The sequence below is a fragment of the Bactrocera neohumeralis genome, chromosome 2 (assembly GCF_024586455.1).
Source record: "Bactrocera neohumeralis isolate Rockhampton chromosome 2, APGP_CSIRO_Bneo_wtdbg2-racon-allhic-juicebox.fasta_v2, whole genome shotgun sequence".
NCBI classification, from domain to species: Eukaryota; Metazoa; Arthropoda; class Insecta; order Diptera; family Tephritidae; genus Bactrocera; species Bactrocera neohumeralis.
This window is the reverse complement of record NC_065919.1, coordinates 486,542-539,190: the sequence shown is the minus strand read 5'-3', so window position 1 is coordinate 539,190 and position 52,649 is coordinate 486,542. Positions and strand designations below refer to the sequence as shown.

Genomic DNA, 52,649 nt, shown 5'->3' with positions numbered 1-52,649 from the left:
TGTATGGCAGCTATATGCTATAGTTAACCGATCTGAACAATTTCTTCGGAGATTGCATTGTTGCCTTAGAAAATAACATATATCAAATTTCGCGAATATATCTGTCAAATGTGAAAGTTTTTCATACAAGAACTCGATTCCGATCGTTCAGTTTGTATGGCAGCTATATGTTATAGTGGTCCGATATCGGCCGTTCCGACAAATGAGCAGCTTCTTGAAGAGGAAATGACGTTTGCAAAATTTCAAAACGATATCTTAAAACTGAGAGACTAGTTCGTATATATACAGACAGACGGACAGACGGACAGACAGACGGACGGACATGGCTAAATCGACTCAGCTCGACATACTGATCATTTATATATGTATATACTTTATAGGGTCTCCGACGATTCCTTCTGGGTGTTACAAACTTCGTGACAAACTTAATATACCCTGTTCAGGGTATAAAAATGCAAAACTTTCTTTCAGATAGGTGATTTCGGTGGAATTAGAAGGAGACAAAAGCATAGGTCTGAAAGGGATATATATTTCTATGTTTCCTCATGGGAAAACTACACATTAGGACTCAAAAACATTTGCGCCTTCTCTATTTATTAACATTCTGTGCTGTTGTCTTCTTAATTTTATAACAGAGAACGTATATCCTATATCATATACTTATATAAATTATATGCAGAGTCGTTTGCGCATAGTAAATAAGCGAATCTGTAAGCGTTCATTCCTTAACATTGGAACTATCATAATTTTTCTCATTTAGCACTGAAAATGCTCAATTCTGCTATTTTCGAATCCTCTGATGTAAAACTCTTAACACGCTTATAATTTTGTCTGTGGTGAAACTCCTTCATCTCTGCCGAGTACCCCTTCGAAAAGTTTTAATATCTAAGTCGTGAACCTTCTCTTTGATGTACGTTCTCGCACGTTCTTTGTCTTCTCTATTCATTAACATTTTTGACTGCAGAGTCAGCTAAGACAAACACCACAAATTTGTGATGTGCGCATTTATAAAACGTCAAGCGGAAAAAGTTAATATTAAGTTCACGTTACGTTACGTCTTTTTTTAATCTCAGATAATTTTATTGTAAAAGATTATAACATTGTGTACTAGATTCACTAGGCCGTATTTTATTTACGTTTGTGTAAAGCAGCCGAAAAATGTGCAAAACGTAGGCATAAAATTTACATAAATGCTTTCTAAAACACATATTAAAGAATATATTTTCAACAATTTGTTAGTAAATATAATAAAATTTATTAAAAACGTAATTACGTGACAATCGGAAAAAATGAAACACATATACTCTCGATTGTGGAAATTAAGAAGTTAGAGCGAGAGAGTGGGAGAAAATGAAAGAACGCCAAAGTTGACATTTTGAAAGTGGAATAAGGAGTACAGCAAACAGCAGAAAAATGCCGAGAATCTAGTGAAGAATCAACTAAAATCAAGAATAATTTCAGGAAAAGTGGTCGTTGAAAATAAAAAATGTTAATTATTTTTTCGAATTTGCGAAAATAAATCTTCCAAAGGAAAAATTCGGTAGTGAAATTGCGTTATATGTGAGAAGACAACGTCGTGTCAACCGGCGTGAAGTTAAAATTGTTTAAGACGCTTTAAAATAAGGTAAAAGTTAGTGGAAAATAAAAAAAAAATAGTTTGTAAGGCGACAGCAATGTCGGGTGGAAGAGAGTCAAACAGCAGTAATGCAAGCTCCAACAGTAGCGGTGTTTCGACAACTGCATCCTCCACGCCCACATCTTCAGGCCAAAATAACAACGGCAATCAGCGCTCTCGTGGGCGTCCAGCCAAACGCGCTACTTGTACGTGGTGTGGTGAAAGTAAGCAACTGCTGCAATATGTGTTACCAACGCAGAACGGGAAGAAAGAATTCTGTTCGGAAACATGCATCGCAGAGTTTCGGAAGGCTTATAATAAAGGCGCCTGCACTCAGTGTGATAATGTGATTCGAGAAGGGGCGCCAAATAAAGATTTTTGTTCAGTGATGTGTATGAATAAACACCAAAAAAAGAACGGCTCCACTAGACAACATAGCAGTGGGGGAGGTGGTGGGCGAGGAGATTCCGATCGAGGAAAAATGTCTTCAATTGGAGGTGGTTCCTGTACACCAACTGGACCATTCCAGTATGAAAGTTTTCATGTATTTGATTGGGATGCATATTTGGAGGTATTATGTTATATGAATAAAAATGTGTTATCCTATTTATATTGTTCATTTATTTTAGGAGACTGGAAGCGAAGCAGCACCGCCGGAATGTTTTAAACAAGCGCTTAATCCTCCAATCAATGATTTCAAAATAGGCATGAAACTAGAAGCACTAGATCCCCGAAACGTAACTTCAACATGTATTGCGAGTGTTGTGGGTGTGCTCGGTTCGCGGCTGCGACTGCGCTTGGATGGCAGTGACAGTCAAAATGATTTTTGGCGCTTGGTCGACTCGAATGAAATCCATGCGATTGGGCACTGTGAAAAGAACGGCGGAATGTTGCAACCACCACTCGGTTTTCGCATGAATGCCTCCAGCTGGCCCGGTTACCTTTGCAAAATTTTAAATAATGCCATGGTTGCACCGGAAGATATTTTCCAACCGGAACCGCCAGGTCCCTCGGAGAATCTCTTCAAAGTTGGCCAAAAGCTCGAGGCGGTCGATAAAAAGAATCCACAACTGATTTGCTGTGCGACAGTTGATGCGATTAAAGACGACCAAATTCATGTGACTTTCGATGGGTGGCGTGGAGCGTTCGACTATTGGTGCAGCTACGACTCCAGAGATATATTTCCGGTTGGTTGGTGCGCACGTAGTTGTCATCCAATGCAACCGCCGGGTCATAAATCGCGTACCGATTCGAGTTCGAGCAAGCACCGCAGCCCCCGACCACGCTACACCTTCGTTCAAGAGGCGGACGCAATGGTGCCTGCTACACCGGTTACCGCACATTTTCACACAAATTGCAAAGGAGGTCCATTCATTAATAGCACTAAATTGCCATCAATGGTTACAGGGCCAACCCATCAAACTCTAGCAAAATTGTGTTTGCAAGAAGTGCTTGCTGCAAGCACAGATACTCAGCAGCTTTCAAAATTATTATTCGCACTAGAAGGAGATGTTCACATAGTGCCAGCAGCAGGAAAAAATTTCACAGTAAGTGAAGTTGTTTATACACGACTTGTTTACAAAATATAACTGTATATCTCAATATTTAGGTGAAAATTCCGTCACAATTGCGAATGAGAGACGATGACAGTTTGGCACAATTCATAGAAACACTATGTACTACATGTAGAGCATGCCCTAATCTCATATCGTTGGTACCCGCAACTGAAGAATGTGACAAATGTGTCATTACCAAGAAGCGCTTGTTATCAACGAATTCCACACCGCCCACGTCACCAGTTATACCGGAGAAAAGAAAAACACTCGGCTTATTAAGCGACAAGCCACATGCAATCAAACAAGAATTACCAACTTCCACCACAACTTTATCGCACATTGTAGATTCTTCGTCTGCACCAGTTATGGTAACAGTTGGGGGCAGTATTCCCAAAGCTGATGCTGAACTCAAGCTATCTATAAACAATAATAACTTATTACCAGTGCAAATAAAAGTCGAACCTAATACAAATGGAACCTCGACTATTGCATCACAAACCCACTCTTTGCGGCAGATACGACTTCATCACTTAAACAATTCGGAGGAATCGAAGCAGATATCGAATAATACGTCTACTTCTGCAAGTTCAACAAATTCGAATGTGAAGTATCTTGCCCCTCTTGTGGCTGAGGTACATCCTGAGCAATCAAGTGTGGTGAATACCGTTATTGGCTCATCGACATACAAATCGCCTTCGACATTATCATCAAGCGCATCCTTACCTACATCTGTATCGACGCCATTTAGTGGTTTACAGTCGGCTTCATCGACAGCATCTGCAGCTGCTGGTACAATAGTTTTGTCGGCCGCAGCGCCACCAACATCAGCGGCGTCAGCAATGAGTTCTGCATCTTTACCACCACTCCGTTCACATCCCGGAGATTGGTCAATTGAAGAAGTCATACAATTCATCGAAAGCAATGACACTTCACTTGCCGTACATGGTGATCTATTTAGAAAACATGTACGATACGCTATTCATTGATAATATATTTTGAAATTTAAAATTTCTACTTCTGTGTTTTTCAGGAAATTGATGGGAAAGCGCTGCTTCTTCTTAATTCCGAAATGATGATGAAGTATATGGGTCTTAAGTTGGGACCAGCCTTAAAGATATGCAATTTAGTTAATAAGGTTAATGGTAGACGTAATAATATGTCACTATAAATGCGGCTGAGAGGATTAAGAGATAACAATATACATACATACATATGTATGTACAAGCGTTAATAGGTATATTGAAGCGTTTCTATATGATGAAAATGTATTGCAAATGTTAGAAAAACTTACCTAGAATTAGAGCTGAATAAGCGTGTTCCAATGAAAGTTGTTGGCGTATTTTCTATAACATGGGTACCTTCACGTATATTTGTATTAATAATTACTACATTAATATTTACACTGAAAATGTAATATGAAATCGATTTAAATTTTTAAATTGAAAATGCTTAATTATATATTTTATGTACATTAGGAAGGACTACTGCACCCTTTTATAATATATATTTGTATGTATATTTGATTAAAATTAAACTTAAGTAAAAGAAAAACAGAAAGCAATGTAATAGATGAATAACGATATATCACAATAGCACAATAAGCATTTAAAATGTTATATTATGAAAAAACCTAATTTTTTCCTTTAACTGTAGCATAGTGCAGACAAAAAACGATTGACCACGCATCGCGCACGGAATAAAAAAGTAATTACAACACTTTTAGTAAGACAGCTATTTAAAATATTTTATTTGGATATTTCTATACAAGTTTTTGTTTCTGCACTTATTGCAAAAATTTTGAAAAAACTGTCGAAAACGTTTCATAAAATATGATTTTGTGTACCGTGGGAATTGAGACTTACGTTATGCCGATTAAGAGTTTTAAACCACTTAAATAATTAAAATTATCATCATTGGTCGAATTCGTTAAATGCTTAATTGATTCGTCTCGTACTTTAGTTTCGGACTAGTAAAAAATATACAGTTATAAAACAAAAACTATATTATATTTGAGATCAGCTGAAAATATCCGAATAAATATATATCGCAATGCTATGATTTCTTGTAATATATGCGCATTATAAGAATGAGGTATTAAGGCTAACTTCAGACAGGCTTAATTGGAATCACACAATTATAATGCATTGAGAAGGTTTATATTTTATATGTATAAGTATGTATATTGAAATATACAATAAAATTAGCTTTATTGTAATCATAGCCACATAACCATAGTTAAATGAATGCTAACAAAACAGAGACAAGCAAATCAATATGAAACTTGGTATATAACACCATAATAAGTAGCATGTATACATACATACATAGATATGTTCATCTCAACATATTAAAAGTAAAATTACGTAACGTTATTGAATTGTAGGTCAAACTGAAACGCAATATATGCATATATATCTATACATATATATTTAGAGTACTACGAAGAAGATTCTGCAGTTTCCATTGCTGATAAGATTAGCACATACTTGAAAATATGTAAATGCTTATTATATTGAAAAGTACTTGCATTACATTTTAGAATGTTTCTGAAAGTGTAAATTCTCCAAGTTTATTTCAGGTTGTCCAAGGCTCGATTAATAAGGGTTTGCCTGTTATTATTACAATATGAATATATTAAATATGAATTGTTCTTTCTTTTGAGATATTTATTCTTAAATATTCGGACGAAATTTCATCCTTTTTTGAAAGCAGAACAGTGTACAAGTTGTTTTTATATACGCAAAATTATGTAACAATATATGATTTCGTTTGATTTATTTAGGATTGATCACGCTTCTATAAAATGGCATTTCCATTCAATAATTCTCAAGGTTGCATTGCAAAAATATGGGAGGCCAGGATTGTACATAACAGTAAATGTATTATTTAAAGAATTTAATTAGAATAAATAAATGAAATGAAATGAAAGTAATGAGGCATAAATACACTTGTGTAGTAATACTTTTTTAGGTACTCAAATATTACCATGGTTGAGTGTCTACCACTTGGTGGGCTCTGAAATTAAGGTTTATGGAGCAGTGTTTAGATGCATACCACCAAGAGGAGGAAAAGTTAAGACAACTATGTAGCAAAAGCGTGAGCATCATCCAGTATTGTTATTGTTTTAGTAGCAACTCTAACCTTCTTCGATATCATCCAATGAGTTACCTGAATACGTGTTGTTTTGAAGCGATCTTAACATAGCTAAATGGGTATTCGAAGAGTGGGTTTAGATGGGCATAGCAAGAGTGCTGTCTGTAACTTGGTTACGATTGCGGTTGTGTCTACGGTACAATTCATCTGAGTTTAGGTTTTTTTCACTACGAAATTCTATCGATGACTATCTTGGATAGTTGGTTTATCTGATCAGATTTGGAGGAAGTTTTCGTGTTCTTCCAGTTTTCAATTTCCAATGTATCTTAGTAGTGTGTCTTGATACTACTAGAATAGGTACTCTCGTAATGATTTATAGTGATTAAAAAATATCGCGAATTAATCTGAGGAATACAGTCACGTTCATTGTCTTGGTCGAATAAAAATCCGGGTCCATCGAATCAAGTTTCAAACTGTGAACATGCTTCCTAGAGTTGGGGAAAAAAACGGTTAACCAGCATTTACAATTTTCGCCCGCTTATGACGCTGTACCAGTTGTCGAATCTCGAATTGAGGTCCTCATTAGGGGATCGACCTCGTTCTATGGAGAAGACATAGCGTTCGGCAATGGTTAAATTTGCAGGAATGGAAATCAGCTCGGAAGGTTTGTCAATTGAGGAATTTATAGGTAATTGGTTCGTTGCGAGACCTGGTATAGACCTCAGAATAGCTATAGCTATGTCTGGCGAACTCATATCATGTATGTACATTATTTCAAAATTTTCCGGATTGTCATCCATTGATATTCAAGGTAATAGTGATGCCATGTAGTATAGATGGTTGTGCACAACTAGATACACGGGTAAGAACTTTTGGGGACCTATCTTCTCAAATCCTTCATTAAAACTTCTACATTTTCATGAGATCAAATTTCTATTTCAACTTTTACAACTTCTTTTACATTTTTCATAGCTTATTAAATCAATTAGGGTTTTCACAAGTCTCATAAAGTTATAAGTTATAACGATTCGAAAACATAGCATTGAGAATTGTAAATGTGTAAACTCATTTTTGTATGAAATCTAACAACAATTTTTTTAAGCAAGTGTAAAAATTTATAATTTTACGATTTTACGATGCTTTACGACGGCTTGTGAGTACCCCAAATGTTTTGAGTGCTCAAAAATGCAGTTGTTTTAGTTGATTTCTGAGATGCCGCTCATTTTGAAACACCCATGCAGTCGACAGATCTTTACTTTCGGCCGCATCCGCGTAAATCCAAGTCCATCATCTGTCGCCACAGGTTTCATAGGCGTAGTCCGAAGCACCGCCAATGTATTGTGTTAACTTCTCTCTCGACCTATTTACACAACCCTTTTTATCGAAGCCCTGTTGCTGAGATAACTAATTTTTTGACGGAAATGAATATTTTAAGTAACTGTAAACAACACAAATAACGCTCGTATGTCAAAACGTTCTGTGTACGTATATCATCAAAAATGTCAAACTTTACGATAAAGTTGTGAGTCGCTAAATTGCAACACTAGGGTTGTCAAATCCCAAAATATAAAAGGCAACCTACGTAAATTTTTATTCAAACTTTTACAACTCGAATTTACATAGGCCTCCTTTTTGATGGCACTGAAATCCTTAATAATTATTTTATAATTTAATTTACTAACTTTTTTGTGTTCTAATTGATATTGTTAGCAAGAGAGTACTACAGTATGTGGCGAATCGCCCTCCACAAAAGGGTACAGAGATTACCGAAAGACTACAAGGAACTCCAAGCAGAATGTTGTAACATTTTCAATTGCTTTTTCGCGATCCGCACGGCGCCCTTTGAATACGGGTTCTTGGTTCTTAAGAGTTAAGGTGAGAAAGTTCCGATAACTTAACCTTTCATAGGGCGGAAATGCTATTTAATCTGCGACCTCAGTAAAAATTTTCAAATTTTTATATCCTGAACAGGGTATATTAAGTTTGTCACGAAGTTTGTAACACCCAGAAGGAACCGTCGGAGACCCTTTAAAGTATATATAAATGATCGTCGATTTAGCCATGTCCGTCTGTCTGTCCGTCTGTATATATAGATAGATAGATAAATGTTATGAGGTAATGCACCGCGACCTAGGGTCTATTGTGCCCTCTACGATATCACATGTCTTCTCAGAGTCCCAGCAGCCTGAATAGCTCTAGGAGTTTGCCGGGCGCTACTGAGGTGATGTGATCCCTGCTGATATATATGGAATCCAGGGCCTTAAGCCTTTTTCCACAGATTGCTGTGCAATCCAGGATTATCGTTTTGAAATTTTGCAAACGTCATCTTCTCTTCAAGAAGCTGCTCATTTGTCGGAACTGCCGATATCGGACCACTATAACGTATAGCTGTCATACAAACTGAACGATCGGAATCAAGGGCTTGTATGGAAAACTTTCGCATTTGACAATGTATCTTCACGAAATTTGACATGGATTACTGCTTAAGGCAACAATGTAATCTCCGAAAAAATTGTTCAGATACTATAGCACATAGCTTCCATACAAACTGGACACATAGTTACTAAAAGAAATGCACCTGTGAAGGGTATATTAGCTTCGGTGCAGCCGAAGTTAACGTTTTTTCTTGTTTAACTAAAATTCGTCACACTACTCTATGTTTTATATGTTTTTTAAAAGCTTGCATATATGGGATCCCTTTCTTCAAAAAATAAAATAATTACTCATCAATATTTGTTGCACAAAATTGCCTTTATGGCATACATAAACTTATGCAAAAGTTTTGACTTCTTTCAATTTCAAAATGTATCTGGAATAAGACTTGCATTTTGCTTATTTTCACTTCCACTAGGACTATCAAGCACTTGTATCCCCTTACGAGCATCTGCAAATTGAGGGTACAATCATAGAAATAGTTGTTATGTGCAGGGTTCACACAAGTTAGGAACTTTGATCAGTTACTCCATTGCTAAGGTTAGCGGCAGAAACCAGAAAAGAGAACGAACTTGTTTACATAATCACTTTAGTTGAAAGGTCAAACTGAAAAATAAGTCAAGAATCGTCACAGTTTGACGAAATACAATGTTAATTCAAAATGGGACGTTTCCTGTCCAGTATCTAATTGAATGAGTTGTGTAATGCTGGCTAAAGGCTTAAAAGGATTCAATACATGTTAGCAATAATGTGAATACTTTCCTTTTCAATGGATCACTTTGCATTTGATCATGATGGCACAACACATCTGTTATTGTTTTAAATCCACAAACGACGCGATTCTATGCCATGAATGCCATAGCCTGTAATAGGTAGAAGTCGTTGACTAGGGTAGAAATTTGTTTTTATTTTGGTTATTATTTGGGTAATTTCGTGTGAAAATGCTGAAATGCTGGAAGTCACAAGAAAGTAGCTCAACTCAATTTGGGTGCTCAGAAGTTCATCCGCGGGAGAGGGAGTCAGATGTGATGAGTGCTTTTTGACCGAAGTATTAGGTATTTGCATTTCACTACCTCCTTATTATAATGCGAGTATGATGCTGCCGATGCGTAACGAGTGCTGAAGGTAAGTAGCATCCGCCAAAATGCTCGTTTATGGTGGGTGGCATTCACATGGCTGCCTTTCGATTTTTTTGCGGGGATATGATGTCTGGCAATTGTTTACAAAGTTTTCATATAAAAAGTTTTTTGTTATTTGCAAAATATCTAACGGAACATTTCATTTCAGGGTCTGAAAATGTTGGGGAGTGAAGTTGAACATGTTGGTAGATTAGCATTGTAGGCGTTGTCCTGATTCTGCGAGTGTATGCTCTGATTCTAAAAATAGGATGAAGCGGGGTTTTTAGAAATAGTGTTGTTGGAAATGGTGAACTGGTGAACTGGTGGAGTAGGTATGGAGAACGTATGCCAGTACTTAAATGTCTATTTGGTTCATTTGTCTATGTGTATTTTGCAGTGTGTGAGGCTTTTATTATTTCAAGTAATTTCGGCAAATAGCATGAAAATGACTTTATGAAAAAGTTTCACAGACAATTTGCAGGGTTTTTGTTTACTGCAGAATCGCAAAGGATGCGAGTTCTAAAGTGGTATACGGACACACACATCCTGTATGAATGAGCATATATACTTACTGAAATATATATTAAGAGTTAGGAGACATGAGCATGACATAAGCATGAATGCTGCTGGAAAATTGAAATGTAAATTTGCTGGAAAAGGAATTCGAAGTCATGCTGAAAGATTTGCAAAAAATAAATTATTATATATTACCGTAAATTTTTCAAATAAAATATATTATAGTGATTTGATATTTGAAGTACATATAACAATTGACTCACCAGCAAAATTTGTTGTGCATGATTTACTTATGCACTTATTACACCGTTCACCAAAAAAAAATGTTTTAGAGTCTGTGGTCATGATCAAATTTTGATTCTAGACATTGAAAAACCCTGGTATTTTTATGTTTAGTTCCTAAAGTTGTTTATATCTCATGCGCATGGGTCTAATTTGCCTATACGAACATAAAATAAGTACGAAAACAATTTCAACAAAAGCAAACTTTACTCCAAAAAAAATATTTATTCTCTTTTTTTTATGTTGGAAAAACTGATATTTAACTTGCAGAAGTCAGACCCCTGAAATCGTATCGACCAGTGTTATAAATGAATCAAATGACATGCACATAACTTTGGGGTCTCATGTTGCCATTCAATTGACCGATAAATTTCCGAACACATGGTTGCGATTTATATACCATATACATACATATGTACATATGTATGTAGTATTATAATTTTGGCAAGGTTTTCAAAATAAATCTTTACCAAAAAATCAGCTAGAAGGTAAGGACTACCAACAAAGTATTAAAAAAGGTATAAATATACATATATTTTTTGTTTGAGTATATATATTGGTAATACTTCAAATGTACTTTCGACAGTTATCAAAAAAGCGCGAATATTGACATAATGCAGACCTAGTAAGATGACCATAATAAAACGAATTTGAAGTGCTTTCGGCAATTTCTTGCAGATGTATAGCGCCACATATGTATATGTACATATATACATACAAGCAGCCCCTCACCAAAGGCTATAAAATACACTCAAATTACACACTCGCATGCAGTGACGTTTTATCGACTATCGCATACATACATACATATGTACATAACTACTTTTCACATCACATAGAATGTACAGTCTGTGTGTATGCAAACCGTAATCTTTTCACAAAAACGACACGGTGAAATTCAATATTTTAGTACATCAAATCATATTGTAAATATTCACAAGTACAAAAGTGTATGTTTGTAAGTGTGTACACTGACTCATTCGGCAAAAACTGTATAACTATACATACCCATATATGACATTAAATAGCAGAAATCATTCAAATGAAACGAAGAAACGACTCTACCGAAAAACGCCTAAAGTTGGATGTACGTATAATACATATGTATGTACATATGTACGAAGTTTATTCAAAAAGTATCGCGAATTTTGTATTTCTTAGAAAGCGTTTATTTATTCGTCATCTGCCAGCGTTGGTAACCCCAAAGCACTTAAAAAGTCATATTTTGTGATCAGCAATTTTATACACATTATTTTAACCATTTTTTCGAAGACGAAGCAAACCATCCAGCTCACGTAGCCCGCGAAAATTCAGAATTAGCGAAACTTTTTGTATAAACCTCGTAGAGGTAATATTGGAAAGATTCTCATGTTCCCCAACGCCCTTGAAAATAGTCTTTTGCAGTGCAAGGAAAAATACTGGTATTGATGAGACAACTTTGAAGGCATTTCATTTCTCTCTCTTGTGTGTATATGCTTCAATGCGCTTAAAGCTTCAAGGGGAAGTATGAGCGTCCTGGTCATAACTAAATTGAAGAGCCCTCAGCACGGTCACCATTTTTATTTATTTATTTATTTATAATAATTCATATAACAAAAATAGTTCTATTAAAAAATACATAAACGCAGCACTGGCTACGAGGCCTTCAGCCGCCTTGTAATTATAACTAGGTGAAAAATTCTATTTGCTAAGGGTTAGTAAAGATGTAAGTTGCTTAAATATGTTTTAACAAATCGTTGGTTTTTAAGAATCTATCCACAATCATAACGTTTTCTTCTGAAGGTTCGCTTAGTAGTTTTATGAGATCAATGTTGCCAGAGTTGTGGGCTGTTGAGTGAAGCATCGGACAGAGTGTGAGTAAGTGTTTGATAGAAGCGGTGTCCTCGCAAAGGGGGCAAATGGATGGGCTTTCACCCGATAGTAAGTGGGCGTGGGTAATGATAGTGTGTCCAATCCTTAATCGACTATATGTCTTCATTGCGCTAGTGGGAACTGTTGACGAGTAGATTATTCGATTTCTGGCTGGGTTTATGACCGCGTAGTGATGTTTAAATGTTTTCCATTCGCTTTTTTTTTATGCCTTTTGTGCTTAATAGGGTTAGAAATGTCTTGCTTGGATGAGACGTAGTATGTTAAGGTAGGAGTCCTGGCTACATTTTTCGCAGCGGGGTCTGCAAAGTGGTTGCCTGTAATAGCAGCATGGCCAGGGATCCACATTACTTGGATTTTCTGAGGGGCACCAATGACCGCGTCCCTGATAACTTCTATTATGGGATTGCGATTGGAAGGAGACGTTATTGCAGACATATACGATTTGCTGTGTGTACAGATGAGGAGCTTTCCTTTAGTCTTTTTTGCGTGATTAACTGCATGAAGGATAGCAGATCCTTCAGCGGTAAATACAGAGCTCGTTGAGGGGAGAAGCCAGTTGCAAATAATTTCTCCTGTGGCAGTGACAACTGCTAACGAAGTGGAATCGCTGGACTTGGAGCCATCCGTAAACAATAGCTTCCCGCCATTATTTGTATAATTAGATTCCAGTTCAGCAAAGGTTTGTTGAAAGACTTCGTTTGGTGTGTTTTGCTTGGTCAAAAACATAAGCTTATTCTGTAGGATTTTATCATTGATCAGACAGGGAGGATGTCGAGTGGTGAATTTGATAAATAAAAAATTCGGGTTTTCATTACTTCCAGAATGAATGTATGTATTTCTAACGCCTATTTGCACAGACATGATAGTTTCGTGTGAGCACAGCATGACGTATAAGTAACGCAGCGCGCATCAAATTCGGAATACTTTTACTAAGAATTACTTTGTTCTGGCGCTTATAAGAATTCAAATGTCCCTACTTAAAGTAAATAATAAACAACAACACAAATAATTCTGGCAAAGCGACAAATATGCTCAATATTAAAGTATGTTTAGAAAAGCATATTTCACAGAAGCCGCACAGTTCATCATTACCAAAATCATGGAAGTTTAAAGTTGGAACTAGTTTAAATAATTTCTATAAGTAAATTGCAAGAACAAAAACAAGTAGAATATCATACCAACACTTACATTCCTTATATGGCAGTTGGAGTGTGTGTGTGTGCATTTTATTCATTCGTGTATAAGTAGCCAAAGGAAATGCGCTATTAATTTATACAAATACATATTTGCAGATCCTGTTGCACCCCAGAACTTTAACAGTTGTAAACTTTTAATGCATTCAAGTCCACTGTCAACACTGACTGACTATTAAATGTCAGTAATAGGCCATTTGTATTCGCTGACAGGAAACTATTCCACCATTCCACCCCAATAAAAACATCAGAAGGAATCCATACTAATACCTAAAGACTCCTAAATCATTACAGGCATGCAGGGCGTTGAAGCGACGCAACAGTGACCTGAAATCGCAGTTAAGAGTGAAATATTCAAATAATAGTAAATATTGTGTGCAAGTACAGGTCTGGTATAAAAAATGCTGTGAAATGCTATAATTCATTGATAGTTATGATGATAGTATGTAATTTGACTGTGTTAAGAAACAAAGGTTTCTGCCCACCGTGCGACATGCATTGGTAAACATCCATGCGTTGAATTAATGCGCACTCAGCATTCAGATATAATATTTGTTCACTAGTAAGGACGAAAAGTTCATAGATATTCGTAAATAAATTACCTAACGATTGTTAGGTGTGTTAGTTGTGTTTGGAGTAATACAAGGTGCGTTCCAAAGTAAACAGGACTTTTTGAATCTAGCGCCAACTGGTGGCGCCATCTGTATGACGACTGGTGCGGTTAGAAATATGCTATCTTTATCGATTGTCCAGTGAGAATTTCATTGGAAGTGAAGTCATTGCGCTTTAAGCGTCAGTATGTTTGTGTTATCGGTTGTGAAAATGAGCTTCGAACACAGAACCAACATTAAATTTCGTTTTAAAATTGGTAAAATTTTTACCGAAACGTTTCAATTGATGAAACAAGTTTATGGCGATGATTGCCTATCACGTTGCAGAGTGAACGAGTTGTTTCAACGTTTTCAGTGTGGTCGTGTGGACATAAATGACGATCAACATGTGGGCCAATCAAAATCCGTGATCACCGGAAATTCTATCGAAACTGTGCGTGAATTCATCATGATTTCAAGGGTATTGTCCACAAAGATTTTGTTCCACCCGGCCAAAACGTTAATGCGGTATTCTGCCTTGGAGTTTTGAAGCGTTTGGTGCGCCGTATTCGACGTGTTCGGTCCGAATATCGCGAAGATGAAAGTTGGCGTTTGTTGCACGATAATGCGCCGTCTCATCGATCGACGCTTGTGACCGATTATTTGACCAAAAATCACATTTTAACCATTAACCACTCCCCGTATTCACTTGATATGGCACCGTGTGACTTCTTACTTTTCGGAAAATTGCATTTGCCCATGAAAGGAAATGCAGACGTAGAGGCCACTCAAAGGCTTGCACCGGCATACTGGCGGCCACACCGGCCGTGCAAAAAGCTGTATTGAAGTAGAAGGAGACTATTTTGAATAAAATAAATTGATTTTCCCGAAAAAATCATTTGTTCTGTTTTTTTTAAGTCCTGTTTTTTTTGGAACACACCTTGTATACATGAGTATGTACATAAATGATCAAGGTGAAGAAACGAGTTGAAATCCGTTTGAATTTCGGAATAATGAATTTCGATCTTCTGGTTGATATCTTCAACATCAAATCATTATATGTGACCTGGTCTACGAAAAGGGAAAAGGGAGCTAACGTGCGAAAACTAGTTTTCTGGGAAACAGCTGTTAAAAATCTCATCTTCCATCCGAATCAACTAAAAAGTGAAAATTGATTTTTTGACACCTAAGCCCCCTTTCCGTAGACCAGGTCACATATTGAGATTAGTTTCTTCGGTTGATTTAATAACGCATACATATGCATGTACATACATACTATATCTCCTTTGAAGAAAAATATAGTCATAAAATTAAAAAAGTCTATGACCTACAACATTGGTCTACAGGGAATTTTTGGCTTAAATATTGGGTAAATTTTGGATATTCATATTTATAATATCTTTTTCATCACTATAATTTCTTAGATTATCCGAAAACTTATCCAGATGATTGCGGATATGCCTACATACCTTGTTAGTCATCTATGCACTAAGAATCTTACAGTTAGGCAGCATATTTTGCGCAATTTCTTCGTAATTTAGAGTTTCATGGTTACCTAGAAGAACTTAGACTACTAACAAAAAAACTATTCAAGCTTCAACTTCCGGAACAGTCAGAATCTTGATAAAATCCGTAACTTTCTTGAATCAGCGTCAAATGTAATTACAACAATATCTATCTAAGTCCAACGCTTTGACATTTTGCTAGATTTGGTTAAATTTGGACGATGACAGTTATAGGAGCACTAGCCGCATATAAAGTGAAAAAAGCATTGAAATCAGTATTTGCCTTTTACAAATTTGCCTTTTGCTGCTGAAATCCTTTAATTTTATATCCTTTTGCGGTAATTTATTTATTTATTAGATATACTAACAATTTTCAAAGTTCTCTACACCTTAAACTAATTTCTCAGCTAATAAGGACATATTATCAAATATATGAAATATACATATGTATGTATGTAATATATAGTACTACTTGTGATCCATTTTTTATCCGTAGCGTATCTATGTTTAGTATAAACCTAAGATATACACATGTATACTTGTATAACTCAACTTTGAGGCTAAACTTTGCTTGCAATTTCGTAGCTCGAACTAATTTAGGCGCCCAACAGTCCGAAACCAACATTCATCGCTCAATACATTGAATTCTATCCTATTCACAACAACTTTACCACTCTTCCCTCTTAGCACTTTTTGTAATTTTTTTTTGAGATAGTACTGTAAACAATGTAAATAATTGATAGATGATAAAGTCCTTTTTAGTGAATTTCAATGAACCATTCCTGCTTTGCACTTTCTTTCCCTATTCCCTCTCCTCTCTCTTTACCAATAATTTGTAGTTTTGTTTGGCTATCTTTCTTCTCCCGCTTAGGGTTTCGTTTGTTTTAATTTAAATATATTTGGCCATTTTGTTCTTCTCTGACAATATTTATCCTTTGGATTTTCGGGTAGGGTGAAATTGCCGATACCCATCGGTAGGCTAGCAAAAGGTAACTGGCATGAAAATGCTTTCAATTTCTACTTGTTCGCTGCATTACTGGATTTCAAAATGTTGTACAAATCCATTGAACATGCTTTTCGTTTTTATTTGCGCTTATTTGTTTTATTTGCTCTTAGCGGCAGCACTCATCGCAATTAGCAGTAATAGAGCTGAGCAATTTGGAATTGAAATCCTATCAACCGATTTTGCAAAGTACTTGTGTAAACTGTAGAATTTTCACACAATTGATTCCTACTACGTAATCAATTTGGTAAATGTGCGATTGAATGATATCTATCTTATATAGTATCTTAACATTAAAATATAATTTTCGGTCAGTGAGTAGAGAGGATTTGTAATATATTTACATAACATACATACATATGTACGGTCTGCATATGTAAGTATTTTGCTTTATCCATATCTGTATATACATAGTATAGTTTTGTTGTCTAGATTTCTTAGTTGAAAAAGGGCAACTAATCTATTATCTGCATCATTGATATTTGTTGTGTCTTTACATGAACATGATTCAGCACATGTACAGAACATGGACAAAAATACGTTCCGCATTAGAAAGATGTTCATATATAAGCTAAATCCTTACTCATATTAGCGCCGTATTTACATTTTATGCCAAGAATGATTGCATTTCACTGCAAGTGCGGAATAGTGGAATAGTGCCGTTATCGACTCCATTCATTCATGGTCATACTCTCAATCATCAACACTATGGCGAAGGCATAGCGGTAGTTCAGGCATACCCATACAGAAAACCATAATCGCCTTTGATATTTTTCATGAATTGATTTATATCCACTTTTCCATTTACTGTTTCAACCGCATTCTATCATGTGCTTGTGGTATCCATTTGAAGACTCTTCGTACGACAATTCCACTTACAATTTTTCATTTTGCCTCTCAGACACACTCATACGGTACACACATTCATATTTTTTGAGGAAACGTTGCATATTCCCTCAGTACCCCGAATTGGTATAAGACAGAAGAAAGATAGTAGCTTCTTCGTGCGCCAATAGACCAATAGAACTACCTGCTATATATATATATATGTATTTAGAGGTACATGAGTAGAGTAATGCAGTTGATATTGCACCAATTTATTCAGTCCCTTCAATATGCAACAAAGCTTTAAGTAATTCTTTCTACAGAACTTAAGTCAACTGAAAAGGTATCTGTTAACCAACTGGCAAACAGTGAAATAACCCTGGGGTGAGTTATACTCCTCCCGAACCTAGGCTTCTTCACTAGCGCTTTTCCTCTTCAAATGGTCATTTTTAGTCGCCTCTCTGTTTGCGCCTTGCCTTTTTGCAAAACTGACTTCGTTTTCTGCCAAAGGATGAAGAAAAATTGCCGTTAGAATAAGAAAATGGCAAGCAATTTATCTTCGGGTTGGTGGTATTGGCATTGGTTTGCTAACAAATACTTTAAAAAATATATACATATGTATAAGTAATTGGAGTGTTGGTAGTCCTCGCACAGATTTGTCATCCGTCCGTCTTAGCGCTTCGCCGCCATGACTTCTGTGTTGTGCTATACATACATACATATATCGTCACCACCTGAAATGCAAAATAACGTAACATCACTTTTCGTAGGTTTACAGGAGAAGCAAAAAACCGTATAAAAAGAAAACCACTTGAGATATTGAAACAAAATTTTCAGATCTGAATTAACATGAACCTATAAGTATATTTAAAAAAAAAAATAATGAAAAAATTAAGCAAATTTTATAGTAGGTGTCTTACGTTATTTTGAATTTTCATTTCTGAAACAAAATAACGTATGATCAATCTAAATTTGTATAAAAATGAAAAATTTGAATATTAATACTTTTTTTTTAATTTTAAATAAAAACAGTTGCAAGTTTTTCATATTTCATGTTATTTTTATTATTAATATGTACATAAGTGCTAGAAAAAATTTTAATATTTCAAGCTAAAAATTGAGGATAATGTTTAATTATTATTTATTAAATAACTATTTATTCAAAAGGTATATTATCATAAAAGTAATAACAGTCTACTGGAATTAAAGCTTCTGGGTCCTGCAGATGTTGCCATTTCTTTTTAGTTATTGTTAAACTTTGCAAAAGAATAGGCTGCTGAATTCCTAAAAATGCACGGGTCTGATCACTTTGATCATGGAGTCGCTAAACCAAACTCTGGCGGCTCCTTCCCTACCCATATACCGAGGGAGTTGTGGGTGGGAAGAAGCCGTTGGAGAAAAGGGACAGTGGACAGGACAGGGCTTCAGAGGAGTGACCATCGACTCAGATAGCAGAGCGGCGATTCCAGCCTTGAACTCATTAACAATGAGAGAATTCAGAGCTGATCGAAGACCTAACCTCGCTATCAATAGCATCGAGTGCCTTTGTGATAAGAATGATATAAGTGCCAGACCACAGCGGAATCGTAGGAAACATGAGCTAGCAAGAAGAGGAAACCTAGAACCGCTATCGGTAGAATGGGAGCGGATCTGTGCTCCCGTATCCTAAGTCTTTTGTCCCAAGATCGTTCGCATGAGATCTAGCGATCTCTTTGCCCTCAGTAAGGCAGCTTTTCCCTAGTTTTGGGGCTTGTAACACGCCATTGCCCTATTGGCTTCCACGCAGTAAGGCTGGGAATCCTACCAGACGCCATCTGTAGAAGCTGTATGGAAGAAGATTAGGTGGAAACAACTCAAAACTTCATTCTTGGCTGTCTTGCGTTAGGGAGGTCAGGACTTAATCACTTGGGGGCGCATACCTTCAGACATCCCACCGAACTGGCGGGAAGCGTTTTGTTAATTTATTATAGTTCGAACACAGGAGTTCTTCTTTTCTATGGCCTCACAAAGGACTACATATATGTATATAGTAGTCCACGTTCGATCAACCATGTAGCCTAAACTAACCAAAGCACATTGAACTTCATCACTAAAAATAAACATAAACAATAAATGAAGGCTAACTTCGATTTAAAAAAAACAAACACTCTGTTATATTTCCATACATGAGTGATGATACGTTATTTTGTTTAACGAAATCAAGCACTTGATGATACGTTTTTTTGAATTTTTAATATAACTTGGGTATTTTTGATCGCAGAAGCTTAAAATTTGCGACACATATGTAATACGATGTGGTGAATCGTAATCAGTAAAAAACTAAATTTTGAATTTTTTGATGATACGTTATTTTGCATTTCAGGTGACGATATGTATCTGTATAGGTGAGTTTGCACCTTAACTGCTTGCATCCTAAGTGCTTGACATCCGTTCGCTGATTGTCCAGCCGATAAACATGCGAAGTTTTATGGCCAAGAGAGCGTTAAACTGTAAGGAAACTTTGGTCTCCTTTTAACTTCTCACTTTTCCACATCACCTAGCTACGCTGTACGAGTATGTTGGCATGCTACATTTGGCTCAATTTACTTGCACTTGCACTTTGATTTCTTGTGTTTTGTTATGTGCTCGCTTCGTAAGCGTGAATTCGTTCCGGGGTTCTCATATCTTAAATGGTTTGCTAGTTTTGCAAACACTTTCCCCTCCCTTACCGCGCTCCGGAGTGCCGCCGGCTACACGCTGTGGTTATTTGGCGTTAGATACATCATAAATATAGAACTAAATATAATTTTGGTAGATATGCAATGTGGAATCAAACCGACAGGTGGAAAAGTGGACATATATGTATAGTCCGAGCTTTGATGATATGTATAAAAACTTTTGAATAAGTTCATATGTAATAGGATATTATTTTATTTTTGCTACAATAATGTATTTTGTTGAGCTTTTGTCTGAAAAGCGAAGAAGTTGAAAATACAACTCTTACTAAGTACTATTGAAAAGCACATAAAATTAGAAGTTCGAACTCGTTGAAATTTTTTTTCTGTGTTTCAAAATGTGACAGTGGTATAAGAGCAATAAATCACTAGTTACCTTAAGCCGTCTACACTGGTATAGTGCTGATACTTCGGTACACTCGTGACAGAAATCGACATCATTGATATGTTATTTATTGGTGTGGGCAAAAAATAGTAAGATTTTTAAATTTAAATTTCGGATATTTAGGAGTTAATTTAATGTTAGTTTATTTCGAAAATCTATAACTTGAATGCACACTTATGTCCAAAAAAACCATCACTTTATCAGCATTCCCTAAAAATATTGTTTGGGAAGTACATACTTGTATGTGGTACTTGCTCTTCGTTTATCTTCCGTAAGTAATACGTTGATGTTTGAAGTAATGGAGTTGAAAATGCACAATTTCCAGGAACAATGCCTCTAAATACATATATAGAGATGCAAATGTTTGCCCCTCAGGTCTTCAGTCCGCATATATGTTCTACAGTAGCATCATTAAAAATGGATCGACAAATCGTGTTCTATAGCGCTCGCCGGTTTCTTTCTTGCTTTTGTCTATAAAAATGGAGACAATGGTCTCAATTTAAATAGGACATGCGATTGATGGATTCCTTCTGCTTAGTTGACTGATGTGCCCATTCTGAGCAAAGTCCATTATTGATCAAAAATAGTCTGCACACTCTTGGTGTTGTGAATGCATCACAATTTTACACAAAAACACATACATATAGATATAACTACAAGAGGCATTTATAGCGTTTAATATCAACGTGATTTCACTAGAGCAAATATTCGTTTAAATGGGAACTTAAATGACAACAAAGTTAAGCTCATACGCAGGAGGGCATATACACGTATGTATGTACGTCCAATCCAAACGTAAATATATACATATATGTATAGATATGCAAGTGAGCGCTAAAAGAAAGCTGTTGTTAACAATACTACTGTTTTTGAAGGTTTTGATGTACCATGCCGCTGGCAATCCTTTGCTCCGGCCTTCTTCTGTCAAATACATATGTATATATGTATGTATACAGAAGTAATAGTCTCGGTGCTGCGAAGGCTTTAAAATTGGTGGAGATGTCAACCCAGTGTACACTTGCAACAAAATCACTAAACATCCCAAGCAGCCTATGACTTTGAAATAACGCAGCATGACATTGTTGTTGCTGTTTATTTCTGTGTTTGCTGGTTTTGTTGCCGAAACCGTTAAGGCGATACTTTGTTGCACAACAACGAGGTCGTTGAGGAGTTGAGTGCACAAACTGTGCTACAGCACAAATGCATGGACGGACATCTTAGCCTAGGGGGAAAGTGCAACCAAATGTGGCATTTAATTTTCACACATTGCTTTGTTGCCAACTTTGTCATAAGCCAAATAGGGGACAAACAGTGGCCAATTATGGAACAGGATGGGTCGGTATGGTGGAGGATAAGGGATTATTCTCCAGAGCAGGATACATTTGATGCGCTAACAGTATTTGTAGAAACGGCCTGTAGTATACTAATAGAGATGAGAGCTAACGAATTACCGCAAAAAAGCACTTAAAGTGGTATCTCCAGCACAAAAGGGAAGTAAAAGTTATTGGGCGTTAATAATTGTATTAAATGCGGAAGAAGGACAAAAACAATTACACGTGACGAGACAACTAAATTCCACTTCTGCCGCATTTGAACTTGTCCACATTTGTTCTGTGGTAATCCCCTCCTATTTGCCTATTTGTTTTAGATAAGCAACGAGGAGAAAATTGTGGAGTTAATTGTGGATCGTTGCAGATCAGGGCTGTTTGACTATAATATCACCGTGCGGCATAATCGACTTTTTTTCTGCCTTTTTTACTTTTTCTAGCCGAAAACGGAGAAAACACTTTTACTTACAACTCAATCTCCCAACATATTGGGCTTAACCGATTAACTAATTTGTACTTATCCATATACATACAGTTATGGACAAATTAATTTAGGTTTAATAAAGGAAATCAAATATATGTATAATTATAATTTTTCTTTAGTTGAAAATTTTTTAAGGTTGTTAAGTAAAATTGCTTACACCTATTATTTTGTCCATAAGTGTATGTACGTTACATGGGGTGCTGCTTCAGAAACAATAAAACTTAAATAAAAGTAAAAATGGTTCTATGTCTTGTTCATTTTGCTAGCATATAGTCTTCATGAAAAAAGGTTCTAATGACGAAATCTTATCAAAGAAAAAAGTCAACGATTTTCAATTTTTTTATCGAAAAATACTTGAAAAGTGTTTCGAAATATTTTACTTCGAAAGGAGTCAGTTCGTCAATCACAAATAAAAATAAATTATTCTAAATTTGCTCAATTGGAAATAAATTGATAAATCAATCAAAAGAGAAGAGAGTGCATTTAGAGGGAAAACGAAAATCATCGAAAGAAATTACATGAAGTCAAAGTTGTCGTTAAATAATCCAATATTTTTCATATTTTAATATATGTGACCTGGTTTCACAGAAAACTAGTTTTCGCACGTTAGCTCCCTTTTCATAGACCAGGTCACATATTAAGAAAAAATTATGATATTATTATTTAATGAAAAGGATAATATAATTACACCTTAACAGTACAAAAGGTATCAGCTTTAGCGAATTAAGGAAAAATATCCTCTTTTTCTATACTATGTCCGATTGTCATAAAAACTAGTTTGCATGATTATAACAGTTCAAACCCTTTTTATATAGCCGCGAAATACAGTTGCCTAAGGCAAATTAAGTACGTTAAAATATATGATAAAGAGTATTTATATCCTAATAATGAGAGAAATTTAGTTATTTACATATACATACATATATGCATAGGTATGTGAATATGTGACGGGAATTTAAAATCGTGGTCCGAGCCGAATACGGAATGTTTAAAAGCGATACTCACACAAGAACTTTATCCATTATCGCAGCATATTACCTTAAAGTTTAAAGTTAGAGTCGAGCTCAGTTCGAAAGAACAGCAAATGGTTTTTATGTTTACGACAATATGAGTACATAGTAGGAATAAAAGAGGTTTCCGACAAATTCTTGCGTTGGGTGTTGCACTTTACCCTCACGAGGGCGCTTGACAATGCATCTAAAACTCACAAACTCGTCTATGTGTGTGTGTGTTTCTGCATGTGAACAACGCTGGCATCAATACGGTTATCTCCTGTAGAAACATATAATCATGAATGCACATATGTACATATGAAAGTCGGCTTGCGTACGTGCTGTTGTGTGCCTCGTATTCACTGCTATCTGCAGTCGTAGGCCCCGACGAATGGGCAGCCCCTCTTGGGCTCCCTAAGCATTCCAATGCATGAGCCTGGAATGTGGAATTTAATGTTTGAAAATGAGTTTTGTGCGCGCGTGAGTTTAATACGCAGCCATGTAAGACAACTGTCACGCTCGAGTGATTTGATAAAGGATCAAGATGTTAATTTATATGAAAATGCTACTGACAGAGCAAAGACCTTATTGTCGTAAAAAAAGTACCAATATTAGGGACACAATAAAGCACTTTCCATAAAAATTGGAACTGGCTACTAAGCCTTGTAACGGAAGATAATATACGTACTGTTTATTTTAGTGTTGTCAGGGATCTAGGTTTTAGCTCCTTTTATTTTCAATTAATACATACATATGCCTATCGTTTGGAGGAAGTTGTGTTCTTTTATAAATATAATACTGTTTTATTCGAGTTTTCATTTTCTTTATCAGGAACCTTCACGAATATGTGTTTGTCCAAAATTTGTCTGCAGTTCTATCTCACATCCAAAGTCTGGACTATGCTAGAAATTAATTTCTAATTGGTTCCTCCATAGTTAGAGCAATAAATAGAATATTACGCAGTCTTCTTAGGCTAGGTTTGCTAAGCAACGGTATTTCCCAAATCTCATTCTCATTAACATTATTGTACTAGTCATCAAAAATGGTGTCTGCGAAAAACAAACATCTGATTTTGACATTATGAATGTAAGTACATATAGTACTTAGAATAAATTGTTGTTAATATGCTAATGACACAACCTTATAAACAATATTTGAATCATGGCCTGATCATGTCTTTTTCTTACCTCAAAGGAAAGAAATTATTATGTTATTTCACTCATTTTTATAAGTTTTGATTTTAATTTATCTATATTCCCTAATGTCTGCTCCTTCACGTACGGACACAAAGTGCCACAATTTCCTGGACGATTACAAGCCGCAGATGAGCGTTTTCCGTTTTACCTTTTCCGTCGCTGTGAGCAGTTTCGAGCAGGAGAATAATTTTGTCGCTACTCGTTTCAGAACTTATGAGCTGGTAGCTGAAGCGGTTAGCAACAAACTCATAGAGTTGGCGACTGTGAGTCTTTCTGCAGGTAGTTATACAATGTAAGCAGCCTGGGGCTCCGTCCTGCCATACTGGAAGACGGCAGGAAATGTCACATTTAGCACGGTGAGGAATTTCCTGCTGTCAACGACTGTTTCCAGCCACTATAATTGCCTACCAGCGCCGGATGGTTGGCTGCTGATAACAGTTGCCGCAGAACTTCACCACCAACTCAATTAAACTCTGAACATTCATTCACAAGCCGTTGACATCCAAAGCGTCTGCGAAAGACGATGATGGTGACACGATAATTTTTGTGCCATCAGCCGAACATCTTGTGCTTTTGCTTAGTTTTACACAGGCGGTGATGCTGATGCTTGTTCTACAAATATCATCATAATTCATGCTGTTGCGCGGTGCCACGTTTTTGCAGTATTTCTCATAACCATTTTGTTATCTCACATAGGCTTCGCGCTGAGAGGCATTTGTTGATTGTCGTTAAATTTTTTTACGTCCAAATGCTCATTGAGCAAGCTGACGATGGTCAAACAAATATTTCTTAGCTGTCCGCATTACAAATAAGTAATTGCTCAATCAACTTAATGCCAACTTACCATATACATATTTATTTCTCATAATAGTGCATTATATAAACATAATTTCATAAGTCCTTACGTTGATGTGGCATAAAACATCCCCGCCCAAGAGGCTGGAATCCAGAAAAAAAGACAAACTTATTTAGGAACAAGCGGCGTTAACTACGAGAGAAATATTTATGGTTTTGTTCCATGAAGTAATTTGCAGTTGATTTTCAAAGGAGTATATAGTGGTAAAACAGCTTCCCATAATTGACTAATTCAATAAAAATATACAGTGCGTAAAATTAATAGTGTTTGATTAAATTAATTGTACCACGAAAAACGTGTCTCATTCCCGTCCACTGTAGGTACGAAATAAAATATTTTCTGGTCAGTCCAAATATTTTTTTATTTTGAAAATCTTTTCATTATCATATGGTTGTATAGGATTACTAATATACATATGTATATGTTATATTTATATAGGGCAAACTTACTGTATGTATGTAAGCAAACACATATGCGAAATTTCTCATTGCTCACTTAGTTTCATTATTTATTGTAGCATTGGCAATTATTGTACACTAATTTGTATTCTTTTGTTCGCTTTCATAGCGCCTATCGTTGACAATTGCAACTTTTGTTTCGCGAAAGTCGGCCGACAGAGCTTGTCAGCCAGTCAGTGAGCCTGGAAAGGAAGCAAACTAAATGGATCTACGAAACTATGAATATACTACAGATGTGTGCCATGTGAAAGAGAGCAATTCGTAGGAGGCTTTCGGTAGATGGAAAAGGAAATAGCCTGCTTAACTACTTAAAGTGAATAATTCTTAGTTGGACTTTTTCGATGTGCTTCTAAAGATCCTCCGAAATTAGATAGATTTTTAAAACATACTCGCCGATTGTCAAGAGTAATATTTGCTCCCTCCCCTTCCTGCATTGTGCCTTTCTACCTTTTGTGTAAATAGGTAGTTTTTATTTCAATCACTGAACATATTCTATTATAGTACATACATATATACGTATGAATATGTGTATATTTCAAATATGTATATGAAAGTGTACATTTTTGGTTACATTCTGAGTATGTATATAAGAATTCCTATCCTTAGTTATACTTAAAGCTAAACAAACATGTTACAGTAGTTATTGTTTTATGTCAAAGTTTGTTGTAAGACTTCGATCGACTTATATATTTTTGCTTAATCGTCAGAAATGTATTTTGATCTTACGGTTTATTTTATCTGATTATTTCAACTTTTATAACAAATCGGTTTATTAACTAAACACTTTTATTTTTCTCTTAGGACACACATGAATCACAATATTAAATCTTAATTACTCTCACTTCTGCATTGAGCAAGCATTTTACTCTTAATCCACATAATTTATGGTAATACGCCAAGCAGTCGATTTACAGATAGGCGTTTCTCCGATTTGTTTGCAAGTCTTGCAATTATCCACCTGACTCATTCTAGTTGCCGTAATCGTCGATGAACGTGTCGATAATGTACCGTTTTACCTCATTTATTGATGTACGTTTGTTGGAGCATTGATGCCGTTCCTGGTTATCGGGCAGCACCAACAATTGCTGCAGCTCGCCCTTTTATTTAATGAAATTTATTTGATTTGTGTAATGTTTTAAAATAAATAGAGAATAAGAAAAATAGTAATTTATTTATTTTTTTAATTTTAATGCTAATGATTAAATGGTGTGCAGTAATAATCATCAACGTAATAATTTCATAGTTAAACCTCAATGAATTTTATTCTGATTTGTTTAATTTCGCTTTTTTGTCTATTATAATTGAATTTGAATCAATTTTTTGGCTTCGATGCCGAGATTTCATGAATTTGAGAAATCGTAAATGTAATATGTGTCTGGCTTATGCATATTCCACTAGAGTGTGAACTTGGAAAGATTTTCGAATATTTGTGGGCGTCTTTTTATGAGAAAACATTTTAAAATCCTCCATATGCCACTAAACAAAGCCCGACCAAATTATTTGTCAAGGTCTTACCTCACTCAATAAAAATAATGCATTATAAATATTACTCTTGTTATGTGTTAATTAAAGCATGATTTCTTATAAAAGAAGATTCAATTGCAATATATTAATAACAAATACCTACGTAAATACTTGTATGACTGGTTGAAGCTTTTGGTCAAAATAGAGTAATGAATTTCTTACATAAAACCATAAAAATACTCTTGAGTGGCATTTTCGCCCCATTTGTGTGGCGGAATGCGTTCCAAAACTCACATTAAAGCCTCGTCCAATTTCCACATCGGCATCCAGTGGCAGCGTGTAAAGGCGCTTCGACACAACAAAACTGTTTGTCCAGGAGCAATCGGCATAAATGGAAATGAAATCACCATTTTGTATACTGCCGTTATGTCCGTGGCAAGTGCGGGAAGGATGTACGCATGCAATAATAAAGCGAAAGAGATAATTGTAATTTAAAGTCGAACAAAAACCATATGAAAGGACTGCAAATTTATGCATATGTATTTGTGCTTATAGGGGTGCGAAATAAAATTAAACTTGAAACGATAAAAAATCGCTTGCATTGCAACACAAAAGGTCAATTTGTGCAACAGTTAGATGCAGGAAAGCAAATCTTACAACAGAGAAACGAAAACAAAAAGTCCGCCGTGTTTATACACTCCAATAGCGGTTGTGAATATGGGCAGTGTGAAGAGAGTGTGTGCATGGCATACATACGTATAAAGGCAAGAAGCGGCGCGAAACAGTGTTAACAGTGTAACAATTTATACAATTTCAATAAACATTTGGTATGTCGAACTGTTCAATGTTTTTGTATGCTCTTGAATCGACTGATGCGTCGTCTATTCACATAATGCGCATCTGATTTGGGTATAGCAAAAGCAAAATGCCCCCACCTTACCTTCATTTATTTTGCATACGTAAAGCCTATTTCTATGAACGCAAGAAGTGAGTGTAAGGAATAATATGATGAATTTTGTAAAACAGATAGACGATGGTCATATTATCATTATACATACATATGTCATTAGGTACAGCATTAAACATACATACGTATATTTGCCAAAAAACCATAAATATTTTTCTAAAGCTTAGATAATGTCGTTAATTGTTATGAACCCATATTTTGAATTCCTTCATGTTTCGCTTATTTTGTATTCTTTTTGGAGAACTCAATGTTCTGTTTCTCAATAAGGCACATATGCGGATAACTCAAATATTTGTTTAGTTAGTTCTTAAAGAAGCATAACCTTCGGTATGGTTTTACTTAAACCTAAAACAAAAGGCGAACCTTAGAGTTAAGCCCGATCCTCCTCACACAATACCGTCATTGAAATAAAAACAAAATCCCTTTTAGTTGTTTATAGACTATCTATATATAGGTATGTATGTATATATAACTCACCTGATGGCCACTTGATGCCAACGAAAATCATATAAATTAAATTTCACTGGCAGCATTTCAGTGGTGCCGTCTCGCTCTAGATACAATCGCAGACCGTCCTTGCATGATTCCAAATACATATTGTGGGTGGCGTTGCGTATGGAGAAAATTGTCGTTGTGGCTTTACTGTCATTCTGTGCGGAGGGTGTTGAAAGAAACGTCCATATGTATGTGTATACACCACAAACGGTACATTTGGAAAGTTGTAACGGTGTGAAATGGAGGAAAATATTTGCATGTGTGTATAAAAAAAACTTTTTATCATAAAAATAATATTTTCAGGAAATCAACAGAAATAATAAACAATCAACAGAAAGAGTCGATGCAATGCACTTATTTGTAGGAATGTGTTTGTGACAGGTGATGACATCGTTGGGTGTTTACGTGAGGCCTTTACGTTCCTACTTCTTGGCTGCCTTAGGGTTCTGCATACGGTGTCCCAAGTAAATCACTTAAAAAGCACCAGCGAATACATTTTTCTTCGCTTAATGCTCTCTTAAGTTTAATTCAAATTTAAACTTACTTTGTCCTTTATAAGGTATTCACATACAAATTGATATTGACAAATTGTTTTTGTGCATGATATGCAACATTTTTTGGCACCGGCTTACGATGGGCGATATGTAGATATGTATGTTATAACAATTTAAAGGGGTTCGTGAATGCATTTATATATTTTAATATAATCCTCTTTGAAACAATGAATCAAGCATAAATATTAATACTTACTCGAACTCGCAAGGTTAGCATTATCGTAAAGTTCAGCGGATTCCGCCAACTACGTATGTAGCCCATATTTGCTGGCGTCGTCGAAGGTGCATTGTTGCCAATAGTTAAGGTGCTGCCAACAGCATTTGCATTTGTCGCACCGCTGCCAGAAGCTCTGATATCAGCGTCCAAAATGGAGGCATCTCTGTTAATAGTAGCTGATGTGGCGCCTGTTGTAGCCGCATTGCCAAGCAAGTTAGCTGTCACGGATGCTGATTCCACCGCGGTAGCTATTAATGTGGTTTGCCCATCAACCGTTCCGGCAGGCGATTGCAATGAAACTGTAGCGGGGCTTGCAGCATCCTCCGGCATAGGGACCTTTTTATAAAACTTTAATAAGTCGTTTATGTCATCTAAAATGAGCAAAAACAAAGATTTGTAAAACATTTTACTATTTGGTATCAAAGTAAACAAAAACACAATGGAAAGCAGAATTAGAAACAGAAATCAAACCGATATCGATATCAGCGATATGTGCCATACATCACAACTACAGAAGAACAGAAGTACATATGTATGTACATGCTGATTGAGTCCAGAGATTGAAAATGCTGCAACTTTTTCAAAGCTTATGAGAACTCAATGGTCCACTATGCAAAGCAGTGAAGGAAGGTGCATGGAAAATACTACCTATGAAGATACAATATGCAGATATTAAAGAGTGGTGGTAAACGTTACTCGGATAACAATCAGAGTTCGAAAGGACATTCTGTTAACTGTGACATACCCACATATTGCATACATGTATATTCTCTAGTATATATTTTCGTTTCAACTCAGAGTTGTACTAGAATGACCTCTTTGAAAATTTATGAAATCTGGGTTTAAAATCAGCTGCAGATTGGTCCCGTCACGCAGTAGTGTGAGACACTTCCAATACATTGTTCTTCTTTAATGGCATTACATGGGCTTATTTCAAATGTGAGTATACTTTTTCACTTACCGCTGCAATCGAAAGTGTTGCAATTTCGCTGTTCTATGTTGTAACCTTCACAAAACATAGTGGAATAGTTTTTCATTGGCCTACGGCGTTTATTCTGACGTTCCGTTTTATTCTTCGGTTGCATTTCAATTGCCGTTTTTTTGTTAACTACATCCTTGGTTGCCTTATTTGAAAATTTGTCATTTACTTTCAGGTGGTTATTGTTGAGAAAACTGGCTTCATTTACTCGGAGATTAGTTTCGAACTGTTGCACCAATACTTCGATATTGTCTTTGTTTTTGCCTCTGGAATAATCTACTCGGTCAATCTTATTGGTTTTAGATGTTTTTCCGTCGTATGCTACTGGCGGTGCAGTGGCTCGCAGAGTTAGTCTTTTCAGCAAATTAGCTTTGGGCACCGCATTAATATCGTGGTCTGATTGCTCTTTTGATGTCGCAATTTCTGCTACTGTAGCAACCTCCGAAGTAGTTTCAAATTCAGCGGAAACTTTCAGGGTTGTTTTCCGTTTTCGCAGCTGTAAATTGTCGCTGCCATTTGTGTCCATCATTGCCGCAGTATCAAATTCTGCGCTGTTGAAGCCTCCTAATGTATTGTCTAGCGATTCGGTATTTTCAACGCCTGCACTGCTCAGCCCGTCAACTGCAACCTCGTCATCGTCCACCTCAGCGTCAGCAGCCGCGTTCAAGTTTAGGTGCATGTTGAAATTCACCATCGGATTATCGAGCAGACAACGGCGAAATCGTTGTTGTACACCTTTGCCGCATGTAACGCTGCAAAGCGTAAAATCGCTCCAATCATCCCAGCCTGTGGTAAGCTCACAAGTCCGAGCCCAGTCCGTTTTTCAGCGGTCGGTGGTTTAAGCATGTCACAAAATTTCAAGTTGTTATATTCGTTGTCAGGCGACATTATATTATCAGTGTGAATGTTTTGCATTTGTAGTTGTTTTTGCAATTTCAGGTGACAGGGGTATGTTTTTGAGCATTGCAGTGGAGGCATGTTGCGATATGGTGCCATAAATTACGTGTCGCGTGCGAAACGGTTATTGTTGCAGGAGCAGTAGACAGGGCGGCAGGTAGTATGCCGTTCATGAAACGTTCGTTCATCATGAAGAGCGCAATCGTATTCGTGCCGGAGGTGTTGGGTGTTTAGGTGGTGAAGCGTGTGGTTTCGAGAGTGGTTCGAAATCATCATAACAGTCGCCATCATCGTGTACGAAACATGAAATGAAAATAAGTGAAAGGTAGTTTGTATTTTGAAGTTTACTTTTATATTTCTAACCGTTAGTTACAAATATGTATTTGTTGTTGTGTGGGCATTTAATAAAAGTTTATTTTTTTCCTAAAAGTTTTTAGTGCGAAGTCAACAAAACAAAATTAGTACAATGGGTTTTATAAGTGTTGTTTTTTCATCTTCAGCATATCAATTACTAAATTTAAGATAAATATTGAAGTTCCCTTCCATGTCCTTGAGAACTTGTACGCTCGAGGCTAGCTAGGCTAAGTGCGGCGTGTTTAAACTCGTTTTTCTAGAAACTGTCGTTTTGAAGTCGGTTGGCAAGATTTACCGAGAACTACCAAACCCATCTTCATGAAATTTTACTGAGGTCTTTGAGATACTTCGACAAAGGATTTTTTATGTTTTGGGTTAAAGCTATGTCAAAAAAAATATCGCAAAATTTTCGTTTTTTTTTTTGTAAAATGTCTGCCAATAATCCAATTTCCAGTTTTTTTCCTTCGTCCAAGTTCTAAGTTAAGACTTTAAATAAAACACGTATTTTTTCACTTTAGATGATCCTGTAAGGAGTTATCCTGCCAACGCGAACGCATCTTTTTAGGGGTCACCGGAAATGGCGTCGCAATGACCGAGTTTAAAATATTTTTTTTTCAAAAATTTCAGAATTTCTTTGTTATTAGTGTATGTTTGGAACAATAAAAATTTTAATTTTTATATGAGAAAAAAATTGTTGAAAAAGGCTGTTTTTATCCGAGTAAACCCATGTAACCCCATTCTTACGACAGTTAACCATAGACAGCTCTTTTAAATCCTGTTAGTTTTTTTGAGTTTAAAATTAAGTTCAAACTTCAGTAAAGGGGTTCCTTTAGTCCTAATAAGCCGGATATGTGGTTCTCCTCAGGTTATCTTTTTAGCATATTCATGTGTTGAAATTGGATATACATATGTATGTATGTTAGAAATTTAATACCTCTAACCTCAAATGAAAAAGAACAGAATAATGTATAATACATATTTTCGATGCAATCAAGCTACTTTTAGGAAATTAGCCAATATTTCATAAATACTTGTGATAGGGATATCTATTGACGTGTTTGTAGGCAGTTTGGTTTTTTTTTTATTTAAATTATTAACTTTTAAATAACTCCATTTACAGTTAAAAGCTGGCTTTAAAAATGGTACTTCCAAACCCCTAGCAAAAAAATATCAAGCTTTGAATTTTTCTGCAAATTCAGCCACTTTACATTCTGGATTTTTTATCTGTTTCTGCTGTTCCGTCATACGCATGAGAATCGTTGCCAATAAATGGAACATTCACATTATTCCCATCATGAAATGTGGACAGTTCAAGTACAAGGGATGTCGGGTAGATACTTATATGTGAATGTGAATATAAAATCGATAGCAAATTGACACTAAAAACCACAGGTTTGCTTGTAGATTTTCCGCTGTTTGGTTATACACAATTGCGTAAAAATTTGCTCTCAATAATACCTGTGTATATGCGTAAGCACACAGCACGAATCCTAATCACCTCGGGAGTGGTGATGCGGTTACTAATACTTGCTTAACCTGATAGGATCAGAAACGCCTGGCATACGTCAGATTAATTCCACTTGAAATCTCTATCAACCAAAAGTAATCGGGTTAAAGGACATATCAAAACAAAGCATACAAGCAGGACGTTTATAATGTTAGGTAATTTTGAATCACATAAAATATAACTTTGTTTATATTCTTATTTTCGAAAGCTTTCATTTATACAGTATATAGGAACTACGAAATATAGTATATACTTGAATATGATCTGAACTGATTTGGTGAGTAAAGATCAAAAGAATAAGACGGAAGTTACACACATCGATTTCAGTTAAAATATAAAGACGGAATACGCATACCATTCATTAAGTCTTATTCAGCCCGTATATTGTGTACCATATCCCACATGTAAGAACATACATATATGATTGATTAGGAAATAAAAGATGAGGAGATATAGCGTTTTTTTAACTATAATATTAGTGCATAGGAATGTATTATGCAAGTTTGATGTTTTTATTAATACTTTTGCAAAACGAACTATGTAATGTTATATAATGAGTAATTTATTTATTTTCTTTCACACTCACCCAAATGTTTCCAGATGTGATTCTCAAATTGTGGACTCCAACGATGTAAACCATTTATGCTTATGGACAAAAAGTCAGTTTGTGGAGCTGTATTCAATTCGCTTGGTAATTGTTGTTGCTGCTGTGCAGTTCTCAATTTGCCAAAAACAATTAATTCAGTGGGTAGACTTTTCAAAAGGTTGCCATCGAAGCAGGACAAAGGCTTGAGTGTTGCATTTAGCTGCCTGTTGGTTTTAACGTTTCGTTATTGTTTGATATTATTACTTTCAGTTTGAGCGCGAAATAAGGTGAAATAGCAATGGCATAGTAAAAGTAGCATTACCAGGTTATTTTTAACAACTTTCAAACACGAGTTAGCAGCAAACAGTGTTGCTGAATCTATATTTGAATAAACATTTAATTTTAATTTGATGTTTTATGTTATTTGCATTTTGTGGTAGTTTTATTGCATTTCCGTTACCAACTTCATTTAAACATCTGGCAGGCATACATAACTTCAGGCTTTAGGATATTATTTGATCCGAACGGAAACACATGCAGGTAAATTCCTATAAAGCCGTCATTAAGCACGAATGTGCACTGGCACATACACTTCAGATTTTGCACGTTTCGATACGAAATTGAGAATTGGAATGTGGATCAATGATGTATTTTTCAAGTTTTGATTTCGGAAAGAACTAGAGTATGATCAAATAAAAACTTCTGGAAAGGCGATTACTCATGTCAAAGTGTTGAAGTATGGAACGGGGAAAGAGTGACGATAAAAATGCGTGCCCACTGGAGCTATTCGTTTGGCCAAATTCGTGCATAAGAGGGCTTTTTAATTGCACTTGTTGTTTCTAGCACAAAAAGCACTCGTATAGGGCGCGAGATCAACTCGCCGACACTCATAGTAGGAAGAGTTTGTAAATTGTTTACCCCTTTTTGAATTAAATTGTCACTTTTCTACGCCGCTTACACACGCGTTAACAAGCAAGCGACTTGCTTTGTCAGCAATCGTAGCAGTTGCCACTGTGCAGCAGGGCAGTCGTGCTCAAAGGCGTCGTTTACGTATTCGTCGACATATTTGGTTCAACTTACCCTTCATACTGATATGCAGACTCGGCTGTTGCGCTGCCATATCCAGGGCCATAGCTACTACGGCCTATGCCACTGCCATCTCCTCTACCGTTGTTACCTCCGCCACCGCTTCCTCCACGTGCTGCATTCTCCGCTTCGGGTGTCATTTTCAAAAGTGACGCGCCTTTGTATATCGTTTCCGGTGTTAAAGTTATTAAAATGGCCCCGTCCAGCTTTCTGGCCCAGTCCGCTGTAGCCGCTTCTGTAGTAGCTGTCGCTCCAGTAATGGAGATGTCCGATGGCCGTTGCTGGGTTGTTGCTGCGACGGCCGTTGGACTGCCAACGGTTGTGTGAAATGTTGCTGATGCGAACAAATTATTTTGCAAATTCTGCTTTTTTACTTCGCCATTGACAGCGCTACCTCCATCTGCAGCAGCGCCCAATTTCGCTGCATTTAGTAATTCATTGGTGGTGGCGTCCTCTGTGAAGATATGTGCACCAAGAGCTTTCAGTATGACCGGGCTCTTTTTGATCAACTCGGAGATGCTATCGTGGACACAGGGTGCGGAGTCGAGTTTACCTTTCACAGAAATAGGTGTCGAGTGAATGCTGGAGACGAGCAGAGAGGAACAAAGCAAGACGTAGGCGACAACCACGGGCCACGACTGCGTGTTGATGCACATTTCTATCGCTTTTCTTAGAACAGCCCACTTGTTTGGAATGTTTAGTGGTTTCTGGAGTTTTCTTTGCACTTTATGTAATGTTGTACTTCGCCTGTGCTTATGTTTTCCGTCTGTTTGTTGAGGATATGATTTTGAGGCTACCAAGATTTGCTCCTCAAGTGCTCAGTAAAGTGTTGCTGACTGTTGCTGCCGTATTTTTAGCCACAAGCAACAATTTTACTTCACTAACGCCTTAAAAGAAAGAAGAAATGCTCAAGTTAGCGAAAAACGTTGTGGTTATTCGTTGTAGTTATTGTAAAATATGCTGTTTTTTATGACTTTCTTCAGTGCGCTGCAAACGTACGTAAACTTATCGGATTTCTTGTTTATTCTGTTTGGGCCAAAAGTCACGTTTTTATTACCTTTGTAATCCATTTTTGAACTGAATTTGAAGTATTCTTCAAATCTTCTTACACTTGCTTTTAAGAGGTTCAACAAAACAGATGAATAGAATTCAGTTGTCCAGCAAGGAAATAAAGTATAATTAAAATGAGTAAATTCAGAGATTTTTAGTTTTATACCATAATATAACAAAAGATTAAGTGATTTTGCATTAAGCCTAATAGGGTACAATTACGCTGAAGAAAACTAATAACATAGAATAATTGGATATTTATATTTATTTACTCCACTTTCCAGGAAAACTTTCTGCTCCATTAGCGACCTATACAGTTCGTTACATGGAAAGTGAAAACGTTTTTTTTTAATTTTGTGTGTTTTATTCTTTGTTACGTTGTCTTTTAATTCAACGCAAAAAAAGTACTGAAATCGAATCTTAACCGTTACAAAAAAGCACTCCTCTGCAAATAATGCAATCTTCTTACTTTATATATATTTTGTTATTGGCCAACAAATTCACGCGTGCACACACACTTTTAAAAGCAATTTCAAAATGGGAACAATGAAAACATAAAAAAGTAACGCAAAGTGAAGTCTTCGACAGAAGCCATTGCGCTCGACGGTTGTGATTTCTGACTTCCATAAAAATAAATATATGGTAAATTAGCACAGGCAGCCAGCTGCTCTGCGCTGGAAATTGAGCCAGCAATAAAAGTGCACACAAAATGGTAGCAACTGCATCATGTCGAACAAGCTTGAAGTGCAGAACTGAACGTGGCATCAGGAACATCCAACAAAGAAAGATCGGAAAATTCAAAACACCAAAATTTTGACTTAATAGCGGGTGAGAGTATTAAAAGGCAAAGTGCCACTCAAGACTTATATAGAGTGTATAACTGCAAGCAAATAAAAACAAGTAAAGAAGTAACAAGTTCGGGTGTAACCAAAAATTTTATACTCTTGCAACTTGCAAGAATAAGAGCCAGGGAAATATCTTAAGATGTAAAACAGAGTATCGGAATCTAATCAATTTTATATATACTTATACTATATATAACTTATACACTGAATATGTCAACATAAGGTTTCTTAGAAAAACGAAAATCATTATATCTGATTTTACCCATTTTCATAGTAGATGAAGATGTGAAGACTGAAGTATAACTTTAGGGGCTTGGAAGATGCGTACATAAAACAATTTACGGCAGGGCCATGCTCGGGTTTAATGTATCCTGTACTAAATTACAGAACAAAACTATTACCCTCTGTTGCAACATGTTGCGAGAGTATAAAAGTAATTATACATACTTATGTATGTACACACTTATGTACAAATGCGCGCTTACCCTGAGGACCATTCGACACCGAAAATATGAGACAAACAACCAAATGAATTAATGAAAACCAAAATGACAATGAACAATGTTCACAATTGATTTATTCCTGCAGAGTCCTTTGCCACAACGGCCAGGCCCACAATCACCCAAAGGCGCATAAAAGAGCACGTCAAATGGAGTGACAGCAGAAGAGATTCACGCTGCATTGCCATCCTTATCCTCAAGCACAGAGACTCAAACTATCATATACAAGTATATAGAGTACAACAACAAAAGAAATGACAACCGCCAATTGACCATCACTTTCATGATTCACATTCACAACGAAATCAGTGCATATTTAAAAAATGTTACACGCCAGACCGGAAAAATAAGATTTTATGCACTAGGGCAAGACAACAACCATTTTCAATCTTATTCGCCAAAGATGGTGACCTTCTTGTATTAACTTAATATAACCAAGAACAACCTAAATTCTTTAAGCTTCCAAAGTCTCGAATCGGTTAGACTACGTCAAATTTTCATTTTTATTTTCAACGCTATAAACTACCAAGAAAGGTCAACGTAGCATGGCGGAGATGAAACCCATAATTTTTTATCCAGTGTGATTTTCAACTATTTTACATCCGACAACTGAAACACCGCTTGTGCAACCAACCGCAAAAGGATATCATCAGCACCTTCCATAAGTATAATATGTAACACTATGCATGGGTTTATTTTTCAGGGCACGTATATATTATCTTTGCGCCTTCCAAAGAGTTCCGCATTTCATTAAAAGAATGCACTAACACAGATTCTGCTTTAAATAGTGCATTCACTGAATTGTTTGTAATAACGTGAGTACCCATCTAATGACACCACAACTGGATTATGTATAGGTGGGTACATCAACAAATATTCGAGAACTTCTTAATGAGGCAAGCATGCAGGGATTTGAAGAGCCGCTGAAAAGAAATCCGACATAATTGCTGTTTCCCTGAACGATCAATGCCGCCGACATGTAGCATGAACCATACTCATGCCTCGTACATACGTACATATGTGCTACATACGAGTATACTTACATGTAGGGATGTGAGTGTGTCACGTGGGTGGAGTGAGGCCTCGAATTAAACTAGCGAATGGCGACACAAAATTAACAACATATCAGTTGCATCACATTTATGTGCTGGCATCTAAAGAGCAATATATGTACATACATATATCCCTGAGACCTGATGACCTACCAACTGATTTTACGTCGAATATTTGCGCGAGCCTTGCCATTTTAATTAAATTATCAAAATTAATAGAATTTAAAAAATATACTCCTTTGAAAATGTCACTATAAATAGAGTTCGAATAATAATATAATTTTGAGAATTTAATTTTGAAAACTTTGGGCTACATTCTAGTCGTCACACACACATACATCTCTTTCCCGATGTTGTTATAGATCATATTATATTAGACGGTTGAATAATTTCTTATACATGGAACTTGTTCACACTGATAAAACTGTTTCACAGACGGAGTATGTACCAATAACAACTAAGGAAGGTAGGAATTTGAGAATAGCTCCCATAAATCATTCCCGTACCATGTTGGGTATAAAATTTAATTCCTGCGTCGCATTTAGTTATTGATTTCTCGCGTTTTTAGTAGATTTTAACAAACCCGTTATATGGAGAGTGAGCGGGACTGTAATCCGATTTCATAAATTTTCGAACTTCTCGTAGGGGTTCTTAAAGGAATTCGCTAAGAGGATTTGGTTGTTTAGGAGATATGCACATTAAACCATTTAGAGGGCGGGGCCCTGCCCTTTTTTAATTCTAAGCCAACAAGTGCCCTTGCTATTGCAATCCTCTGTGCCATATTACAGTTTTATGTCTTAATTTAGTGCTTTGCTTTGGCATTTTATAGGCTTTCAATGAATGAGGTTTTGTGGGTGTGTCACTGCCGATTACGCTCATCTACGAACTCATTCTTACTTCTTTACCAAGGAACGTATGCACGTGGTGTACCGTTAGTTGAAAAAATCTATTATATTCTATAGCAACATGTTGCAAGAGTATAAAAACGCATGGATGGGGCCAAACTACAAGATTTAGCTTAGCTTAAAATGTGTGCACTTACATATATAATATGTATCAATAGATATACATACATACATACATATGCATAAGTAAGCGGTTTGGAGTAATTGAACTGAAATTAAGTTTTATTGTTATTGTGCTCAAGCAACCAACCAACTTCATCATCGCCCACCGTCAGTCACCAAAATGATCCTTTTTGATTTGCGCTTTACGTATTTTATTAAATAACTTTTACAACATTTTACATAATCGTCATAACTGGCGCGGGCAAATCCCTCAAGTATGTCCCAAAAGGGTACTAGGTCCTTTAGTAGACTGCTCCGAATAAGCTGTTGTGCTACAAGTAAATTGTTGTGAGTGCAAGGTTCAATTGCCAAGGACCATACGCACACATTTATACAGATGGAGAAAATTATCGCTTGATATTCCAAAACGAAGTTCAAGATGCCAGCACTTTAGTTATAGCCAATGTAACAATGTATATACGTGCGTAACTTTTTTCTTGGTGAAACCAAGTCTTTTTGTTTATTCAATGTTACGAAAAGATCTGGCAAATTTAAAGCAAAAAATGATTTGTTCTATTTAAAATAGAATACTAAAAACTTAACTTCTTACAACATTTTACAAAATGTTTAATTTTTTAAGTATAATTTGTGCAAAAAAATTTATTTCTTGAGGGCAAATCCGTTATGTCCAATGGAATTTTTAGGTATAATTTGTGCCCTAAGATTTTTGGTATTTATGTATAAGCGTCTTGTTTAGGGTGTCTGCTCACTTATATGGAAATATTTGGGTGAGTGTATATGTTTACAATCTGTTACTTTGCTTACAAGCTTCTTAGAGTATCGATGCTGCTGTATGTGCATGTGGATGCATACATACAGAAGAATAACATTTCATTTTCGTGTCCTTGGGGAAACATATTCATTACCTCGTTGTTGAATTTGTTATTGTGCCATTGTCTCCGATAGACAGCCGCTCTGTGGTATTTTTGCGTTTATAACTGTATGAAAGCTTGTGATTGCTCCTCAGAAGACTTTGTGTTTGCCGCTTTGCTCAGCAAAACTTCTTCGCACAAATTGAGCCTTTTCAGTTTCTCAGAAATAATACGAAATGTATTGTGCAGCTTCAAGTACATCCTCATGGGAATAATTATGATGACATAAAATTAGAAATGGATTTCATAAGTGACACGGTAAATGGTGACGGGTAGAAAGTTATTTTCAATTTAATTAGAAACAGATTTCGCACAGAAACTGCGCATGTTTGAAAAGCCTTAAGTTACTTCTTAAATTTCTAAACATCATTAATTTTTATTTCCTAAACATCAGTAACAATAACATAAGCAAAAATACAGTTATTTCTGAGGCACACATGCATTCCTATGTTGACATGTAAATTTATGTCACTATCATAATTTCCGTATGAATCAAACTTTTTAAGTTTTAAAAACTTAGGGACTTTACCATATAGAAGTGTGCAGTTTCTAATTTTGTCTAACTGCACTTAAGGTTATCATTCTTCCCCACGGTTACTGTCTCTTACTAGTGCCGGTATTACCATTTTCTTTTGTCGCGAGAGCGAAAATCACAAGAAATCTGAAGCGAGTGTGAAAAACTCAACGTTCATCAGGGCTGTGACACATGTATGCTGTTTCTAAATGTGTGTTTGTATGCTTGTAAGAATGTTCATGTGTAAGGTAACCTGCAGAGGTTACATTAATTTAAGCTTCTCCTTGCGAAGTTAAATTTATTGTGCAATAAAGCTTTTAATTTGGGATTTATTCGTTGGTATTTGCATTCGTTACGAAAGCGTTTGCCAGGTGTCGTTACACGTTTCTTCACTCACCTACAGACAATAATTGCGTAAAACCTTATATGCGTGCGATTAATTTACAATTGAAATCCTATGCCGGAATGAAAATTTAGTTAAGCAGGGCTTATAAGATTATAGCAAATGAAAGCGTTGAAACTACTACCATTTTACATGCTGTTACATCTGTTCCTGAAAGCAAAAAGGTGTGATTCCTGAAATAATGCGAATGCTTAATCAATGTCGACTACTTTTAAGTTAAACGATTTATTTAAACACTTAAATTAACATTTATTAAGATCGATGCTTTATATGTTTATGAAAATGATATGCTGAAAATTATAGTGACTTCAGAAGAAGGATATATTACGTGGGTACCAACTAGAGCTCTTAAAATTATTCGCATACAAAAAAACAAAACATTCAAATATGAATATTAACCGATTAATATTGCGTCTATTCGAATAGGTGCTCTGCTGCGTGCATTTGAGTAAATGAAAATTGTTCGAAATCCATGCAGCCTTTGATTTTCTGCAAAGTTTCTATAAACTTAAATAGGTAAAAAAAATTTATAGAAGTTGAACGCTTACTATTCGAATAGTTGACAGTGAACGGTTAACCGGATAGTCCACGACTTACGGCTACCCGGATACTCATAACCACATATTGTTATTCGAATAATGCCCTATCATATGTACTCTTTGATTTATTTGCCCGTTATTCACATTTCAAACTTAGCATTGCTTGACAATTAATATAATTAAGCCAGTTTCCAGCCTTATTTGAGAATGTATGTGTTTATGAGTCCTTCCTGATAAAGTTGTTAAGGAATTGGAGCAATATTTTTCTTTTCCTTGCTTTGAAATATAAATAATAATATTCCTGCGAGAGGACAATCAAGAACCGTCATCCATGAACGTACACGATGCTTGGCTTGTGCTTTGCTCAACTAATAATAAATTACATTAGCTTCCAGAAACTTTATTACTTACTTATTTAATGTAACTGAAGCTAAGCAACCCGCTAAATAAATATGTGCTAATATTTCAAAGGAGAAAGCCACAGAAACTAATTAAAAGCACTTAGTGTATAACTTACGATCCATAGCAGTAGGCGATAACGGTGGTGGGGTTAGCTGTTATTACTCCGGAAATCCTTTACCGAATCTCGTTTTGTAAGCTAATATTTTACACATTGGAATTGAAATTGGACTATCGCTTGCAGTTAGTTCAGCATATATTTGCATATAATCGCTTAAGGGGTTCACACTGTATCGTTAACAAAATAAATTTTCATCTCATAGAAGAAATATTTCACATTTGGTTTTGATTTATGTTTTATTTCGTTTAAAAACGCTAACGACAAACTGCTTTAACTCTTTTTTCATTTGCAAAGCACAAAGTATTGCACATTACATATGCACTAATTCATCTGACATATTCACAAATATCTGGCTCTCATAGCCTTTCACTGACACACAAATTAATTGCAATTATTTCCTATTATAAATATATATATAAATAAAGTTTCATTGCCATAAGCTGCAAATGTTTGGAACGAATAAATGCTTCGTGGATTTCCGTCGCGGTTTCGCAGATAATCGTTCGAGCGAAATTTAACTTTATTTGGAGAAACTTTTTTCTACTCCTTTACATTCTCTATTCAATGACAATTGTTGCGTTTCACTGAGGCCTCAACTGATTAATATTTTCGCCCCGCTTTTCCTGAACTGCATTCAATCGCGCCAATCAGTCAACTGGAGATTGTTCAATCGTCGTCGGAGCTTTTATAGGCGTCCTTCTGAAAGGAGAGTGCCGATTTTCCAGTGATTTCATCTCACCGTTATTCTCATTCATTATGCGTCTGCGCGGATAAAGTTGAATTGTTTTGTGTAGCCGGCTTTTTATCTTATTCTTCTATTTAACACTTGACGCGAGTGTGTTGCTTGTACCGCTTTCAGCGCTGAGGTTTCAATTCCCGCCCCATTGATGATTTTGTTTACATTTTTCATAAGATTTCATTAGCATGTTGGAGCACGTGCTTCGACATATGCTCAAGTAGCTGGGTGCAGGCGCTCCACTTCTAAACAATCTAGGTGAAGCACATCCACTTGCATGGCGCCTGTCGCGCCCTCCGGAAGTAGCATGGAGCATGCATTTTAAACCAAACACTTCCCTGGGCACCCGGATCCGGCAACCGTTATATATTATGTAGAAGACACTGGAAGAAGTAGCGATAGTGAGGCCACAGAGGATTACTACTCCTCATGGATCCCGTAATTGAACTCGGTATGGTATCGTAAATGACCAAAACTGATTTATGCGTGACTCATTAGCCTACCGGACTAACCTAAATAACCTATGTATATTAAGACGCACAAATCAATTTCTTTTTTCTCCTCTTAATTTCCATATCATCTTTATTAATATTAGAATTAGCTATTACACATAAAAGCTTATATATGTAAATATATACCATATACATATATGGTATATGTAAGCAATATGTCTAACATAGCAGTTTTATTTTGGTTTCTACATGTGTAACTCTGAAACCCTTCGCCAAGCAGCCAACACCTGTTGTACTCACTACACAACACTACATTGTCGTTGTTGTGAAGCGTATATTCGAGTTCACAACAATAAAAGCTTATTTATGAGTATGCTTTTGAACACAGTTAACATTTGGCAAGAGAGCAACAGCAGAAACCACCACAATGACAATAAGAACACTGCCCGCAGCAATCTTGACTAAGTTGGCTGTCAACTGCGCTGTGATTTATCGCTCTCGAGTTAAGCGTAGAAAGGTTAATTTTTAATCCCTTTTAGTGGCTTAAGGCGTCTTGAGTGGAGATTAGAGTGCAACAATGCCAACAGTAGCCGTCAGTGAATTTGAAAGCGCGAACACGCAGGACAAGCGGCAAATACAAAGGGAAGATTGTGGTTGCGTGCAAATCCCAACTGGAATTTATTCACTCCATTCAACCATGGGTGGTAGTGGGTGGTGGTCACTTGGCTTGCTTGAAATTAAATACAAAATTCTAAGTATACGCTTTTACGTAACATATCAAATGCGCGCAAATAAAAAATAAATGTCTTTTAAAATATCTGATAATGTTCCGGCCATTCTGAGTCACGTTTTCATTCTTGGTGCATTTAGTAGAGAATGGTCGAGCGCATTGTGCCACCAGAAGAAAAGTGGTGACGAACTTATGAAAACTAATGGGTTCAATTTATATTTATTTTGGGGCTTGAAAATGAATAGGTCCTCATTTGATTTAGTCTACTTTCATACTATAATTAAGTTCTTAGAATAGATGGGTATCAAGTCAATGGCATACGGTAATATCAGCTAAAAATGTTACATATGTATGTGAAAGCATGGCAAAACTCAGTTTTGTTGTTCAATTTCCTCTCATAAGCAATAGTATGTTGCTGGAGGATATTTAACGCATAGTGTATGCATATGTTAACATACTTACTAATGAATGTATGTTTATAACGAGAACACTAGAAATAAATGCAAATGTGTGCGTGCCTTACAACCTTATAGTTATAACTTCATTGCATACAAACTAGGCAGAAACACATTAGATGTACTATACACCAATCATGGGACAAGTTATTAACACCTTCCTTTATTTCATTTAAATGTTGAACATTTACATATTGGGGATTTAATACTAAAATCTAATCTGATGTTAAATTAATATGCTCGATACTTTTGTTTTCGTATTATAGTTTAAAATAAATGTTCTTATTATTTATCTCTTGCCAATCTTGGCATGTTACTGGTACATTTCTGAGACAATTGTGGCCATTGTAGTCATTTCGTTGATTGTAGGAAAAACATCCTGTCAGCTGACTAGTTGGGCTTGTGGTTCATTCCGATTGTAAAGTAGAATTTACCTAGTTACTTTCACTGCAGGGTGTACATAAATATCTGTGTCGTTGCGCCATTTAATCACTCAGTTCTTCTTCGCCACACTTGTCGTTCTCCGCTCACCCTTTAGGATCATTGATTTCCATTCTCGCATTCACGACTGAGCGCATTTTCGCTGCGGCGGAATGTGAAAAATTCCCATGGAAGAATTCAAAACTTATATCGCAGGTGTAAATGTTTGTGTGCGCAAATGACAAACCTCAGGGACAATGTCTTTCCTTCTTCCGCATCATTCGTCGTAACCATGTGAACTTCCATTATCTAAAAAGTGTGTGCACATCTCACAAATAGACAACACACTTGGTATATTTATTCATTTGTTAGTAAGACCCGCGAATAAGTATCTCCGCATTGCACTCTTTGTCGCATTCGTATTTCTTTCCGGCACACTCATGCCGTGACTAAATTCTCTTGCAGCTTGCTTTGCCTTTTCGAAATGTGGGAGTTCGCAATTGTTATTCGTATATAGTATAGTATAGTACTATTGTTAGAACTCAACTCCTCATTTGCTGCTTCTTTCTCGCAGGCCATATTTGCTGAGTACATACATATCTTTAAGACACACTCCACTCCTCATCAAACCAATTCCAGTCGCAACTTTTTCTTAAAAAATTATTTCAACCACTTCATTCCAGCACACAATCATTGCAGTTTCATACATATGTACAATGTAAGTAAGTCCAAGAGGCGATAAGTGAGCTTTCATTAAAGGTCGCATAAGTCCGTGAATCCTTTTTGATTTGGAATTGTAATCCATTCTTCGAAATTGGTTGACATAACACATTGGATCCACTATTTCGAAATACCTACCTACTTCCAGAAAGGATATCCTTTGTTTATGAGTCAGTTTAGGTAACATAGAATAATTTAATTCATTCTTAACGGAGTAATTTAATAACTGGCTGGTATTAATACTTATTTTCTATCAGTTTATGGTATCTAAAGCAATTTAATTTTTTTATTCGATTTATTCGTTGTTAAAAAAGGTTGCGGCGGTTACTTCACAGCAGACACGGGGAAAAAGCAACTCGTCTTCTGCAATGCTTGATTGGTTACCATTTCAACTATGTTAAAGCAACTCACCGGTTAATAGGGCCGTAAAATGTTTACATTTTATTAACTTCACTTTCTTAGGCTTATCAGTAAACAACAAAACTTTTTACATACTTAGCGACCCTTGCTCCTTCTACGATTGCGCCGCTGTAGAATATCTAGCGCATGCTTTTGTTATTTAATTCGATCCAAAACATACCAAAATTAGTTAGAATCGAAGGAAAGAAATGTTAATTCTGAATCCGTTGAAGCTGAAAATGTCACTTATTTCATCTCAACTTCCCTTCATAACCTCAGCGACGCTATTAAAGTTTTATGGAGCGCATGAGTGGAAACAGGCGCACTCCCTTGCACGGCTCTTTTCAGTTCATACCATATGTATGTATTATCTAGTCGTTATTTATACCACACAATATCACTGTAACAACAAAGGCGAATAGCAATGATAGCGGCAATAGCAGAAATGTTAATGAGTCCTGGCACTTCGGAAAGAAAAAATGCCACTTTTGCCAATGTTAAAGTGAAAGAGAACTGGCTGCAGTTTGATTTATGGGAAATGAATATAAGCGGAATGGAGGTTGCTGCGTGTCAGTATCTGCGCTGATTTCAGAAATAAACGAAGCATGAAGTAAGAGGCTTTAAGGTTTTAAAGAGCAACCGAAATGGTCAATTGAATGGAGGTTGCAGGAAAGGACCGGCCGGCTACTGTTTCTTTTTCAAGCTCGCTTGCTATGCAAATAGTCCTTATGGTCGTAAAAAATATTTGTAAGTATGCCTTACCAGTTGCGTTTTCTAAGTAACCACTGGAAACTCATTAGCAGCGCCGTTCATTAATTGAGTTCAAAACGAAGCCCACACCGTAGTTGGTTATTCTGTTATTAAAAACTGCCTCCATTGCTTGGGCGTACAGTCAGCTTTTCTTGGAAAGTCCAAAATGAAAAATGGTTTGCCAATTTCGTTATTTGTGGGCAAACAATAGTCGACAGCCGCTTAATCATTCGAAAAGCCTATATGTACATACTTTTTTATTCATATGTATATACATATAACTACAATAAATGGCCTTAAATGGCTTTTAATTTGGCAACTGCTCAACTCAGGCTAGCCTTAAGCGTTTAAGCAAATTAACCATTAAAATGAAGTTAGGGCGACAAAGGAAGGAACTCGATTTATGTATGTGGAATTTTAATTTGTAGGTCAATGTGGAATAATATGCTATTTTGTCTTCGGGGAAAACTGAGTTGAAGTTTGAATTTTTAGTATTCTGAGCACGTACCTAAAGTGACCACTGACATGAACATTATACACGCCGTAACGTATGAGAAACTTACGGAGTACAAAGTCGGGAACAAGGACGCATTCTTTAACTTTGGCCAATGGAATTTGTTTGACTGGTTGGTGAATTTTCTTTTTAAACATTTCCTCATGACCGTGCACGAAACAAACATATTAACATCTGAACGCTACACTCATAAATTTTATTACATAATTTGTGTTCACTGAAAGTTTGTTGTACAAATCCACATGCGCTCCTACTGCGAAAAAGTCGTAATATCAATATAGGCTGTTACATTCAGTGTCTTCAAATTGTTTGTGTATGGATCTAGATTTGCAAATAAATGCGTATTTAAAAAAGAATAATATAAAATTTATAAAATACCACAAAAAATGTGGTGTTTGCATGTGAGCGAATCATGGTAGCCGAATGATCCGTTAATGTGTTAATTTTAGCTTGTTTTTTCTTATTCTTCGGCGGAATTTGTGAATCATCCACAGTTTACAAGTGGCGGCAGTTTGCCTTTGTGAGGGAAAAATAAGAAAAAACGTTAACTTCGGTTGCGCCGAAGCTATACACACATACAAAAAAACTCCTCAAAAGAACTAGATTCCAGTTGATCCGTTTGTATGGCAGCTATATGCTTTAGTTATCCGATCTGAACAATTCCTTCGAAGATATGCTTGTATGTATTTGCTTTCGATCGTTCAGTTTGTATGACAGCTATACCTTATGGTGGGGAGAAAAGAATGTGCAAAATTTCAGATTGACATCTTAAAAACTGAGGGACTAGTTCTCCCATATACAGACAGGTGGACATGGCTAAATCGACTCAGCTCGTCATGCTTATCGTTTAGATGCATATACATATATTTTATAGGGTTTCCGGTATTTTCTTGTGGGTTTTACATATGTACATCGTAGCAAGGTATAATGAAATATCTGTGTATATGTGTAGTATTTGCAATTACAATGATCTCTAGATTGTTCAATGGTGGGGGAGACTCATGTCACGGCCTGTTATACAATAGATTAATATTTCGAAAGGTCATTCAGCCAACCCAAAATTATTTTCTAATATTTGAACGCTCAAAAATCTATATAAATATGTTTCCAAATAAAGGAATCTACGAAAACACCCTCAGTTACAACCACATACGGCGAACAGACAATATTGATAAACAGCTTGAATAGCCTATTCCCTGCACTTCAGAGTATTCTGTAAACATTCCCTCCCTTCTATCCTTCCCCATTCATACTTATTTCAAGTATGCCGCCTTAGGCATAAAACAGCAAACCATTCGTCTGCCGCGTTAGCGTTTATAAGCTCTATCCAACCGCACACTCTTATCTACATATATCGTTTATGTATGTGTATTAGTACTTGTGGCCGCATCACCCTGACAAGCGATTCAACAGGAACAGTAGCAACACAAGCACTGCCATCAATTGCTTCCTTATTGTGTTTTTATGAATATTTTTCTTTGATTCCCCGAGCAAAGCAAGAATTTCCGAAATTAGCCTATAATACAATTTGGGGCGCAATTTCGTCAGATAGCCAAAGGAAAAAATCATTGTAAGCGAAAGCGCTTTCACTGCTTTTGGTGCCGCGGGGACCATATTGGATAATCTTAATATTATGTAAGCATTTCGTCGATTATTTAGGCCACTTTTTGGGCAAGCATATTTGCATACAGATAGCGGTTTCAAATGTCGGTCTTTAATATGTCATATGATAAAAAATAATTACATATATATGTACATCAACGATATGCTTGCGGTATGAGATATGCAATGACTTGTGCGTTAAGTATACGCCCCATATGCTGTCGGCACACTTAGTTGCCGGCTTATGATATGTTAGTAATTATATGAGCATGTGTATGGAAAAAGAGCAATGCTTTATGATATCATTTCGAATTATTTGAGATTTAAGAAATACGCTTTTAGCCTGAAGATGTTCATATTTTAAAATTGGTAACCTAATTACGTTTGTGGCAACATAATACTAGCTCCCCTTGTATAAATTTGAAGCATGAACATTACATTATCTTTCAACTCATAGCAGACTGATGATTTCACGTTAAATATTCAAGATTCAGTAGTACCTGCCCCTCTTCATATACCACATGCATACACACATATGTATATATGTATATGTTTTTAAAAGAAATGTAAATGACTTCAGTCATTTAATTCCGAATATTCATACATTAGGCGAGTATCGTACACTATGCTAATTCGTTAAATGTTGTCAACATATTTATTTCAAAATATCTCCTCCGTTTTTGTTTTCCTAGTCAGTCAATATCTTAAATATCGCATACGAAATTCATGGCCGGAAATTATATCCCTACTAAAACGTTATTTCCGCACTAATTGCTGATCATGTCTACAAGCGAAGTTCTGATTTGCATTTATTTTTCAAGAACGGATTAAAAGAATGAATTCTTTCGTTCGTATTTCGTGTTATTGCATAATAACGAATTTCCTTTTCCATCCGATATAAAATTTTAGTTAGAGAAGTGATTTTTATTTAATTTATTTTTTGGTTTGGAACTAATAGGCTATCTTGACTGCGCCCGTACATTTACCCAACAAGCAATAGACTAAATATACCACAACCAAAATGTTTCGACGAACACAATTTAAGAAAGGAGAGTTGGGTTCAAATGGTCAACTGCCCCATTTGGCTGATGTTATCAATCCTTTCCAGAAACTTCCAATAGGATTTTTTTCCAAATTTTATTGCAATCGACGATGAAATGCGCAGAGAGTGGCAGACATTAGATAGTTGGCATAGAGATAATTGCAGCGCATGTGCGGATAACAGCGTGCATGCCGGTTCAATGTGGTTATATTGCAATTTATAAATCATAGACGAAAATAATATAAATAGTTGAAAGCCTGTAAATAATATACCAATTTATGATGACTTTGAAAACAATGTTTGTTTTCGTATTTCTCTTTGCTCTCGAGGCCTTTGTATTGCAACAAACTCTTCACTTCTTAAAACTACCGCTACCGAGAGTTTAGAGAAAAGTTATTGTCCTTTATTGTTTACACATAATTTAATTGCTTAGTCTAATTCAATAGAAACTTGACATCTGCATGCAGTTGCGAACTTTTGAGCGCAGAGTCAAGGGTGAACCTCAACAACTACAACAAGCAACTGTGTTTATCCGGTTTCGCAATCACACTCTTACTCTGGCAAGTTTAGTATCATTGCTGTTGTTGTACAATTTAATATGTTGTTTCAATGATGAAGTTAACTGTAGTACCCAACGAAATGCGACCGACTATTGACTCTTGAATCAATTGTGTGGTTACTTATAGCCGGGTGAGCCGTCCGCAATGACAACGATAAAACGGATAAAACTAAGGAAGGACCGTGGGGCCAAAGTGGCAGCTTTTCTTGCATTCCTTCGGGTATGATTTCCTCTTGCTGGACACTGCTTAACTTCTTGTTAATGTATGTATGTACCAACACAGATACTGTAGGCAACGACGAAATGAAAGCAAAATAATAGACGTTGGGGTGGACCCTGCATCCACAAACCGACCCTGTCCCATAAAACTTTATTAACCAGTGCGGTTGTGTCCGGCTAATACAAGCCGGTGTCTAAGGTGGCCGGTTGACGGTCTAAACGCCATTATAAGCGCGAGAGACGATAGTTGGCCCATTTCAATTTAGTTGAAGTCACAGTAAATAATTCAAGAATCAATGAATTTCAGGAATCTACATATATATCTACAAATTTTTAACTAAAATTGGTCGCACTAAGACAAGATTTGTCATTAAAATTGTCTTCACACCATAACTATCGGTAAATATGTGTATAAGTTACCCTAATACCTATGAATGGGAATATTTTTTTAGTATTATGGCAAAGTACAAGGAAATTGTCTAAGCTTTCCATCGCCCCGTATTTGCATGTTGCCAAGAAATTGAAGAATTTTATGATGTTCACTTCAAAAAAGAATGGTGGCAACGTGGCTCTTTGCAAACTCTTAAAAATTGTTTCATTTATTTATTTTCTTCTCCTATATATGCGTTCAAATGATAAGATTTGTAGAAAAATGTCATTTATATGAGGTCCTTTTATACTTCTATATGTCCTAAGCACACTCCATATAATGCTTTTATATATTATGTTTACTTAATTGGGGTACTCACAACGTGTCATAAAGCATCGTAAAATCATAAATTTGTATACTAGTTTAAAAAATTTGTTGTTGGATTGCATACTAAAATAAGTTTACGCAAATACTGAACACTTTGTATTCGGATCGTCATAACTTATAACTTTATGAGACCATGTGAAACCCCTAAATATATAATTTCAAAGATTTTCGATTTAGACCATTTTATATAAACTCGACGCTGTGAAAACGCAGTCCAAACGAAGAATCGTAGAACTTCAAACAAGCTTAAGTTAGTTTTCAATAATAATAGCACTGAAAAATTAAAAAAATTGTCAACATGGCCGATATTGTCGCGAGATGTAGATTCATAGAAATTTTCAATTTTTTGCTCCGATCTGCCACCGCGTATATAGACTCTATCCTTAACGAAAATTAATTTAAAAATTCAAATTATCCTTTAAGCCTCTATTGAAGAAGACGGCGAATAAAGAGATGACAACATATTGAATTTATGATTAAAGAGGGCGGTAAGTGTCTATTGAAGTTTATTGGTTTTTGTCGTTGCCAAATGCGTGGCATATCAAAAGTTTTGTTTAATTTTACACAACTTAAATTATTTTGTCCTTTGTCTATTTGGCTTCTGACGGTTTGTGCACAGTATTCATAGTCTTGATGTCTCTCGTTAAATCATCCTTATCTATCTGCATACAGTTACTTATACCTGCCTTATGACCCTAAATGATAATGTGTTGTTGTCGATATCGTTTGCCATTGTCGTATGTACTGAGTTATATTGTCAATTTAAGGTCAAGAAAATAACCAAGGCTCACAGGCAGTATTTCACTGTAGTT

The 52,649-nt window shown here is 36.1% G+C and overlaps 2 protein-coding genes across 2 annotated transcripts; one reads left to right on the top strand and one right to left on the bottom strand.

Annotated features, from left to right (window-relative positions):
• Positions 1–1,153: 1,153 nt before the first annotated feature.
• Positions 1,154–6,118, top strand: LOC126756647 (polycomb protein Scm). The gene is made up of 4 exons (XM_050469867.1): positions 1,154–2,186; positions 2,245–3,162; positions 3,225–4,136; positions 4,202–6,118. Exons 1-4 carry the CDS (start codon positions 1,674–1,676, stop codon positions 4,337–4,339), a joined length of 2,481 nt encoding a protein of 826 aa, XP_050325824.1. The 5' UTR covers positions 1,154–1,673; the 3' UTR covers positions 4,340–6,118.
• Positions 6,119–26,096: 19,978 nt separating this feature from the next.
• On the bottom strand, positions 26,097–43,121 carry LOC126755795 (uncharacterized). Its single transcript, XM_050468523.1, has 8 exons — positions 42,480–43,121; positions 35,115–36,007; positions 34,035–34,258; positions 30,673–31,476; positions 29,691–30,082; positions 28,923–29,095; positions 27,773–27,896; positions 26,097–27,111 (listed from the first exon to the last, which is right to left on the bottom strand). Exons 2-8 carry the CDS (start codon positions 35,774–35,776, stop codon positions 26,983–26,985), a joined length of 2,508 nt encoding a protein of 835 aa, XP_050324480.1. The 5' UTR covers positions 35,777–36,007; positions 42,480–43,121; the 3' UTR covers positions 26,097–26,982.
• Between the last annotated feature and the right edge of the window lie 9,528 nt (positions 43,122–52,649).

Coding starts and splice junctions, on each gene's coding strand:
- LOC126756647 (XM_050469867.1), top strand. CDS start 1,674: ATGTCGGGTGGAAGAGAGTCAAACAGCAGTAATGCAAGCTCCAACAGT. Junction 2,187..2,244: donor ATTGGGATGCATATTTGGAG/GTATTATGTTAT, acceptor CATTTATTTTAG/GAGACTGGAAGCGAAGCAGC. Junction 3,163..3,224: donor CAGCAGGAAAAAATTTCACA/GTAAGTGAAGTT, acceptor CTCAATATTTAG/GTGAAAATTCCGTCACAATT.
- LOC126755795 (XM_050468523.1), bottom strand. CDS start 35,776: ATGTGCATCAACACGCAGTCGTGGCCCGTGGTTGTCGCCTACGTCTTG. Junction 30,083..30,672: donor CAACACTTTCGATTGCAGCG/GTAAGTGAAAAA, acceptor TGCTCATTTTAG/ATGACATAAACGACTTATTA. Junction 27,112..27,772: donor AAATTGGACGAGGCTTTAAT/GTGAGTTTTGGA, acceptor ATTAAATAAAAG/GGCGAGCTGCAGCAATTGTT.